General features: G+C 47.7%; 1 long non-coding RNA gene and 1 pseudogene across 1 annotated transcript; both read left to right on the forward strand.

The window, feature by feature from the left end:
• The first annotated feature begins 18747 nt into the window (after window positions 1-18747).
• LOC125353102 lies at window positions 18748-19692 on the forward strand (annotated as a pseudogene).
• An 11094-nt stretch (window positions 19693-30786) lies between these two features.
• Window positions 30787-53921, forward strand: LOC125356315. The gene is made up of 4 exons (XR_007211867.1): window positions 30787-30866; window positions 39428-39432; window positions 43192-43193; window positions 53809-53921. It is a non-coding gene; the product is annotated as an uncharacterized LOC125356315 (long non-coding RNA).
• The last annotated feature ends 17942 nt before the right edge of the window (window positions 53922-71863 follow it).

A 71863-nucleotide genomic window follows, 5' to 3' on the forward strand; every position in this document is an offset into this window, starting at 1 on the left:
GATGGGAGATCATTTATTGCTGTTTCTATTTCAATACTGGATATGGGTCTGTTTAGAAGGTTTAAGTCTTCATAGTTGAGTTTGGGGGTATCAATTTTTTCTAGGAAATCATCCATTTCTTCCAAGTTCTCGAATTTGTTGTCATAAAGGTTTGCAAAATAGTCCCTTATTATTTTCTGAATTTCGGTTATTTCTGTGGTGATGCTACCTGTTTCATCTCTTATCTTGTTTATTTGAGTGTGCTGCCTTCGTTCTTTGGTCAGGTTTGCCAGGGGTCTGTCTATCTTGTTGATTTTTTCAAAGAACCAACTCTTTGTTTTGTTGATTCTTTTGATGTTTTTTTTCGTCTCTAATTGATTTAATTCTGATTTGATTTTAATTATTTGCTTCCGTCTATTGACTTGGGGTTTGGCTTGCTGTTCTCTCTCCAGAAAATTAAGGTGCTTCCTTAAATTACTGAGTTGCTGTTTCTCCAGTTTGTTGATGTATGTACTCAGAGATATAAATTTTCCTCTGAGTACTGCCTTTGCTGTGTCCCAAAGGAGCTGGTACTTTGTGCCCTCAACTTGGTTGAAGTCCATAAACATTTGAATTTCTGTTTTAATTTCTTCAATGATCCACTGATGGTTCAGCAGTGTGTTCTTTAGTCTCCATGAATTGTGGGATTTTCTGTGGTGGCTGAGTGAGTTGAGCTCTAATTTTATTCCATTGTGGTCTGAAAGAATGCAGGGAATGATTTTGATACTTCTGAATTTGTACAGATTTTCTTTGTGCCCTAAGATGTGATCTATTTTGGAGAATGTTCCGTGTGCTGCCGAAAAGAATGTGTATTCTGTCCTTGCTGGGTGGAATATTCTGTAGATGTCGATTAAGTCTAGTTGGTCTATGCAATTGTTTAGTTCTGTGGTTTCTTTGTTCAGTTTTTGGCGTGTTGATCTGTCCAGAGGTGATAGTGGAGTGTTAAAGTCCCCCACTATCATTGTGTTTGGGTCTATGAATGTTTTTAGAGCCAGTAGTGTTTGTTTGATGAAGTTGGGTGCTCCTGCATTTGGCGTGTAGATATTTAGGATGGTTATTTCTTCCTGTTGGAGAGATCCTTTTACTAGTATGTAGTAACCTTCTTTGTCTCTTCTTACCTTTTTTAATTTGAAGTCAATTTTGTCTGATACTAGGATTGCAACTCCAGCCTGCTTATGGGGGCCATTTGCTTGATAGATTTGTTTCCAGCCTTTCACTTTTAGAAGATGTTTACTTTTGCTGGATAGATGTGTCTCTTGGAGGCAGCAGAAAGATGGATCTTGATTTTTGATCCAAGTTATGAGCCTATGTCGTTTGATTGGAGAATTAAGTCCATTAATGTTGACAGTTAGGATTGAGAGGTGATCGTTTGTTCCTTTCATTATCACTGTCTTGTTTAAAGCTGTGTCTTCCCATTTCTTGATCTAGTGTTTACTAATTAGGGTTCATTTCTCTGTCTGTGTTGGGATCTTGATTATTTTCCCTGTATAGTACATCTTTAAGGATTTTGTGTAAAGCTGGTTTGGTGGAGATATATTGTTTCAGTTTTTCCTTATTGTGGAAGACTTTTATTTGACCTTCGGCTATGAAGGAGAGTTTGGCGGGGTACAGAATTCTTGGTTGGTAGTTATTTTTATTTAGAGTTTGGTATACTTCATTCCAGGCTCTCCTTGCTTTCATGGTCTCTGCTGAGAAGTCTGGGGTAATTCTGATTGCTTTTCCTTTATATGTGATTGTTTTCTTTGCCCTAACAGCTTTGAGTATTTTTTCCTTGCACTCTGCTGAAGCTGTTTTGATCACAATGTGTCGGTGGGAAGTCCTATTCTGGTCTGGTCCATTTGGGGTTCTAAATGCTTCTTGTATCTGTATAGGCCTTTCCTTCTGGATGTTTGGGAAGTTCTCAGCTAATATTCTGTTAAATAGGTTGCCTATCCCATTAACCTCTTTCTCCAAGTTTTCCTCAATACCTATTATCCTTAAATTGGGTTTCCTGATTGTGTCTTGAATCTCCTGTAGCGATCTGTTTTGTTGCTTGGACTGGATTTGTATTGATTTTTGATCTTTCTCCATAGAATCTAAGGAATCTTCAGCTCCTGAGATTCGATCCTCTGCTTCAGTTAGTCGGGACTGTAGGCTAGCTACTTGATTTCCAATCTCTTTTCCTTCTGACTGGTCTTTCCTGATGATTTCCATGTCATTTCTTAGGTCCAGTATGGACTTCTTTACTTCATTAACTTCATAACTTTGGTTTTGAGTGTTGTCTCTCAAATCTTTAAGTTGGGTAGCTATCTTTTCATTTGACTCTTGAAGCTCACTTATCTTTCTATTTGTGGATGACATGAAATTCTCCATTAATTTTTGCTTTGCCTCCTCATGCTCTAACATAATTGACTGAAGAGATTCAAACTTTTCATTTATCATGTTTATCAGTAAACTTTGTAGAGCATTTTGGGGGTTTTCTTCTATGTTTTTGATTGACTGCTCTGCTTCCTGCTTGTTTTGGGTGGGGGATAAGACTTCATTATTTGCCATCTTTCTTGTGTTTCTTCTGCCCATTTGAATTGGGAATGCCAGTCTACCAGCACCTGTGAGCACTGTTTAAGACCCAAAGCAGCCCTTACCAAGCACTGTTGTGTAAATCTTACAATTTCACAATTATATACAGATAACTTGTATACCTGTCTATAAAGTTAGATTTGGTGTTCCTAAAGAATACAATTTCAATATAACATCTGATCCTGGGCCCTGTATTCAGTAGTTACTTATTTACTGTTACAACCTTATACGCAATTCTTGTTTTTATATTAAGTTCTTTTAGGACTGGCTTTCTCTATGAGCCCCTTTGATTCACTCGTATTAAGCTGGGATATCCTCTATCCAATAACCAGGAGTCAATGGAACCTGGAAATCCAGGCAGTAAGTCAGGAGGGTAAGTTGGAGGTAGTAAAGAGAATAGAGTAAAGTGTATTGGGGGGGGGGGTGGTGGTGATTTTGGTTTAGTTTCAGTGACGTGGAAATGTGGAGAAGAGTAGAATCAGTAGAAAGAACATTGATAAAATGACAGACACTGGAGAGTTAGCAGAAAAGGGTGTGGGTGTTATTTATAGGAAAGTAATTTTTAAAGGAAGAGGACGCAACGAGAGAAATGAAGTAAAAATACTGGAAGACAGATACACAAAACAGAGAAAAATTATTTAACAAGGAGGCATAAGTAAATAAAAAGGAAAATAACAGAAAAGGAACAACCCAAGCAAATAAACAAACACAAAAAAAAAACTTGATAAAACAAACCAGTAAAAATGGAAAACAAACAAACAAAAAAAACAAAAAACAAAAAACAAAAAAAAACAGCCAATGATGTTTCAGGTGTGAAAAAATTAAAAAGAAAATTTAAAAGAAAAGTTAAAAAATAAATGTTTGAAAAGAAAAAGAAACCAGACTCTGGTTTCCCTGCAATGGACTGCAGTCTATTTTCCTGATTGGCTGGTTTGACTTGATTTCAGTTGGCAAGGGGTGGTTCTGTTGGTGCAATCGTGGGTCTCTGAGGTTCGCACAGCTTGCAGGCAGGCCTTGGGCGTCCTCTGTCGTTGGGGACGTGGGCAGTCACAGGAACTGTGGCTCCTCTGTCTGCTGTGGGGCCGCTGCCTTTGATGCCTGGACTTGACTAGACTGTGAACTCAGCAGAGCGTGGCGCCTCTGGCCTGTTTTGCTCCACTAAGAGTTGCTTGCCTGAGGGAGGTGGCCTCTTTGGCATAGGTAGCTATGGAATGCAGCTCCGTTTTGGGCTGGGAATTAGTTTCCTCTGTGACGGGACCGTTTAGCTGTCCCCGGAACTGTTTGTTCCTCCGTCTGTTGTTTCCGTGCCCCTGGTAGCTGCTCGCAGCTTTTGCTTTAAGTTTAGAAGTTCCGGCGGGCAGGGCGGGGCATCTCTGGCTAAGCCCCGGACTCGCCTCCCACCAGGGCAGGGGGCGTTCTTCTGGGCGGAGCTGGTTCTCACTGATTCCGCCCCTCCTGCCCTTTTCAAAGATGGCTTTTTTGACCTCGCTTTCCCCAGGCCTGCTTCAGTTCCAGTCTGGTCTGACCCTATGCCAGTGGCAAAGATGGCGCTTTGCTCTGGCGGTGGGGACAGGGATGCCTTCCAGAAGCTGGACTGTGGGCACAAGCGAAAATAATTTTTTTTTTTTTGCGGGGTACTCACGCTGTCTCTGCGATGTCAGGTCCTCCGTGCTCGGCTGCCATCTGGAGTATTTCTCGCTTTAGCTGCGCGGAGTGTGGGGGGCTTTGCCCGGCACTGTGCCGGAGCCGGCGCTGGCGCCGCGGCGGGATGCCGCCCGGAGCTCAAAACTGTGTTTTCAGACCAGCAAAGTCGATTTTTCCTTCCTGTTCAGAATCCCTGTACTGTTAGAACTGACTTTGGCTGTCTTTCTCGGAAAAACAGTTTCTATGAGGTGAGAAAACTACGATATTGGAGGGAGCTCTGCAGGGCTCAGCCGCTCCTCCGCCGTCTTCTGCTGAGGAATTTTTGCAACCGTATGGAATACATCCCAACATACTTGGCATGATTGGGGACCTTTTGGTGTATGGTTACAAAACTGCACCGAGTAGAACTCATCTTGTGATCCCACTTTCTATATGAATGTGTCCAATGCCCTTTCTGCTAAGCAGCATTTAGGATGGTTTGCAGCAGGTTTTAGTGACCCCCACCCCCGGCCTGCTCTCGCCCATGATAACATGCTATTTCCTCCCCAGCGTCATTTATGGAAACTAGCCACCTCTTACTCCAGTATTGATAGCCAATGGAAATTATTCTGGAACTAAAAATTCTTCGACTTCTTACAATTTTATATGATACAGGCCTATAATCTTTCTACCTGTGTTCATTTCTCACTTGTATTAATGGTTGACCCTACAGTTTTAGTTAATGATACCATATCCTCCACTGACTGCAAGCTGTATACTTGCTTAAATGACAATGTTACTTTTATTTTAGTCAAGATAGGATTATGATTTTGACCCAGCGACATTTGCTCACATACATCTCCCCTGTGGCTAGAGGACCTGTACAAGGACAAGTAATACGCTTTTTTAAGCAGATGCTGAAGAGTCGGCAGTGCACATGTGGACTGATTGTTGGAGGACTGGTCGGAGTGATCGCCTTTGCTAATACCACAGCGGTATCCGGAGCCTCATTGCCAAAATCTGTGCAAACACATGATTTTATGGTGTAATGGCATCAGGACTCCTGTAAGTTATGGCAACCTCAGTTGGAAGTGAACGCACATCTTCCAGATGAGGTAGAAGCCATTCAAAGAGGAGTGTTTTGGCTTGGACAGAAATATCTGGCATTACATTGATGACTGTTTTTTTTTTTTTTGGCCAGTCCTGGGCCTTGGACTCAGGGCCTGAGCACTGTCCCTGGCTTCTTCCAGCTCAAGGCTAGCACTCTGCCACTTGAGCCACAGCGCCGCTTCTGGCCATTTTTTTTTCTGTATATGTGGTGCTGGGGAATCGAACCTAGGGCCTCGTGTATCCGAGGCAGGCACTCTTGCCACTAGGCTATATCCCCAGCCCTGATGACTGTTTTTGACCTGTGATTGTAACTCGTCATGTTTGTGTAACACCTTACAAATATAAAGCCTCAAAATATAAATGGAACAATATACAAATGCTTATAGATGGAACCGTCATGAATGGTTCTCTAAGTGAACAAAGTTTATGTAGGGAGGTATTTGAGGCTTTTTAGGAAAAGTAACCGAATGCCTCTTCTGTGGATGAGATAGCCCAGGGACAAGCCAAGACCTTAGAGGGATTAGACCCAAGGGGATGGTGGCGAAGTATTACACACAGTTTAGGAAGTGCTTTTATTGCCTTAATACATATGTAATGTATTTTTTGCTTAGGATACTGTTACATCCTTGGAGTAATGAAGTGCTTTGCTAAGAATAAATCTTCTGTCATTTTGCTCACTGTACTGAAGCTTACACATGAGGCGGTTGCAGAGAAAATAAAGGGGGAATTGTGGTGGAGTGGTTCTCTGATGTGTGGTTACCTCAACTTCAGCAAACACCTGTTGATGTCCTGGGAAGGCCAAGGGCTCGGGGACGAAAATGTGCTCTAAAGCACATCTGCCCTGGATGGTGAGCCTGACCAGATATTTAAGTTGTTCTTGGAAGATTGATTTGCAGCCGCTCAAGTCTAAAATATGATTGTTAAGATAGGACAGACCAGACAGTATCCATATGGAAAAATATGGCCAGGTTTTGACAATTCGTTAACCTGTTATGTTTAATTTTCTGAGTTTTACTTTTGAAGTTAAATACTGCCTCAGCCAGGAGCGCCAGAGCCAAGGAGGAAGCTGGCTCTGATTAGTCACAGGAGCCTAGATCTCTCATGGCCCTGAGCGCCGGAGTCAGTAAGCTCAGAAGAGAGAGCAGCTGATCTGGCGTTATACCCACAAAGAGCAGCACAGCCAAGAGCAGAAGCGGCTCCAGTCCCGAACTGAAGGCTGCTTGTCCAGGACGTACAAGCGGAGCCACGGTGGACGCTGACACTGGCTTTTCGCCAGCAATGGCTTCTGGTGCAGGGTGGGGTCTGAGCACAGGAGGCAAGCTGGAGCATGGCTCCACCTCTCCACAACCCACAGCTGCTTCTTCTGCTTCCACACTGGCAGCCCTGGCTCCTTCAGGACTCTGCAGCAGAGCCTGTGTGGCACGTGGCTCCTCCTCCACACACGTTGCTTTGGCTCCCAGAGGCCCACAAGCCACATGCAAGGCTGAAGTGGCCTCTGCCTGGGCAGCTGCTGGAGCTCCTGCCACGGGGTTGGGGGCCACATTTACTGGTGTAGAAGAATGTGGCTCTGAGGTTGGGGTGACACGGACCACTGGGGCTGCTGCTGGAGCTGCAGGAGGAGACCAGATTTTTGTTATGATTCCTTTGTTCTGAGTCTGTGAAAACTCCCACCACAGCCTCCTCCCTGAGTTTTCCCAGCATGGGACCTTCCATACATCCTATGGCTCCACTTTGCTGTGCCCACACTGTGTTCAGGTTTCTCTTGCTTCTGGGCTATGGCTACTTTTGGAGCATCCTCCCACTGCTGCCCTGCACCTTCTGCCCCTCCACAGGCCGGGTTTCAGTCCCAGGCTCCTCACCAATAGCCTTGCCCTGGCTGTACTCCTGGGTCCTCAGGTGTTCCAGTACATGAGAGAAGTAGCAGTCGATGTCACAGCCATTCTTATGGCGTGAAATGTGAAGCAGAAGCCGCCGGAGAGAGGCACGCTGTATGGGACAGAGGAAGTCCCCCGGGTAGGCTTCCATCCAGGTTTTCAGGAGGCAGGAGATGGCACTAGAGGCAGATGGGTGGAAAGCAGATTCTGCATCAAGGCTGGAAGCTTCCATCATCTCCTTCTCACCTCTGTGATTATCACTGATATTGAAGAGAGCAGCCCATCATAACATCAGCCCTTTCTGACTGTGCTGCCAGTTGCCAGCCAAGCAAGGCCAGGTCTGCAGGGGAACTGCAAGGACAGGCTCCAACTAAATGCTGGCAGCAGCTCTGTCTTCTTGTGCAAGTTCTACCACCTTCTTCCTCTAGATGTCAGACACCTAGAACCCTCCTGTTGTCACTGGCATTCATATGGCTTCTGCCCACCTCCACACAGTTCTACTTGTGTATGTGCCATACTGAGGCCTTGAGTTCTCATAGACACTGCTACCAGCCTCACCGGTTCTGACCCACAACAGGTATCCCTGGGCCTCCTCAGTAGCTCATGGTGATCTGGGTAAAACTTCATGTCCTGGCCTAAGGAAACGTTGGATTCACACAGGGCTCAACCCTGAGACCTAGTCTCAACCTGTGCTAACAGCCCCTATCTTCATCTTTCTGTAGATGAAGCCTCCGAGCCCAAGCCCTGGTGACAATCTCTGGAGTCGGGGCTCCTGAGTTGTCCCAGTATCCCCTCTGCAGGCCCAAACACATACACATTGTCTCCCCTATGGAGACATATGAGTCCCATGACCAAAGTCCACTCACTTGCAGAGCTGCTCTGGAGTGATGTCATCCTCTCTGTGGTGGGGGAGCTTGTCTCTCCGTCCAGAGGAGCCTATGGGCTCTTCACAAGTCCTGAACCTGTAGATGATTTCAAGCATCACTGGACAGCCCAAGACAGCCAGCATAGTCCAGTTCTTCTTCCACTGCTAAAGTCAATGCCTGGATATCAGCTGCTTCCTATCTCTGCATGGATGAGGACAATCAGTTCCTGCCATGATCACCCCATGAGACCCGGTGCCTTCCTTTTGGCCCCAGCAAGCCTTTCTCTGTCCATTTCTATGTTGAAACCCTCTTCCTACAGGGAATTAGTTTTCTTCTTGCTGGAGAGAGACAGAGGGTTTTCTGAGGCCAAGGAGAAGCAGAGTCCTTGGGTGAGAGGCTAGAGCCCTAGACAGGACACTGCAAACATAAGCAGGGTCCAGAATAGGCCAGGAATACCATGCAGGATTCACCTGGCACTGGCAACTGCCAGTGAGGGGGTTGAGGTAGCACCCTACTGCCAGGCTCCCTTTTCAAGGCTCCCACTGTAGCTGAGGTGTCCTATCATATCTCAGCTTCTGGGGCTTCTTCCTGATCTCTCTGTCCACTTCCACAAACAGAAGAGTAAAATGCACAGACTCCTCTAAGGCTGCGCCTCTGGTGTGCACAAACAGTCTTGAGAAAAATCCCATCAAGTTGAGCAGAGGCACATTTTTCTTTCCTGACTCCTCAGCAGAGGCTCGGTAGAGACCGCAATATTTTCTTGTGTTGTAGAACCTTGCCCTACTCAGCTGACAAAAGCCAGGACTTTGGGGTCAGAAAGGAGTTTGGTAGTTCATGGCACTCTCCCTTTGTGCACACCACCTCCAAGGACCCTGACACAGAGAAACACTAGCTGACTGGACTTGCCAAGAGGCTCAACTTCCTCTTCAGAGCTGAACGTCAGGACGGTGACCATGCCAGCAGCCTGTATGACTCAGTGCGCGTCTCTCTGTAGGGAGAGATCTGGAGCTCACAGGGCTGAGGAGGATGCTGGGATTTTACCTGTCCAAGTAAGACAAAGATATTTTCCAAGGTCTGAAGAGCATCTGGAACCCCATAGCAGTTAGCACAGCACCATCGGTGGCAGGAAGACAAGAGACATGGAGTGCACTCACAGGCATGAGGCACAGTTTACAGATGAGGAGGCAGACAGAGAGGGCCAGAGCCCCAAGAGAGATACCCCCCCCTCCGCCCCCCAAGCAGGGAATGCTGTGGCACATCCTGAGCTAGAATTGGTCTGCTAGGAAGTGGTAGGTTTCCCACAGCTCAGCAGTCATTGCAGTCTCAAGACTAACAAATGGCACTACAGAGGTTGACAGGACAGAGCCTGCACCCACAATCTCCTCAAGGTTTGCTGGAGAGTTGCATGTTGGCCACCAAGGAAAAGCACCTCAAATGAAATCCCAAGTAGTTGAAAAATATGATGAGTGGCTGAGAACCAGGTCACATTGACTTAGAGCAAAGAGACCCAGCCTTGCCTGACTCTGTTCACCTTTGCCCTCACTCCACAGTGTAGACAAGCAGAGGGTATTCACACGGTCCCAGATAGGACCCCTGATGAGCTAGCTGGAAGATGGGAAGAGGAACTGGGCCCAGCAGAGCCAGGCTGCGGTAGAGTCCACAGTAGAGTGGTGGGCAGAAGTGGGTTATGTAAGTTTGGGCTCTGCACAAGCCCGCCTATATTGGGACCTGGGACACTGTGGAGTCCCAGGGACCAGGAACAGGACTGCCCAGTGGGGGTCCCAGGCTCCCCAGGACACTGTGACTTGGGAGGCCATGTGGGGCTGAGGCCTGGCTAGGAAGCCCTATGCGATCAGAAGCTGTTGGACTTAGGATCTGATGATCACCCACTTCATCCTACAGGTGCTGACCAAGGGCTTCGCTCCCTGACTGGGAATATTCTTGGATGATCTTATGAGGATGGATAGTACCTTTCAGGACATCCAGGATGAGGGTGTCAAGGCCCAGGTGGGGTCCTGGAGCTGAAGGAAAATCTCCCCTGAGTGTCCTGAGTTCTGCCCTGCTGACAGGTTCAAGGCCATCCTCTGAGTTCAGTCCTAGCCCCCTTGACCAGGTGACCCCCAGAGCTCCCTAAACAGGGAGTTGTGTGCACAGATTCTAGCTGGACATAAGGTCCCTCAAGGGAGAACTATGAGACCAAATTAAAGGCTGGCTTTTTAAGGACTAACAAACTTTGGCATAAGAACAGCCTTTATTTCTGAAGTCACAATCCAACCTGGCCTCATGCCAGGTGCCCAGCCCTCCTCTCAATGTTGGTTCTCTTCTTGTGTGTGCACCCGATCCCCTCGGTCCAAGCGACGCTGGCAGGGATCCTAAGGAATGAGGGACCACAATCTAACTCCATTACCATTTCCATTCCAGGGAAGAACACATACGATGACACTGATTGAGGTGAGTGCCAGCAGCCTAGACAGGACAGGATGGGCTGGGTCAACAGGTGGTCTCACATGCCTGACCAGCTGCCCTTACTGCATGGGTGCAATGGAGCAGAGAAAAGGTCCTATTCACGATCAGGTAGGATATGAGGTGGCATCAGGGACAATTCCCTTTCTCTCAATGTGAGGAAATATTTCTGATTCCTTTTATCAGCCCTGGGGTGGGCTTGTTGGGGCAGATCTGTGGAGGTTTAGTTGCCAGAGCATGAAGACAGGTCAGTCCCTCCGATAGCAGCCTAAACCTGTGCGGGCCAGCCTAGCCCTATCACAGTTCTTCTGCACTTCCTGGGAATTGTGAGTGGAGACAAACCATCACAGTAGAGGGCAGAGGATGCAGGTGCTATGGGACAGGCTGGACAAGGACCTCACTAGAAGACACGTGGTCGAGCTGAACTGGGAAGCATTGTTTCTGAAAGAGTCTCCCCCAGTGATGTAATGAAATAGAAAGGGAATATCATTTGAATTCTGTCCATACCATTGATGAATGCTGCCCCTTCATGCTCAAACAATCTACCCTAGAACACCAAAAATGATATGATCAGTCAATGGGAGTGACAGCAAAAGCACCCTTTTAGGAGCATAGTCTTTGTATCAAAAGAGAATTCAGAACAGAATAAGATGAAATAGATGAATAGAATAGATAAGAAAGAGCTAGGGAGATGTCAGAGAACACCAGAAAGTTCCACATCTTCTCTGCAAATGTATTCCTTTTCACAATTAGTGGAGCACACCCAACACCTTTGAAGGAAGACAGACAGAGACAGAGAGTCTTTGTGAGTCACAGAGAGAAAGACAGAGATAGAGAGTCAGATGGACTGAATCACACAGGGGCACAGAGCAAGCAAGCAAAAGGGGGAAGAGAGAGACAGGCAAAGAGAGAAAGAGAGAGAAAAAGAGGAAGAGACATCATGTATTTCACGCCCACAGGCTACTGTGCTAACTGTCAGTAGCTCTGTTTTCTTTGTACTGAGATGAAGACACAATCAGGTGATTAGCCTAAAGGATCAGCATGGATTGTGCCTAACCCGCCATCAAATGTCTGCTAACTTCCTGCATGCTTCCCCTTGTGCAGTATGCCAGGGTTCCCTTCCTCAGGAAAGGGAGTCAGAGCCATAGGGAGGTTAATGGACCTGACTGAAAACCCAAAATGTGGTAGGGGTTGAGTGCACTCTAGAAATGGTTGAAAGGAGACTCAAGGGCAGAGGAGACTAGAGAGAAAGAAGAGCCCTCAGGAAAGTCAAGTCCTGCTGAGTACTTGGAGCTCCCTGGGCTGGAGAGCCTTGGAATGCTTGCTGTGCAGGTGGCCTGAGTGCAGGCCTGCCTGCGGTGCTCCTCACAGTCCTCCTTGTTCTCAGTAGGACAGTGCTCCTGGGAGATGCTGTGCATTCTGGAAAGCCAGCATCTCTTGAAGACTTGATCCTTCAGGCAGCAGGGAGCACAGGAGGGGAATCCCTGTGCCATGTCCAGGCAGAGCTGAATGAGCTGGAATGCCAAGTTCTTTGCTGAGAAAGACAAGATAGAGTGGAACATTTTGCCTTCCCAGCCAGAGGGCCCAGGCCCTTGGGGCTCCTTCCCCTGGGCTACAGGGATGGCGGTCCTCTCCCTCACATCTGGTCTCTAGGAGCTCCTCAAATGAATGGCTTGGCCCAGTCCCCATCACTGCTGCTGACTGAGCTTTCTGTTCCTCTCCCATCAGAGCTGAGGATCCCTGATGATGCAAAAGTGTTTGACACCATCAACTCATTGGGCAAATAAAATTTCATTCTCCAGAAGAGGACATTCTCCCAGATTGCCAAGACCAAGAGTGGAGAGGCCTTCACCTGTTTTCTCTGGAAGAGAAAAGCACAAAACCCGTAAGAAGGGCTCCAGTTGTTCTGGCCGGCCAGAGGTTTACCCAATGTAGACTACAATGACCAGGGCCACATTTCTCTTCTGTTAACCTTCAATCCTGAAATCACTCAGAATCACTTCTCAATAATCTCCTCAGAAGTCAATAAGACAGTAACAATGTGGCCTCAGCAACAGGCCAGCTCCCCTTGACCTCCCATCTAGGACATATTCACAAGCCTTCCTATTCAACCCTCCTCAATGCTAGAAAGACAGTTGCAATTTGTCTCTGACCCCTCCCCCCATTCCTTTCACCTCAAATCCAGGGCACAGAAAGGATCACTTAGCTGAAGAAATGAATGTAGAATAAGTGAATGAGTTCCACTGAAGATGCTGGATTTAAAGCCATTATCACTTTTTCAAGTCATTATTACTGCTTTCTATAGATGCTGATCTCACACCAAAGCCCTCAGCTCCCCTCACCCACCATCACAGCATTTGCAGAAAGGTGAAGTCAACACTAGAAAATGTCCTCAACTTTATGGGAAGAAGACTTGACCTTAATTTATTCCAAACCATTAGGGCATGTGATTATCTTTTTTTTTTCCAGTCCTGGGGCTTGAACTCAGGGCCTGAGCACTGTTCCTGGCTTCTTTTTGTTCAAGGCTACCACTCTACCACTTGAGCCACAGCTTCACTTCTGGCCGTTTTCTATATATGTGGTACTGGGAAATCAAACCCAGGGCTTCATGAATACGAGTCAAGAAGCACTCTTGCCATGGGCTGTATTATCTTAACAAATTTCTTAATCGGATTCTCAGTTTCTCTGGATATGATTTAGGATTTCATGAAAACACTAGGATTAAGCTATATGTCCCACACATAATAGGCATCCAATGATTGGATACCTGAAGCCAAGGTGGAATTAGCAACTATTTATTGGGCAACACAGAGTAGGGTGCTTACAAGCTTAATATCTAGATTTAAACAGGAATATTCTTCCACTAGCTGCCATTAAGCAAGACCATTTTTGGATTCCTCAGTGTGCTTGTCTGAGAAATTGAGATAATGCTAGATTCTAATTCCCATGACTGTTATGAAATTTCAACACCATAAAAACATTTGGACCTGCTACCTGGAATGTCTGCCACCTGGTAAACACCCAGAAAATATGTGTTTGCTATCTATTATACTATTAACTGTTCCTAATGTTGAACTATTATTGTTGCCAAATATATATAGTGACCACTTGAGCTTCAGATTTTTGAGACATGACTTGTATGAGGGCTGAGAACAGATGTTTCATTTTACTTTCTAGAGAAAAATGACATTGTCTCCTAATGAAGAGCGTGGTCATGCAAGGGAATATGTCCACAATAGCTGGGTGCCAAAAACAGTTTTATGAGTCAGATCAATAAAGAAAGCACAGGGGTATGTGTTTTGCACATTAGGGAAGACATCTCTTTCCCTGGGTGTGTGCAGCTCTTTGGCGAGCTGGGATCTGGCAGGAATTAAGCGCCTTCTCTGTGGCCTCCTTAGCAAGGTGACTGTGGGCAGGGCACAACCTGCCAAACTGCACACAGCAACCTTGCCAGACATGTGGGAAAAATAGTCAAAAATAGCTATTACCACCCCTGCCATGGGCAAAGCTGGCTGTTTGGCCATTTTTGTTTTACAGAGGTGATAAGGATTGAACTCAGGAACTCCTGCTTTTTTTTTTTTTTTCTAGTCCTCAGGCTTGGACTCAGGTCCTGAGCACTGTCCTTGGCTTCTTTTTGCTCAAATCTAACACTCTGCCACTTGAGCCACAGCACCACTTCTGGCTGTTTTCTACATATGTGGTGCTGAGGAATCGAACCTAGGGCTTTGTGTATATGAGGCAACCACTCTTGCCATTAGGCCATATTCCCAGCCCCCAGGGCCTCCTGCTTTCTAAGCAAGCATTCTATCAGTTGAAGCACAATTCTGGCTACTTTTCTTGTTTCTTCAGGTTAGTTATTTTCAAAACTGTTCTTTCTGCTGGGGCTGTCTGAACTTTGATCCCCCTATTTGTGTTTCCTCCTGTCACTGAGGTCCGGAGACAGACAACCCACCACTATGCTCTGCCATTGGTTGGTTTGAGGTGGAGTCTCCCAAACTTCTTAGTGCCCAGAATGGCTTTGACTTGTAATTCTCCAATTTCTGCCTCCCAAGCAGTCAGGATGATTAGCTTGGCCCATTGCAACCAAGCTTCTACGTTGCTAATCTTTTTTTTTTTTTTATTAATTCCCAACACAATATATGTGCCTTTTCAGATCAAATAAAAAAGGAAAGCATAAACTAGTATTTCTCAGCAACTATATGATAACCCCTGCAAATAAAAAAAAATCTTATCAAGCACATAGAAAATGTGAGCAAGAGTATGCTCCAAAACTTCAAAAAGGTTTTAAAGGAATCTTTTCTCCCTTTCTCTTCTCCATTCTCCTCTCCTTTCTTCTCTTCTAAGGTGGTATATAGGTGTGTGAGAGTATGTATAGAGTACTCACCAATCAGAAAAATAAAAAGTAAGGCCATCATGAACATCATTCCTCACTTCCCCTTCTTATACTAGAAAACAGTGGGGCTTGTAAAAGCTTCTGTTAGATTGGGAAGAAAGGGATACTAGTAAATAGTCTCCTGAACACTGTGTATTTGGTACAAACATTTTAAAAATAATATTGTAGTTGTCATTAAAATTTTAAATATATATACTTAAAGATATTTTTATCTGTGTAGAAGAAATATACTATGAGCAAATGTTACTTATAACATTGTCTTTTCTTCTAGATAAAAATAAGTGGTATAGAAGAGGAATGTTTGTAAGAGTGGTGCAATTGATATTCTACATAAAGGTAACACTGTTTTTTGTAATAAGAAATTCATGGCATATTTGAGAGAAAAGTGAGCTCCAGAATAAGATCCAAGTTTCTGTAAGAAGATTATATATAGGCATATGTAACCTATATGTCTCTCTCTGTATATGTAATCTATATAATCTGTTAAATATATTCATTAGTGCCTAGAGAAGTGTATAAATGGATTCATGTAGAAAAAGAGAAGTGATTACAACTGGAAAGGATAGGAAGAAAAACACACCATCACGTTTGCATGCCTTTTTTGCTGATAATTTCTTTTACAAATTACTTTTGAAGGCAGTGAAGCAAGAAACATGTTAAAATGAGCTCAGGGCAGGGACACACCTGTTCCTGCCATTGCCATGTCTCTGGGCTTCCTTCTCAAGGCCTCTGGGCTCCTGATCTTTCCAATCACAGCCACTAAGGCTGGCATTGGATGCGAAGCCTCACGGGTCCTTCTCCCCAGGGATAAGCTTGGACAGTGGCACACACGAGACTTCAAGCTAGTGAGAAGCCTGGTACTCGTGTAGAGGCAATGTGATCAAACCTCAGTGTACAGTATTTTCCTCAGTCGTGTCCTCGGCCTCTGCCAACAAAAGTGCCACTGAAGTCTGGGATGTTCACCCATCCACTCTTACTTCATATTTTTCTCCCATGCTGGTCAACTCCCTCTGTCTTTCCTGAGTGGGTGATTCTCTCCTGCTGTCAAGACAAGACCTGAGAACACACACTGCCCAAGGGGAAATGGAAGCACTAATCTCCTAAGGTGTGTATTTTCTCTCAGAGAGCTGCGCCCCACAGCAAGGAAGTTTCTGGACCTACTGGGAAAATCCTCCATAGGCTTTCTGTAGTTTCTATAGGGAGGACTCTCCCAAAATTGATCCTTTGTATGATGATGGAAGTTTGTTATTGATTTTGTACAACATCTCTGTCCTCTCCTGTCCCTTCATAGTGTCCCTTCCATCATCGTCATCTACCCTGAGTTCCATCCTCATTATTAATAAAAAAAAGACAAAACAAGTAAAAAGAAAATAAATAAAATTAATGCACAGAACTATGAGTGACCTGTACAGTCAAGACTAATGCCTTTCAGAGAAAATTTCCCTTAGTCAGAGAAATAGTGAATGAAATTCTGGAGAGCCTCAGCCAGTTGGGAATGCATTCATGAGCAATTTATGCATTTTTAAATACAGTGCAATTCATGAGCAATAAGAGTTAGGTGACTGAGAAGGCATCCCTGGATATGGTAGCCCAAATCTCACACTTGCCTTCCTTCTTCAGGGGACCAATGATGAAACAGGGACTCCTGGAGAACAGCCTTACTTGTTGTACAAGTAGCTCCTGTATTTTACAAAGGTCCCTTGTCAGTGATAGTGAGCACGAGTTCTATAGAAATTTAAAACAGATTCTCTATTTCAGAGTACTTTTTAGGGATCTTCACATTGATAGACACATCTGTTGTTGTGGTTGTTGTTGTTTTAAGAAAGCTTCTGTATGAAAAAAAAAACAACAAACAACGAATAGGTACCTTTTTCATTTCCCAGATGAAGATAGTGATTTTCCCAAGATTTTAGAGAAATGTCATGGTAAATCTGAGAAAGAGTTCAGAGGTTCAACTTTCTGGGCCAAGGGCCAGCCTTTTATAAAGCAAGATTTTGACCTTCCTATTTCCTTCCCCACCTACACTCCATTCTTCTCTACCCATACGTTCTGATGTGCTGGGCACCAGACTGTGAGTCTGATAGGATTGTCTCTGCCAACCACGAGGAAGAGAGGACGACTCCAAGGTTCCAGACAGCCCGCCCACCCTCTGGTAGCTTCCGAGGCTGCCTCCTGCCTCGTGGGAAGCCTTGCCACAGAAATGCCCCCAAGTAACAGATAGGGCTGACTTCCAAGCTGAATGTCCTCTTTTCTGTGCCTGTCCTGAAATCCAAGATGAGAAAGTGTTTTCTAAACTATAAACTCACAACCAGCTGATGCTGAAAATTTTCCAAAAAGTTAAAAAACTTAGATAATTCTTTGCTTCTCTTATATGAAATTAGACATTGTTATTCATTTTTATCTGCACAAATGACAATTTCATATAATAGTATATTATAAACTTTTGAATACAATTGTTCCTCAGTATCCATGGGAAATCAATTCTAGGATTCTCCCATAGAAATCAGTATCTGCAGAGCCTTAAGTCCTTTATATAAAATGACAGTATATTTCCATGTAACTTACAAACCATCTCCTACATATTTAAAACTCATCTCCAGATTATTAATATACTGATTAGATCTCTCATTATTATGTGTGTGGAATTTAGTATAGTGGTCAGCACACAGCAAAATTCAAGTGTTTTTTTTTAACTTTTGAAACAAATTCAAGCATGTTTTTTGTGGTATTGGAGTTTTGAACTCAGAGATTTGCATTTTCTAGGCACGTGCTCTACTGCCTAAGCTATAGCCTTAATCCTTTTTACTCAGATCATTTTTAGGTAGTCTCTCTCTTCTTGCTCTGGGTAGCCTGGCCTATGTTCCTCCTACTTGTATTTTCCACCATAGCTGAGATAATAGTCCAACACTGCTCAGTAGAAATAAGATCTCATAAACTTTTATAGCCAAGGCTGGTCTTGAATCATGGTCTGTCCTGTATCTACCTCCTGAGTGACTAGGTGTGGTGGCTCATACTTGGCTTTCCAGCATTTTTATTACTCAATTGGTTAGATTCACAAAGGTAGAATTCCTAGACATAATAGAAATAAATAGAAAGCTTTATTTAAAGACATCTACTGCAATGTTTTCCTAAGTAGTACATGTGCCCAGAAATAGATATTATTGATTACTACAATAAGCCTGAAATCAGCCTCAGTTCCATTACTAGTTCTCTCTCATTTGTTACATGTGAAACAGGATAATGCAGAAGGAGACATGGTAAAAAGAGGAGAGGCTTAGATAAGAGATATATGGAAATGGAGAATCTTGACATTCATTCTTGTAAAAAAAATGTGAATGGTTTGAGAAACTTTTGGGTGCCAGTAAGGTATGAAGACTCTGAAAATTGCTGAACCAAATGAACTCTGATATTCCTTTCAGCAGGTAGATTCCTTGGCTATGTAGTTCTATGCAGGTCTATTACCCTAAATAAGATGTTTTGGTTTAGTTGAATGGGTAATGTTATAAAGGGATTAATAGAATAAACTTTTAGATCCTGATAAACATGATTTAAAATCAAATTTTACCTTTATCAGCTGAAACTGTCCATGCTTCAGTTGTCTACTTTGAAACAGATAACACAATAATAATTGCCTCCTGGGGTATAATTATAAGATTTACATATGACAATGCGTCCAAGGTTCCTGCTTCAAAGTAAATTAGCTTATGGTGATGGTAATGATGTCAGTGAAAATGAAAAAAAATCCATATCATGTAGAGGAAATTATGAAGCATTTTATCAGCACCATGTGTTGTTGAATACAACAGTCTATGGAAATAATCCTCTTTGTTCTCATGGTTAACAGATGGACAATACCAACTAGACCACTGTTTCCCAGTTTGTTCTCTTGGGCATTTCTACCCACACAGAAGAACAAATTCCACTCTTTCTTCTCTTTCTACTCATGTATACAATCAACCTTTCTGGAAATTTTGCCATCATCATGCTAATTATCTCTTCTCCTCGCCTTCACACCCCCATGTACATCTTCCTTCGTAACTTGGCCCTGGCAGACATCTACTTCACCTCTACCACAGTCCCCAAGATGCTACAGAATATTTTCTCCTCTACAAAGACCATTTCTTACATGGGCTGTCTAGCCCAGACTTATTTCTCGGTTTGCTTTGCATCCATGGAAATCTTCCTCTTGGCTGTGATAGCCTATGACAGGTATGTCGCCATCTGCCATCCTCTGCGCTACCCCACCATCCTGACAAAAATGCTGTGTGCAGAGCTGGTTGTCATGTGCCATGTTCTCTCCCATCTCCATGCCCTGCTGCACACCCTTCTCATGGGCTGGCTGATCTTCTGTGCAGACAGCAGGATCCCTCACTTCTTCTGTGACCTCTACCCTCTGACGAAGATCTCCTGCACCAGTACCCACCTCAACACCTTGATGAGTCACACAGAAGGTGTGAATGTCATCAATGGAGCCCTGGCCTTCATCCTTGCCTCCTATGCCTGTATCATCTCAGCAGTCCTCTCCATCCCCTCCGCCAAGGGAAAGTGGAGAGTCTTCTCTACCTGTGGCTCCCACCTCACCGTCGTGGCCATATTCTATGGCACCATCATCTGGGTTTACTTCCGGCCCCCTTCCAGATACTCAGTGGCCAAGGGGTGCATTGTGACAGTCATGTACACAGTGGTCACACCCATGCTGAATCCCTTCATCTATAGCCTGAGGAATGGTGATGTCCAGGGGGCCTTCAGAAAACAGATGAGAAGAATATATGTTTCTTTCTTCGGATAAGATCTCACAGAGAAAGTTTTGGTTATTAACTTAGTCTCCAGAAAACATTTTTTTAATCTCACAAATCTCTCTCCTTCAGAACATTCCAGAAATATATAAATTAAGTACATCTCATGGATTTCCTCATCAGACACTCTCCTATGATACTTCTTAAACCAAGGTTTGTGAAACAAAATAGGACTACCTTATACTTCGGATGAAATGGAAGCATAGCTTTAACCATAATCAAGCACCAGATTCTGTGGGCCTGCACTTAAATAACAACAGAGGTTTGGTCCACGGAGTTTATAGAAAACAGCAGCAGAAATCAATCCTGGCTGATTCACACAGGAAATGAGTTTTGACAATGGCTATGGGAGCTCATGAATTGTGAAGATTGGGGACCAGACCAAAAAGTGGACAAAAAATTCACTAAGTCAGGGCCACTGTCAAAATGACACCCCTGACACAGACTGATGAAGACACCACTGCACTCTCCAAAATCTGTGCACTGCAAATTAAGCTCCCACCAACAGTGAGAGCCAAGAGCAGTTAGTCACTGGGCACAGCCCTTGCTGACCTGAAAATTGCACACTTACCACCTCCAGAGTTACTGTCCACATACTCTTTATCCCTGGAGATTCGAAATGGGTGGTACATGTGCTCTCTGCCATGGAAACTGGGAGAGCAACCCCCGTGCTTCTATTTTCTGGAAGTTTTTGTGAAACAGGTATAAAAGGGACACAATAGCAATGTCTTCTTGATGGGTCAGAAGCTATGGATGCCCCAAACTACATATTATGTTAACTCTCTAACTATATGTTCTTAGATTAACCATTCAGGGGATACCATAAATTGTTGTCTCAGCATGCTGTTGGTCTTTTCTGGTCATGGAGAATAGGTTCAAAATACAGTGTTTCCAATGAAATATCAGACTCATGAGCATAAAAAGAGGAAAAAGGGGGGGAGGTCACCAAAGACATGGAAAAAGAAAAGAGATACAAGTTGATTTAATTCATTTGTACAGATGAAGGCTCTCATGCAAGATATGAGTGCTTATGAGATGAAGTTGAAATGCAGCTAAATTTGTGATGAATCACATATTGTACTAGGAATCTATTTTGTAATCTAAATATAAGCCATCATCAAAATGTATACCCTCGAAATGGATTTGAGAAACTATATTCCCTGAATTCTTGTTTTAACTGTCTAATAAATTCTTCTACGATAAAAGGAAGCTCTGTCACTTCTCCTACTTGCAACTACCCAGAAGCGACCATGCTCTGAAACTATTAAATGGAAAACTCCAGAAATTCACAATTTGTAAGTTTTGAATGCTCCAGAAATGTTTTTGAGAAAACAAACATTAAAATAGTGTTGTAAGAAAATCATATTAAAAGTTTTGCATGTTGAGTCTGCTATTGTTTTGTTTTTCTTGGGGGCACTGCTGGCTCACACCTGGAATCCTAACTACTTGGGAGATAAAGATGAGAAAGATCACAGTTGGAGGACAAAAACAGTATGGACAAAAAGATTACATGACCTCATCTCCATGAACAGCTAGGTGTGGAGGCATGTAACAGCCGTCTCAATCGATGTGGGAAGCTGAGATGGAGAAGGCTGCAATTCCAGGCCGTCCCAAGGAAAAAATCCCACCAGACCGCCATCTCAACAGAAAAGGCTTAGCCTGGCAGTGTGTGCCTGTCATCCTAGGTATACGGGAGCTTAAGTAGGGGAGTGTGATCCAGCCCACCAGGGAAAAATGTGAGACTCTATCTCAAAATAAACTGCAGCAAACTGGCCTAGAAGTGTGGCTCAAGAATTCAAGTGGCATAGAGCCTATCTCACAAACAGGGAGTCCTGAGCTTAAACATCGGCAAAGTCCTGAGTTCAAAAGTCAGAAAAACCAAAAACCAAACAAATCACACGCTTGCCTACATGAGGGTTGACCTGCGAAGCAGTTTCTGTACTGAGCATTCCCATTCTCTAGATACCACGATGAGCAGGGCTCAATGCTGCCAAGGACAAGCAGGAGGAGAAAGGACTGGCCTACAGAGAGAAAGGAAAATGAGTCCAACTGATGAAGGGAAGCAATATTAATAAAATAATTCTGTAATTCCAGAGCCATGGACAAAGGACTTGTGGGTTCCTAAGATTTTCCTGCTCCCCAGTTTGATTCCAATTTCAGATCCTTCCTTACCACATTTTCAAAAAGTCGAAATTGCCTTGAAGTTCTTTCAAACAGACTTTTCTGTTCTTGAGGCCATAATTTGCCAGTTACTTGGTGGTTCTCCCTTCACCACTGATAACTTTAGCGTTGAATCTCTGTCTTGGTTTAACATTGTTTGCTGGTCATTAAAAATGAACTCGTGCTGGGGCTATGGCCTAGTGGCAAGAGTGCTTGCCTCGTATACATGAGGAACTGGGTTCAATTCCCCAGCACCACATATACAGAAAATGGCCAGAAGTGGCGCTGTGGCTCAAGTGGCTGGAGTGCTAGCTTGAGAAAAAAAAAAAAGTATTAAAAATGAACTCAACACGAATAGAATCTATAGCCCATCTAATTAGCACCTTGGATTCCATGTCTCCACACACTCTCACCTTGCTCCATCTCAAGTCACCCCTTCGGTCGGTCTCAGCACAGATATTTCCTTTACCAATAATTGCACCAACCGGGAAGATGATGTTAAATATCTCCCTTTTCATCGTCTGCTCTTCCAGTTTACTTAATCCAGTTCTAATGTCCCTACTATTTTACAGTTGATATTCTATTTACAGATAGTGTCCCTTTGACAAGACATCATTTATCACCTAATTTGCTCTTTCCACCCGTGATGACCATGCATTTTATAGTCCAGGATATAAACTACCTTGTTCTCAAAAATCCTCAATTATTTTCCCTCTTTTACTTTTCTTAAGCAAATATCACATCTCTAAGTAAATCGAGGATTTTTCTTTTTTGAAATTTTTTAATTTTTACGTTGAATATTCAAAATGATGCGCAGAAGTGCTACAGTTACATAAGTCAGGAAATGAGTTCATTTCTTTTGGAACAGTGATGCCTATTCTCTCATTTTCTAACGATGGCTACATATCAGTAAGTTAGTATTCTTAGACCTTATTAAGCCACAATGTTTTGTTTCACTAATATTAACATTTAAGAGACACACAGTACTAACAGACAATCCCCCGCAAGTGCCTACTCCTCTACTTCTCAAACCCCAGATAGATGATACTACATAATGCTTTTCTACAACTATAAACCCACTGTCACCACTCTGGATGGATGCCATCCCACCTTCCCAAAACCAAGGTATTCCCTGCTTGATGTGTGCCACTTCCTGTCTTGAGACAGGGACTTAGGAGCCCAAACACCTGGTGGTCTAGCAAGAAGCAGCCCCAAGGGAATCTGGAGATGAGGGTCCAGGGGGCTGGGAAACCCTAAGAAACACAAGATTATGTCCAGGGTCACAACTGGGTTGGGGGAGGCAGTGTGCTTAGGACCCCACATGTAAAGATAGCCCCCAAATAGGATGAGTCTGCCCTCAGACCTCTCCGGGGACAATGGGCTAGAGGATTGGGGTCGGGCTGTCCAGTGGAGGCCAGAACAGAGCATGAACAGGGGATGCTGGACAAGTGTGGCCAGAAGGGCTCATGGGAAGAACTGCAGGGCCATGACGTCACAATGGCTTACTGGACTTAGAACCCTGGTCCTTCCAGTAACCCTCACAGTCCGCTCAAGACGCCCATCGTGCGCTTGTGTGGATCGTGACTGTTGAGAAAATGTTTCGTTTTTGTAAGTGTATTAGTCGCGGCCCAGGCCAGGAAGAAAGGCGGCAAGGGTGCTTGGGGCGTGTCTCTCCACGCTGGATGCATCCTGGCAGCCGCTTCTGCCTCTCCAGATTTTTCCGCAGGACCTCACAGGTGACATGGGGTAGGGGAGGCCAGGACACAGTGTAATGATGGGCCCCAACAGGGAAACCCCGCCCCCTGCCCTGTCCCTGCCTAGTACATAGAAGGGGCGTGGCATTAGGCTGCCTCAGGAGTAAGGGAGGGGCTTGAGAGCCCTGAGTGTATAAATAGGCTGCCTGCCTGGGCATAGGGATGGAGAAGAGAAGAGCAGATGAAAAGAGTAGGTGGGCAGCAAAGCTGGCAGTCCAGAATAGGGGAGCAACCATCCCAGCCGGGCCGGTCTGTCCCTAGGAGCGGAGAGTCCATAGCCTTAGGACTGAGGGAGAGTCTGAGGCCTAAGGCTCCAGGGAGCATCCCAGGCCTAAGGCCTGAGGGAGAGTCAAGAGCCTTAGGCCTGAGGGAGGTCCTGAGGCCTCAGGAGTGTCCAAGTCTTAAGGACTGAAGCAGAGTCCAGAGCCTCAGGCCTGAGGGAGAGTCAAGGGCTGAGGGAGAGTCCACAGCCTTTGGCCTGAGAGAGAGTCCGAAGCTTAAGGCCTGAAGGAGAATCCGGAGCCTGAGGCCTGAGGGAGAGTCCCCAGCCTGAGGCCTGAGGGAGAGTGTGACGCCTGAGGCCTGAGGGAAGTTCTGAGGCCTGTAGGAGAGTCCAGAGCCTGAGGGCTGCAGAGGAGAAGGCCTGTGAGGACGCTTGAGGCTTAAAGCCCGAGGTGAAGCAAGGCCTGTAGGAAGGAAGCTTGCTCTTCTGGAAGTTTAGAGGTTTGGAGGCTGAGGTGGTTGGAGATTAAGGTGTAGAAATTCAGAGTTCAGGGCAGGACAGATTTCAGGTGTGGGATCTGGGTAGCTAGCCCAGGGCAAGATAGTCACAGGCTAGCAATCGAAGATGGAAGGCTGCTTTTGAAGATGGATGGTTCTCGGTTTTATATTGTATGTAAAATCCCTTTTTAGATTAAAACCCCTTCCCACCTCAATTGATTATTCTCACTCTCGGGAGACAACAAGAGCTGGTTGACCCAGGTTTCCCATCTTTATGCTCCTGACTTGCCGTGCCTGCCATTGGGGTGGGGGGATGCAGTGGGCAATTTAATACACATTGTCTGTGTGTGGGGGGACAAATAGTTATTTCAGTCAAAACTATACGCATGAGTCTTCTTGTCATTTCTTACACTGTACTTGAACTGTCCCTCCATGGTTCTCCAGGTTAATGGCTCAACCCCAGGCAGGGTGGAGGATGAAAGGCCAAAGCTCCTCCCAGCAGGTACACTGGAGGAGCAGGTGGATTGCTTGGTGCCTGCCCAGTTGATGGAGGACTCAGTCTACATCCACACCTTCTTCAAAACCTACAGGAGGTGTGCAGATGCCCAGCAGGTCATAGACCTACTTTTCAAAAGGTGAGCACAGGACCTAGGAATGTGGCTTAGTGGTAGAGGGCCTGGTTAGCATGCATGAAGCCCGGTGGTTCCATTCCTCAGCACCACAGAAACAGGAAAAGCTACAAGTGACTCTGTGGCTACAAAGGTAGAGGGCTAGCCTTGAGCAAAAGGAAGCAAGGTAGAGTGCTCAGGCCCTGAGTCCAAGCTCCAGGAATAGGAAAAAACGAAAGCACATGGTGAGCACAGCTAAGATATGATAGGACACCTCAGCTGCAGTGGGAACCTTGAAAAGGGAGCCTGGCAGTGGAGTGCTACCTCACCCTCGTCATTGGCAGTTGCCAGTGTCAAGTGAACCAGCATGGTAGCCCTGGCCTAGTCTGAGCCAGGCTTATGCTTTGCAGTGTCCTATCTAGGGCTCTAGGCTCTGCCCTAGGACTCTGTTTCTCCTTGGCTTTAGAAACCCAGTGTCTCTCTCCAGCAAGAAGAAAACTGATTCCCTGTAGGAAGTGGGTTTCATCATAGAAGTAGAGTAGGGCTGGCTGGGGCCAGAAGGAAGGCACCGTGTCTCATTGGATAATCATGACAAGAACTGATTGTCCTCATCCATGCAGAGATAGGAAGCAGCTACAATGCAAGGGCTGATATCCAGGCATTGACTTTAGCAGTGGAAGATCAGGACTATGCTGCCTGTCCTGGGCTGGCCAGTGATCCTTGAAATAATCTACAGGTTCAGGACTTGTGAAAAGCCCACAGGCTCCTCTGGACAGAGAGACAAGCTCCCCCACCGCAGCAAGGATGACATCACTCCAGAGCAGCTCCGCAAGTGAGTGGACTTCAGTCATGGGGAGGCATGTGTCTGCAGAGGGGAGAAAAATGTGTATGAGTTTGGGCCTGCGGAGGGGATGCTGGGACAACTCAGGAGCCCCAACTCCATTTTGTCAGCAGTTCCTTGGACTGGGAGGCTTCATCTACAGAAGGATAAAGACAGCAGGCTGGGGTGACTCTTGTTAGTACAAGTTGAGACTGGGTCTCAGGGTTGAGCCCTGTTAGAATCCATCCTCTCCGTAGGCCAGGACATGAAGGTTTACCCAGGTCATCATGAGGGACATCTGTTGTGGGTCAGAACCCCTGAGAGGCTGCTAGCAGTTTGGATGAGCACTCATGGCTACCCAGTGGCACTTAGACAAGTAGAACTGTGTGGAGGGAGCCAGAAAGCCATATGCATGTGAGTCACAACAGGAGGTTTCTAGGGGTCTTACAAGTACAGGGAGAAGGTAATAGAAATTGCACAAGAGGACAGAGCTGCTGCTAGCATTTAGTTGGAGCCTGTCCTTGCAGTTCCCCTGCAGGCCTGGCCTTGCTTGGCTGGCAACAGGCAGCACAGTCAGAAAGGGCTGGTGTTATGATGGGCTGCTCTCTTCAATATCAGCGATAATCACAAAGGTGAGAGGGAGATGACCAAAGGTGTTGGCCTTGATACACACTCTGCTTCCCACCCATCTGCCTCTAGTGCCATCTCCTGCCTCCTGAAAACCTGGATGGAAGCCTACCCAGAGGACTTCCTCTGTCCCCTACATCGTCCCTGCATCCGGCGTCTGCTGGCTTACCTGACGCTCTATATGTATGGCAGTGACCTGCAATGCTATTTCTCTCTTCTACTGGAAGGTTTGAGGATCCAGGAGAACAGCCAGGGCAAGTTTATTGGTGGGGAGCCTGGAACTGAGACCCGGTCTGTGGAGGGGCAGAAGGTGCAGGGCACCAGTGGGAGGAGGCTCCAAGAACTGGGGAAAGGAGAGGGAATACAAAATATAAAGAGTCAAAGAACAAGAAGAGACAAACAATTCAAAAAACAACACTTAGAAACCATTTGGTATAAACCCACTGCACAACTCTTGGTGGTAGAGGGGAAGGAGGAGGGGTCGAAGGGAAATGAGGTGAGGAGGTAACAACTAGAACAAGAAATTCACTTACTGCTTTTTATAGGAGTCTGTAACCCCTCTTTATCGCACTTTGACAATAAAAAAGATTAGCCATGGTCCAGAAGCAGGAGAATCCTGAATCTGGTGTGGGCAGAGCGAAGTGGACAGATAGGATGTGTGGAAGGTCCAGGCTGGGAAAATGCAGGGAGGAGGCTATGGTGGGACTTCTCACACACACAGAACAAAGGAATCATGACAAAAATCTTGTCTCCTCCTGCAGCTCCAGCAGCAGCCCCAGTGGTCCGTGTCACCCCAACCTCAGGGCTGCATTCTTCTCCATCAGTGAATGTGGCCCCCAACCCCGTGGCATCAGCTGCCCAGGCAGAGGACACTTCAGTTTTGCACATGGCTTGTGGGCCTCTGGGAGCCAAAGCAACGGGTGAGGAAGAGGAGCCACGTGCCACACATGATCTGCTGCAGAGTCCTGAAGGTGCGCAGGCCACCAGTATGGAAGCACAGTCCTCACCCACTTTGGCTTCGCTGCTCAGTGGCCAGGGAACAGCAGTGACCACTGTGGAGCCTGAGCCCTCTTGCACCGTAGCTCCAGGGCTGAGTGTGAGAGAAGCAGTCAAGGGCCTTGGAGAGATGGAGCCATGTTCCAGCTTGCCTCCTGTTTTCAGTCCGCACCCAGGACTAGAAGCCATTGCTGAGGAAGAGCCAGTGTCAGCATCCACCTTGGCTCCGCTTGTATATCCTGGACAAGCAGCCTTCAGTAAGGATCTGGATCTGCTGCTGCCCTTGGCTGTGCTACTCTTTATGGCTGGAGCACCAGCTGGGCTGCTGTCTGTGCTGGGAGTGCTGACTCTAGTGCTCTTTGCCATCAGAGCACTAGGTTCCTGTGCCTAATCAGAGCCAGCTTCCATCTTGGCTCTGGGGCTCCGGGCTGAGGCAGCTATAGCGTGGGTTGCTCCTAGGGAGCCAGATGCCATCTTGTCTCTTGTTCTGTGGCCTGGATATCCTGATCCAGTGCACCCATTTTTCTCTCAGGATACGTTTCTGGTTTTTTTGTATATGATCTATATATTTTATAGATTAAATTATATATTTATCTCTATATGTACCCTTGTGACCCTTATGTTCCAGTGAAATATTAATATATAACAACTGTTGCATAATTGTAAATAAATATTTAAAATCAATATCCATATCCTAGCTAAATAAAAAAAGAATTTGTAAATACTATGGACTTTTTGTGGTTATGACTCAATATCTTTTAATGATATTTTACTTTTCCAATTAGTTGGTTTATTTATTTACTTTTAGTCATGGTCTTACAATATAGCATATGCTGGGCTAGAATGTAGTTTTCTTGCTCCAGCGCCACTTGTGTTGGGCTTGAAAGTATTTCCACAATATCCTGATTTTTAAAATAGTACTAACTTCTTTCGTTATTCATATTTTTTTACTATCTATTTATGTAGAGGTTTGGGGTAGGCTGTCAAGAGGATGCCCAAACAGAGCATGAACAGGGGATGCTGGACAAGTGTGGCCAGAAGGGCTCATGGGAAGAACTGTAGTGCCAGGACGTCACAATGGCTTACTGAACTTAGAACCTTGGTCCTTCCAGTAACCCTCACAGTCCGCTCAAGACGCCCATCGTGCGCTTGTGTGGATCATGACTGTTGAGAAAATGTTTGGTTGTTGGAGATTTAATCGAGGCCCAGGCCAGGAGGAAAGGCGGTGAGGGTGCCTGGGGCGTGTCTGTCCACGCTGGATGAGTCCTGGCCGCCAATTCCACTTCTCCAGATTGTTCCGGAGGACCTCACAGGTGACATGGGGCAGGGGAGGCCAGGACACAGTGTAATGACCAGAGCCAACAGGGAAACCCCGCCCCATGCCATGTCCCTGCCTAGGACATAGAAGGGGCTTGGCAGTAGGCTGCCTCAGGAGTAAGGGAGGAGCTTGAGAGCCAGAGTGTATAAATAGGCTGCCTGCTTGGGCATAAGGGATGGAGAAGAGAAGAGCAGGAGAAGGAAAGAGTAGGTGAGGGAGGGGGCTGTGGGCAGCAAAGCAGGCAGGCCAGAAGAGGGGAGCAGCCATCCCAGCTGGGCCGCCGGGCTGGCTGGAGGAGTGGAGCATCAAACCATGTTGGGCCAGTCTGTGGAGAGGAGCAGAGCTGATCAGAGTCTTAGGCCTGAGGGAGAGTCGGAGGCCTTAGGCATGAGGCAGAGTCTAGAGTCTGAGGCCTGAGGGAGAGTCCAGAGCCTGAGGCCTGCAGAGAAGGCTAAAGTCTGTGAGGAGGCTTGAGGTTTAAAGCCTGAAATGAAGCAAGGCCTACAGGAAAGAAGCATGCTTCTGGAAGTTTAGAGGTTTGTAGACTGAGGTGGTTGGAGATTAAGGTGAGGAAGTTTGGAGATCAGGTCAGGACAGGTCAGAGGTGTGGATTCTGGGTAGCTAGCCCAGGACAAGTAGTTGCAGGCTAGCATTTGAAGATGGAAGGCTGCTTTGGTTCTCCGTTTTACCATGTTCATAAAATCCCTGTTTCAAAACAGCAAAGAACCAACAGCCCCCTCAACAAGTAGGCTAAAGACTTAAAAAGAGACTTCTCTGATGAGGAAATGAGAATGGCCAAGAGATATATGAAAAAGTGCTGTATATCACTGGCCATAAAAGAAATACAAATCAAAACAACATTGAGATTCCACCTCAACCCAGTAAGAATGTCCTATTTCAAGAATACTAACAATAATAAGTGTTGGAGGGGATATGGCAAAAAGGAAACCCTACTTCATTGTTGGTGGGAATGTAAACTGGTTTAGCCACTCTGGCAAGCAGTACAGAGATTCCTCAGAAGGCTAAACATAGAGTTCCCCTATGACCCAGCAGCCCCACTTTTGGGCATTTACCCAAAAAACCACAAACAAGAACGCACTAAAGCCACGAGCACAACAATGTTCATCGCACCACAATTTGTCATAGCTAAAATATGGAACCAACCCAGATGCCCCTCAGTAGACGAATGGATCAGGAAAATGTGGTACATATACGCAGTGGCATTTTATGCCTCTATCAGAAAGAATGACATAGCCACATTCGTAGGAAATGGAAGGATATGGGGGAAAAAATGAAGTAAGTGAAGTGAGCCAGACCCAAAGAAATATGGACTCTATGGTCTCCCTCATAGGGAATAATTAGCACAGGTTTAGGCTAGTCACAGCCGAGGATCACAAGAGCCTAACAGCTATGCCCCTGTGAATGAATAAGATAATGCTAAGTGAAATGAACTCCATGTTATGGAAACAAGTGTTATATCACGGTTGTAATTCCTTTCAACATGCCGTGTGAAACCCTAGCTTCTATTGTTGTTAATTCTCTTGCATCCCCTTCCGCTGGTTGTACCTGCACTATCACTCTACCTTATTTGAGTGCATGGAAACTGTATATACTGGTATTAGAACTAGGAAAGTGAAAGGGAATACCAAAATGGAGAGACACAGGATAAAAAGACAAATGACTACAAATACAATACTTGCAAAACTGTTTGGTGTAAACTAACTCATGGGGGTAGAGGGGGAGTCGGGAGGGGGCAATAATGGAGGAGGTAACAAACAGTACAAGAAATGTAGCCAATGCCTAACGTATTAAACCGTAACCTCTCTGTACATCACTTTGACAATGAATAAGAAAAATAAATAAATGAAATCCCTGTTTAGATAAAACCCTTTCCCACTTTAAGTTGTGCCTCGATTGATGATTCTCACTCTTGGAAGACAAGAGCTGGTTGACCCAGGTCTCCCATACTCATGCTCCTCATCTGCGCTGCCTGCCATTGGGGTGTGGGGTGCTGTGGGCAAGTGTACACACATTGCTTGTGTGTGGGGGCAAATAGTTATTTCAGTCCAAACTGTGGTCATGAGTCTTCTCATTTCTTACACTCTACTTGAACTGTCCCTCCATGGTTCTCCTCCAGGGTGAGGATGGCTCAGCCCCAGGCAGGGTGGAGGATGAAAGGCCAAAGCTCCTCATGGAAGGCACACTGGAGGAGCAGGTGGAGCGCTTGCTGTCTGCCCAGTTGATGGGAGACTCAATCTATATCCAAACATTCTTCAAAACCTACAGGAGATATGCAGATGACCAGCAGGTCATGGACCTGCTCTTCAAAAGGTGAGCACAGGACCTAGGAATGTGGCTTAGTGGTAGAGGGCCTGCCTAGCATGCATGAAGCCAGGCGGTTCCATTCCTCAGCAGCACATGAACAGGAAAAGCTACAAGTGACACTGTGGCTACAGAGGTAGACTGCTAGCCTAAAGCAAAAAGAAGCCAGGCAGAGTGCTCAAGCCCTGAGTCCAAGCCCCAGGGCTGGGAAAAAACAAAAGAACATGGTGAGCACAGCTGAGATATGATAGGACACCTCAGCTGTAGTGGGAGCCTTGAAAAGACAGCCTGGCAGTGGGGTGCTACCTCAACCCCGTCACTGGCAGTTGTCAATGTCAGGTGAATCCAGCACGGTAGTCCTGGCCTAGTCTGGGCCAGGCTCATGATTTCCAGTGTTCTGTCTAGGGCTCTAGGCTGTGCCATAGAACTCTGCTTCTCCTTGGCCTCAGAAAACAGTGTCTCACTTCAGCAAGAAGAAACCTGGTTCCCTCTGGAAAGATGGTCTCAACATAGGACTGGACAGAGCAGGGATGGCTGGGCCGGAAGGAAGGCACCAGGTCTCATCGGGTGATAATGACAAGAACTGATTGTCCCCATCCATGGCAGAGATAGGAAGTAGCAACAATGCAAGGGCTGATATCCAGGCAATGACTTTAGCAGTGGAAGGAGAACAGGACTATGCTGGCTGTGTTGGGATGGCCAGTGATGCTTGAAATCATCTACAGGTTCAGAACTTTTGAAGAGCCCACAGGCTCCTCTGGACAGAGAGACAAGCTCCCCCACCACAGCGAGGATGACATCCTTCCAGAGCAGCTCCGCAAGTGAGTGGACATTGGTCATGGGGAGGCATGTGTCTCCAGAGGGTAGAAGAATATGTATGTGCTTGGGCCTGTGGAGGGGATGCTAGGAAAACTCAGCATTCCCAACTCCAGTGTTTGTCACCAGGGCCTTGGGCTGGGAGGCTTCATCTACTGAAGGATGAAGATAGGGGGCTGGGGCTACTCTTGTTAGTCAGGTTGAGACTGAGTCTCAGGGTTGAGTCCTGTTAGAGTCCATTCTCTCCCTAGGCCAGAACATGAAGGTTTCCCCAGATCAGCATGAGGGACATCTGTTGTGGGTCAGACCCCCTGAGAGGCTGCTAGCAGTGTCTATGAGAACTCAAGGCCACCGTGTGGCAAATCCACAAGTAGAACTGTGTGGAGGTGGGCAGAAGCCATATGAATGCCAGTGAGTACAGGAGGGTTCTAGGTGTCTGACATATAGAGGAAGAAGGTGGTAGAACTTGCACAAGAGGACAAAGCTGCTGCCAGCATTTAGTTGGAGACTATCCTTCTAGTTCCCCTGCAGGTCTGGCCTTGCTTGACTGGCAACTGGCAACACAGCCAGAAAGGGCTGGTGTTATGATGGGCTGCTCTCTTCAATATCATTGATAATCACCAAGGTGGGAGGGAGATGACTGAAGCTGCTGGCCTTGATACAGATTCTGTTTCCCACCACTGCCACTAGTGCCATCTCCAGCCTCCTGAAAACCTGGATAGAATTCTAACCAGAGAACTTCCTCTGTCCCCTACAGCGTCCAGCGTCCCTGCATCCGGTGGCTACTGGCGTACCTGACACTCCATATGTATGGCAGTGACTAGCAATGCTATTTTTCTCATCTACTGGCACAGTTGAGGATCCAGGAGAACAGCCAGGGCAGGGCTATTGGTGCGAAGCCTGGGACTGAGACCCGGTCTTTGGAGGGCAGAAGGTGCAGGGCACCAGTGAGAGGAGGCTCCAAGAACTGAGGAAAGGAGAGGGAATACCAAATTAAAACGAGACAAAGAACAAAAAGAAAAACGATTCAAAAAACACTTAGAAACCATTTGGTATAAACCAACTGCACAACACTTGGGGGCAAAGGGGAAGGAGGAGGGGGGCAGCGAGGATATAAGGGAGGAGGTAACAAGTAGATGTAGAAATGTACTCACTGCCTTTCATATCAGTCTGTCACCCCTCTGTATCACAATTTGACAATTAAAAAAAGAGTAGCCATGGTTCAGAATCAGGAGAAGCCTGAATCTTTGCAGGCACATAGAAATGGAGAGATAGGATGTGTGGAAGGTCCCATGGTGGGAAAACTCAGGGAGGAGGCAGTGGTGGGACTTTTCACAGACTCAAAACAGAGGAATCATGACAAAAATCTTGTCTCCTTCTGCAGCTCCAGCAGCAGCCCCAGTGGTCCATGTCACCCCAACCTCAAAGCCATATTCTTCTGTACCAGTGAATGGGTCCCCTATGCCAGTGACAGGAGCTCCATCAGCTGCGCAAGTAGGAGCCACGTCAGCCTTGCATGTGGCTGTGGGCCTCTGGGAGCCAAAGCAACATGTGTGGAGAAGGAGCCAAGTCCACACAGGATCTGCTGCAGAGTCCTGAAGGAGCCAGGGCCGCCAGTGTGGAAGCACAGTCCTCACCCACATTGGCTTCGCTGCTCAGTGGCCAGGGAACAGCAGTGGCCACTGTGGAGCCTCAGCCCTCTTGGACCGTGGCTCTAGGACTTAGTGTGAGAGAAGTAGCCGTGGGCCTTGGAGAGGTGGAGCCATGCTACAGCTTGCCTCCTGTCCTCAGTCCCCACCCAGCACCAGAAGCCATTGCTGAGGAAGAGCCAGTGTCAGCATCCACCTTGGCTCCGTTTGTACATCCTGGACAAGCAGCCCTCAGTGAGGAGCTGGAGCTGCTTTTGCCCTTGGCTGTGCTACTCTTTATGGCTGGAGCACCAGCTGGGCTGCTCATTGTGCTTGGAGTATTGACTCTGGTGCTTTTTGCCATGAGAGCACTAGGTTCCTGTGCCTAATCAGAGCCTGCTTCCAACTTGGCTCTGAGGCTTGGGGCTGAGGCAGCTCCAGCGTGGGTTGCTCCTAGGGAGCCAGATGCCATTTTGTCTCCTGTTCTATGTCCCTGAGATCCTGACTCCAGTGCTGAGCTTCCAGTGTTTCTCATCTTGGCTCTATTGCTGGTCCTTTTGGGAGGACCAGCTGGGGTATTCTCATTCATGGGTGTACTAATTCTTGCCCTCTGTGCTATAAAAGCACTCCATTCTTGTGCCAAATTGGAGCAATCTCCCACCTTGTCTCCTGTGCACAGTGCTTATGCAGTACCTGAATATACTGCCAACATGGAGCCCTGTGTCACCTGGGCCTCGATTCTCAACCCTAGGGATCCAGCCTCCAGGGTAGAACTGGACCTTTTCTGACCTTGACTCTGTTGCTCTACCTTGTGGGAGCACCACCTCTGCTCTTGTTTCTGTTTCGAGTACAGAGTGGGGTGCTGAGTGTTCTATGAGCTGCAGCAGGTCTTGCAGAATCAGAGCCACCCGCTACCAGGGCTCTGCTGCCCTGTGCTGATGGAGCTGGAGACTCCAGGATTGCCCCATTGCCCCCACCCACCTCAGCTCCAGCTCTCAGTGCAGGAGAACCAGCCTCCAGGGTTGTGCTGGACGTCTTTCTGCCCTTGGCTGCAGTGCTGTCTCTGGTGCAAACAGCAGCTCTGGCGCTGTGCCTCAGAGGAACACTCGTTTTGCTGTTTTACATTGTAGAGAGACCAACACCCCAAACAGCACCATGCAGTGCTGAGATGGATCCCGCCTCTACAGCGGCTTTGGACCTCAGGCCTGAAGACACACCAGCTGTCAGGGCTGAGATGTAGTCTATTGCCATCTTGACTCCAATGTTCTGCCTCGAGAAGGCAACAACTTGTTATGCTCAGATGGAGGCCTCTGGTGTCTTGTCCATGCAGCTCCATGCTGAGGCACCCACTGTCAGCCTCCAATGCTTCCCCAGAGCCAGCTGCCACAGTGGCTTCCCAGCTGAGTGCTGAGGCCACACTGCCTTCCAGGCCTGGGCCACAGGCACATCCCACCTTGGCTCTTTGGCTTTGTCTGGAAAGAGCAGCTGCCTGGGGGGCCTCGCCTGGAGCCCAATTCCAGCTTGTACTTGGTGATGGAGCAGGCTCCTTTTGCTTGTGGGGACTCAGGTGGATTCTGCATCAGTTCTTGCCCAAGAAGCTTGCCACCTTCCTCTGGTGACCAGCAAGAGTGGGCGGGGCCAAGACATGCCTCCTGTCCTGACTGCCCTTCCCCACCAGGTGGCAATGCAGCTCACAAGCATGGATGTGGTGAGGGCCAGGGCAGGGCTCTGAGGGGTGGAGGCTGTATTCCTATTTCCCTGTTGCCATGGTTGATGCACGCTACCCCCTGGAGTTCAGGGATTCTTGCCCCAGTACCAATTCTAGTGCATCCAGCACATGCATGTCTAGAAAACTAGGCTCAGTGCTATCCCTCGAGTGGAGATGAGATCTGCTCCACTCTAGGAGATGTGGGGGACTCAAGCACTGGAGCAGAAGGAATGGCAGCCATGATACAGCTCACCCTCAATTGCCAGGATCCCAGTGGAGCCTCAGTATTCTCTAGGCAGGAACTGGAGGGAACCTGATATGTGCTAAGGCCAGAGTCCCAACTGTGTGTGAGTTCTTGTGGTTCTGGAGACAGACATGTTGTTGCTGGGCTAAGCAAAAGAAGGGGCTTTGGGGGCCATTAGGCTTCTGGGAGGACTGAGAAAGTGGTGCAAAACACTGGTCCCCTGTTCCCGCCGTCCTTTCCTGGGGTTCCCTTCAGTGCAAGGTAGACTGGGTGGTTGGCAGAGCTCACAAAGATCCCAGTAGGCTGGATAAGCCTTATCCAGACTCTGGGCTCCAGGCCTTGGATGTACAAGTGGGCAGGGATCCCCTTGCCTGGGCTTGGACACTGTGGTGTGTGACAGACCTAGATGCTGGCGGTCTTCCTCAGGAGCTGTTAGAGCAGGCCGTCATCAACCACTGCCTGGGGTCTATCTGGTCCAAGAGGGAGAAGAAAGGCCAGAAGCATTTGGCCCCACCATCAAGGCCATTGTGACACACTTTAACAATGTGGTGTCCTGTGTGATCAGGACCTGCCTTGCAGACCTCAGCATGAAAGCCCCAGACAGAGCAAGAGTGGTGGAGCACTGGATCCAGGAGGCCGAGGTTTGCTACAGCCGATGATCCCCAGTGACTCTCCTTCTCTCTTCCAATTTCTCTAATCTGCCTCTTGGAATTCTCATCTGTGCCCTCTGTGGAGCAACTCACTCCTTGCAGTCCCATGGGTCCTAGGAAGACTCAGGCCACCCCTGGCTGATTCCTCAATCTGTCCTGCTATTCTGGCCTTGGAAGAGCCCAAATCTTGCCTGGGTGGGCCTAGCTCCCTGCCCAAGACACGCCCCTCTCTGCATCCCACTCTTCTCCAGGACAAGAGGACAGCAGTGCCAGGGAAGGCTCACACTATCTTGCTCTCCAGGGTTGCATGTGCTGAGGAACTTCTCACTTCACACCATTGTCTCTACCTTGTAGAGCAAAGCCATTTTGCACCTGGAGAAGTCATGGCAAGAAGTCTCCAGGTGGGTGCCTATCCCCATAGTGTTGTGCCAAGATGAAAGACCACCACCAAAAAGACCACCGAGACTCAGACATTTCCGAAATGCAAAAGCAAGGCAAGGCTTTATTTAAGCGAGCTGCAACTCGGGCCTCGTCCTACCCACCGACACTGCGGAGGTTAGGAGGAAGTCCCGAGCTGTGATTACACAGGGCTTATAAAGGCAAAGAACAAGGTTACAACAATCAGGTGTGCAAGCAAGATTAGGACACAGGTACAAATCTGATTGGCTCATGGTTTAATTCTAAAATGGGGTTCACGTGTCTGGCACTTCATTTCCTCCTTTTTCTTTTTGGTACCTTGGGAGCCAATCATGGCTCCATTCTGTCGATTTCAATGGCTTGCATGTCTAGGGGATGATATAGAGGTAAGGCATGGGCCAGTAGGGCCCAATGTAGTAACCAATGGGCCTGTCACCATTTCCTACAAGAATAGTCTCTGTACCTCTGTTTTGCATGTCTCTAGTTTATCCTGCCTCATCTTCCCAAAAACAACTCTGGTCCCTTGATTTTAAAGGGGGGCTGATGGGTGAAGATCATCCATCTTCTGTAACTTCTTCAGGCTGACTCAGGGGCGTAGACCTTACCTAGCCAGGAACCTATAACCTTAGTCTACTTTACCAAGGGACTGCAGGATTACTGCAAACTGAAAATTAACTTTCATCTATACAGACTTACCATTTGCTGTATAGTGTTTAGTATAGAAATGTAAGCAACAAAATACATAAACTTCTCAGCTATGCTCTAAGGGTCGGGTGGCTATACCCGTATTCCTGAGCAAGCCCAGAACTACCTAAAATAAGGGGGTCACCTCACTTTGGAGTGAGCTGCCAAAATAACATTAACACTAGCCAGGGTAGTAAGGAAAGAATGCAAAAAGAAAATTATAACAATATTCAGTCTAACTTTCTTTTCTTGAGGTGAAGGCGAAGCGGCTGAGTTGGGTGCTTGGAGACCTCCCATGTTCCATCACGGTAGTTGTCATCCAGGGCAAAGGGGTCAGCTGGCCTGGCGTGGAAGCAATGAACCCAAGTGGCGATGCCATCTAGGGTTCCTTCCACCGTGGTTCTAAGGATTTCAGTCCCCTGGTCTGAATAAATGGGGGGTAGGGACAGAAGCAGAATCATATCTTTTAGAGTCCAATTCATTTTCTCTACCTGTCCTGCACTCTGGGGTCTATAAGCACAATGCAATTTCCAATCCGTCCCCAGTACTGCAGCTATTCCCTGACTTACTTTTGAGACGAAAGCCTGTCCGTTGTCTGACCCAATAGTGGATGGGAAGCCATACCTGGGTAGGATTTCTTCCAGGATCTTCTTAGCCACTACATTCGCAGTCTCATGCTTTGTTGGATAGGCTTCAACCCATCCTGAAAAGGTGTCTACAAAAACTAGCAAATATTTGTAATTTCTATGAAATCTACTTCCCAATACACGCCTGGCCTATTCCCACAGAGGCGAGCTCCTTTAGTAATCTGTTGATTGGGGGCATTGGCAAGCTGACAGGTCTTGCAATTTTTAACAATATACCTTTGCAGGCCTTTAACAGATCTCAATAAGGACACAATCTCAGGTCTACAAGCTTTCTTTACTAAACAGATGAATGAGCTTAAAATTCTCACTGCCAGTCAGGGCTTTGAGTAAATGCGGGGGGTGAGATTTTAATCAGTCCTCTCATTTGACAAACTTACCCTTACTAACCACTATCACAGATGACTGTCAAATTCCTGCCCAGTAGACAGACATGGGCATTGGAAAGGCATGCTTATGAACTATTCTTCTAGGACTTCCCGGCTTTAACTTTTGACAGGCTAACAGTAGTGACTCTAGGATCTGACACCATCTCTGCCATCCAAGCAGTGGCTTACTGCCTCTGGATGCTCCATCACTTTTGTCCCAGGAGGAGTGACTTTCGACTTGGACTCAGGGCCTGAGTGCTGTCCCTCAGCTCTCCAGCTCAAGACTAGCACCGTACCACTTTTGAGCTCCACACCACTCTGTTCCCAGCACTCTGCTGGCTGATTAGAGACAAGTCTCTCACAGGGACCTTTCTTTGCCCGGGCTGGCTTTGAACCGCAGATTCAGATCAATGAGTCTTATAAGGGGCCACTTTACTCCAATTATAAGCAACAAGGTGGTCCACACAGAAGTAGTTTTTAAGCATGCTCTCTTACCTGGAACTTATTAAGGGTCAGTATTAGATCTTGACAAACTTGTAGGAATCACCTGTGCTTCTCTGTGGGCCTGCTGGAAACTGTTACAAAAAACCTACAAAGAAGCTGGAATGGCAATTAAACATTTTGGTAGCCATAATTCTCCTTTTCTCACTTTGCAATAATTATTTAGGACAATTTTACTTCCAAATTTCTTATCTAGAAATGTATTCTTGATTTCCAAAGCCTTTCTAACACTAACACAACACTTTAGCTTTTATCTGCATTGGAAAAACTGAAGCTCACAGGCAATCTGAAACCAGGTGCCGCCCTTTGCTTACGGGCTGCTTGTTTCAAAAGAGCCTCTTTTTTTTTTTTTCTTCAGTCCCAGTTACTGCATGGCATGAAGACCTTTGAATTTAAACTTAGTTTAGCATCATACTGCAGTCTTGAACATGTTCACACTCACACATGCACACACACATACATTTTCAAAAGATCTTAAAGCGCGCTGAATAAGCATCGGCCGTACATTTTAAGACAAAAACCTTTAACAAATGATTTTAGCATTCTCCAGCCTCATTTTCCAGGGCTTGATAGTTTTAGTAAAACATTTTTAGTCTTAGTAAAACATTTTAGCGCACCAAACAATTTTCTGCTTAAGAAGGCTGGGTGGGGGTCCCCCTAGAGTTTTTTTTTTTTTTTTTTTTTGCGGACATTCTCACTGATTGACTGATTTTGGGCTGTCACCTGTACATCTTTCCAGTGAGCTAAAGTCAAGTCCAGGGGAGTGGAAGGAACGGTCCCCATCATCCGTTTGTCAGTCAGGCACAGTGCAAGAAAGAAACACACAAAAATAATCACAGGCACAAAGACCAGACAACACTTACAGACAGACTTAGGGAGCCGCGGCTTACAGGTTTGACTGTGTCTCTCCTGCCCCTGTGAGGAGGCAGACCACACAATCTCACTGTGCCTCTCCTGCCCCTGTGAGGGGGCAGACCACACAGTCTCACTGTGTCTCTCCTGCCCCTGTGAGGGGGCAGACCACACAGTCTCACTGTGTCTCTCCTGCCCCTGTGAGGGGGCAGACCACACAGTCTTGAGGCTCTCTCTCTCCCGTTCCTGTGTAGGAGCGGACCAGACAACCCCAAATATAGAGTGGACTAGACGGACACCCATTAGAAGGGCCTCTCGGGCCAGTCCTTCAGGTTCAGGGTGGTAGTGGGAATCCTGAGCCCCCTGTGGAGGGCTTGAGGTGTCCCCCAAGTCCCCCAGGACTGCCCATACGAGCATGTCCACTCCGGCTCGTCCTTCACTACCTACAGGTTCAGATTCAAGCGGCTGGCCTAAACAGAAAACAAAACTACAAATCACACAGACACAGACACACAGAATGAACTGCCCTATTTTCTTACCTTCAGAGTCTGGGGTCTCGGGGGTCTCTGGGGCCATCCCGGACGAAACCCCAAATTTTGTGCCAAGATGCAAGACCACCACCAAAAAGACCACCGAGACTCAGACATTTCCGAAATGCAAAAGCAAGGCAAGGCTTTATTTAAGCGAGCTGCAACTCGGGCCTCGTCCTACCCACCGACACAGCGGAGGTTAGGAGGAAGTCCCGAGCTGTGATTACACAGGGCTTATAAAGGCAAAGAACAAGGTTACAACAATCAGGTGTGCAAGCAAGATTAGGACACAGGTACAAATCTGATTGGCTCAGGGTTTAATTCTAAAATGGGGTTCACGTGTCTGGCACTTCAATAGGAGATGCTCACTGGGACACACAGGGTAGGGATCACAATCACTGAACCATGCACACAAACATCCAGGCCAGGGAGCTTGGCTGGGACACTTGCTGCATGGGACTTCCTTACCAGGCCTCAACCCCCCCCCCCCACCCCGTCCCACTGAATTTATAGTCACACACACACAGTTGTATTCCAGGAGCGAGAATAATCCATCAAGGCACAACTTAAGGTGGGAAGGTGTTTTATTTACAAAGGGATTTTATTTACAACATAAAACCTGGAACCAGAGCTACCCTCTACCTCCTAATGCTTGCCTGCGACTACCTTGTCCTGTGTGAGTTACCAAGAACCCAGACCTGAGACCTGTCCTGACCTTTACTCCAAACCTCCACCTTAATCTCCAAGCTCCCAAACCTACAGACCTCCAGACCTTCCTATAGGCCTTGCCTCTCCTCAAGCTTTAAGTCTCAAGCCACCCCACAGGTTTTAGGCTTCTCTGCCAGCCTCAGGTCTGGATGCTCCCTCAGGCCTCAGACTCTTCCCCAAACCCTAGGGTCTGTCCGCCTCTTCAGGCCTAAGGCTCCTGACTCTCCCTCAGGCCTTGAACTCTCCCTCAGGTCTAAGGCTCTGGCCGGCCCTTTAAGGCTCCCTTCTGGTCTGTGATCCGCTCCTCTGGCCCGGTTTGGCTATGCCCCTATCTTCTGGCAAGCCTGCTTGTCTCTGCTCTGGTCCTCAAGCTGGTCTGCTTCCACTACTCGATTCACTCACCTCCTCTCTCCTCCTCCTCCTCTTCTCCAAGTCTCCTTTCTCTTCTCTTCTCCTCACCCCTTATGCCCAGGCAGGCAGCCTATTTATACACTTGGGGCTTTCAAGCCCCTCCTTACTCCTGATGTATTTAATGCCCTGCTCCCTCCTATGTTCTAGGCCATGACACAGCAGGGCGCCTGATTTCTCTGCCTGGCAGGTTATTACAGCACAGAAACACATGCACACGCACATGCGCGCACACACAGGCACACACACACACACATGAGCTTAAGAGATTTCCTGTGGTAACCACCCATCTGTCCAGTGGAGATAAAGCAGAGCAGCCTAGTGGATGTGGTATGGTATAGCATTGTACCACCAAGAAGAAATTTCTAATGTCCGCTGGGTCCTTGGGACTCAGTGAGATCCTTTTGAACCCTCTGGTGTGGCTACATGGTAGGCTTGCTTCCCATTCAAAATGGAGTCCAGCTCTCTCCTCCCCCACCCTCCCAACGGTCACCTTCTCTCTGCCCCTCCTACAGAGACTTCTTGCTCACATTCCACAAGCTGGACAAAATTACTTCTCCTCACAATAACTACTCCAAGACTAGAGAGCTGCTACTAAGGGTAGGTTACCAAGTAGATAGTAAAATATAACTGACAAATAAAAAGTATGGTATGAGGACATAAAAGCATTGTGGGGGACAGGTTGGGGTCAGCGCCCTCTGGAGCGGGTTTGCATAAGTACCCTCCCTCTCTGGAGGGAGGGCAAGTTGAGAATCTGTTAGGCATGTATGCTAGTCTAGGAATGTGGAGTCCAGGAGGACTTTGGGGATGAGATGATGTGGAGGGAACAGAGGGCTGTCCAGGGAAGCACAGGTGTCCCAGGATTGAGGATTGTCCTGTGTGAGAGACAAGTATTCAAGTTTTGACAAGTATTCTGAAGGCCAAGGGAATGTGGCTGTACTTCCGCACAGTATGCTGGCCTGACTGTAGAATATCTGCCACTGACTCCTGCCCGTAGTTGTTCAGAGGCACATCCAGAGGCTGCTCTGACATGGGTCTAAACATCCAGACCCAGCATGTCCATCTGGCGGCACTATGGGACTCTGAGCCCACCTCCAGAGAAGATGCTGCTCACATTCACTCTTCAGCCTAGAGGGACCTAGCACACAGCTGCAGGTGTGGACAGACCAGGGCCGGGTCAAATAGGCCTGGCCAAGTCCTGCTAACTTAGGCCTCCCATATTCCTTGCTCCTAAGAAAAGAGCACATCTGAGGATTGCACAGGCAACTGGCCTGGCAGTCAAAACACTGAGAGGAACTCCCATAAATGGGAAATGGAGTGTGGCTCAACTGATAAAGCACCAGCCTTGAGCTTCAAATTAGAAAGACAAAAATCAGGCCCTGATCAATTAGTAGACATGAGCACAAATCTGAAAACAAAAAAGAAAAATGAGGGAAGACCAAACTCCGGGGCTTCTTTCCTGATCTCTCTGTCCACTTCCAGTAAAAGAAGAGTAGAATGCACAGACTCCTCTAAGCCTGCGCCTCTGGTGTGCACAAGCGGTCTTGAGAAAATCCCATCACAGTTGAACAGAGGCACGGTTTTCTTTCCTGACTCCTCAGCAGGGGCTCGGTAGAGACCGCAGTATTTTCTTGTGTTGTAGAACCTTGCTCTACTCAGCTGACGAAAGCCAGGACTTTGGGGTCAGAAAGGAGTTTAATAGTCCATGGCAGTATCCCTTTGTGCACACCAACTCCAAGGACCCTGACACAGAGAAGCACTAGCTGACTGCACTTGCTAAGAGGCTCAACTTCCTCTTCATAGCTGAACTTCAGGACGGTGACCATGCCAGCAGCCTGTATGACTCAGTGCACTCCTCTCTGTAGGGAGAAATCTGGAGCTCACAGGGCTGAGGAGGATGCTGGGATTTTACCTGTCCAAGGAAGACAAAGATATTTTCCAAGGTTCTGAAGAGCATGTGGAACCCCATACCAGTTAGCACAGCACCATCGGTGGCAGGCAGACAAGAGACGTGGAGTGCGCTCACAGGCTTGAGGCACAGATTACAGATGAGGAGGAAGACAAAGGGGGACAGAGCCTCAAGAGAGAACCCCCCAGCAGGGAATGCTGCAGCACAGCCTGAGCTAGAATTGGTCTGCTAGGAGGTGGTAGGTTTCCCACAGCTCAGCAGTCATTGCAGTCTCAAGACTAACAAATGGCCCTAGAGAGGTTGACAGGAGAGAGCCTGCACCCACAATCTCCTCAAGCCTGGCAGGAGACTTGCATGTTGGCCACCAAGGAAAAGCACCTCAAATGAAGTCCCAAATGGTTGAAACATATGATGAGTTACTGAGAACCAGGTCACATTGACTTAGAGCAAAGAGACACAGCCTTGCCTGACTCTGTTCACCTTTGCCCTCACTCCACAGTGTAGACAAGCAGAGGGTATTCACACTGTCCCAGATAGGACCCCTGATGAGCTAGCTGGCAGATGGAAATAGGAACTGGGCCCAGCAGAGCCAGGCTGTGGTAGAGTCCACAGTAGAGTGGTGGGCAGAGGTGGCTTATGTAAGTTTGGGCTCTGTACAAGCCTACTTAGATTAGGACGAGGGGTACTGTGGAGTCCCAGGGAGTAGGAGGGACCCTGCCCAGTGGAGGTTCCTGGTTACCCAGGATACTGTCCCTTGGGAGGCCCTGTGGGGCTGTGACCAGGCTAGGAAGCCATATGGGATCAGAAGCTGTTGGACTTAGGATCTGATGATTACCCACTTCATCCTACAGGTGCTGACCAAGGGCATCGCTCCCTGACTGGGAATATTCTTGGATGATCTTATGAGGATGGATAGTACCTTTCAGGACATCCAGGATGAGAGTATCAAGGCCCAGGTAGGGTCCTGGAGCTGGAGGACAATCTCCCCTGAGTGTCCTGAGTTCTGCCCTGCTGACAGGTTCAAGGCCATCCTCTGAGCTCAGTCCTAGCCCCCTTTGAACAGGTGACCCCCAGAGCTCCCTAAACAGGGCGTTGTGTGCACAGATTTCAGCTGGACATAAGGTCCCTCAAGGGAGAACTATGAGACCAAATTAAAGGCTGGCTTTTTAAGGACTAACAAACCTTGGCATAACAACTGCCTTTATTTCTGAAGGCACAATCCAACCTGGCCTCATGCCAGATCCGAAGCCCTCCTCTCAATATTGGTTCTCTTCTTGTGTGTGCACCCAATCCCCTCGGTCCAAGCGACGCTGGCAGGGATCCTAAGGAATGAGGGACCCCAATCTAACTCCATTACTATTTCCATTCCAGGGAAGAACACATACGATGACACTGATTGAGGTGAGTGCCAGCAGCCCGGACAGGACAGGATGGGCTGGGTCAGCAGGTGGTCTCACATGCCTGACCAGCTGCCTTTTCTGCATGGGTGCAATGGAGCACAGAAAAACTCCTATTCCAGATTAGGTAGGATATGAGGTGGCATCAGGGACAATTCCCTTTCTCTCAGTGTGAGGACATATTTCTGATTCCTTTTATCAGCACTAGGCTGGGCTTGTTGGGGCAGATCAGTGGAGGGTTGTTTGCCAGAGCAGGAAGAGGAGATAAGTCTCTCCCATAGCAGCCTAGACCTGTGCAGGCCAGCACAGCCCTATCACTGTTCTTCTGCACTTCCTGGGAATAGTCAGTGGAGAAAAACCATCACAATAGAGGGCAGAGGATGCAGATGTTGTGGGACAGGGTGGACAAGGACCTCACTAGAAGACCTGTGGTAGTGCTAAACTGGGAAGCATTGTTTCAGAAAGAGTCTCCTTCTGTGATGTAATACAATAGAAAGGGAATATCGTTTGAATTCTGCCCAGACCATTGAGGAAAGCTGCCCCTTCATGCTCAAACATCCTACCCTAGAACACCAAAAATCATATGATCAGTCAATGGGAATGACAGCAAAAGAAACTTTTTAGGAACATAATCTTTGTATAAAAAGAGAATTCAGAACAGAAGAAGATGAAATAGATGAACAGAATAGATAAGAAAGAGCTAGGGAGATGTCAGAGAACACCAGAAATTTCCACATCTTCTCTGCCAATGTATTCCTCTTCACAATTAGTGGAGCACACCCAACACCTTTGAAGGAAGACAGACAGAGTCAGAGAGTGGTTGTGAGTCACAGAGAGAAAGACAGAGATAGAGGGTCAGATGGACTGAATCACACAGGGGTACAGAGCAATCAAGCAAAAGGGGGAAGAGAGAGACAGGCAAAGAGAGAAAGAGAGAGAAAAAGACAAAGAGACATCATGTATTTCACGCCCACAGGCTACTGTGCTAACTGTCAGTTGCTCTGTTTTCTTTGTACTGAGATGAAGACACAATCAGGTGATTAGCCTAAAGGATCAGCATTGATTGTCCCTAACCTGCCATCAAACGTCTGCTAACTTCCTGCATGCTTCCCCTTGTACAGTATGCTAGGGTTCCCTTCTTCAGGAAAGATAGTCAGAGCCATAGGGAGGTTAATGGACCTGAGTGAGAACCCAAAATGTGGTAGGGGTTGAGTGCACTCTAGACATGGTTGACAGGAGACTCAAGGGCAGAGGAGACTAGAGAGAAAGAAGAGCCCTCAGGAAAGTCAAGTCCTGCTGAGTACTTGGAGCTCCCTGGGTTGGAGACCCTTGGAATGCTTGCTGTGCAGGTGGCCTGAGTGCAGGCCTGCCTGCGGTGCTCCTCACAGTCCTCCTTGTTCTCAGTAGGACAGTGCTTCTGGGAGTTGCTGTGCACTCTGGAAAGCCAGTGTCTCTTGAAGACTTGATCCTTCAGGCAGCAGGGAGCACAGGAGGGGAATCCCTGTGCCGTGTCCAGGCAGAGCTGAATGAGCTGGAATGCCAAGTTCTTTGTTGAGAAAGACAAGATAGAGTGGAACATTTTGCCTTCCCAGCCAGAGGGCCCAGGCCCTTGGGGCTCCTTTCCCTGGGCTACAGGGATGGTGGTACTCTCCCTCACATCTGGTCTCTAGGAGCTCCTCAAATGAATGGCTTGGCCCAGTCCCCATCACTGCTGCTGACTGAATTTTCTGTTCCTCTCCCACCAGAGGTGAGGATGCCTGATGATGCAAATGTGTTTGATACCATCAACTCATTGGGCAAATAAAATTTCATTCTCCAGAAGAGGATATTCTCCCAGTTTGCCAAGATCAAGAGTGGAGAGGACTTCACCTGTTTTCTCTGGAAGAGAAAAGCACAAAACCCTTAAGAAGGGCTCCAGTTGTTCTGGCCGGCCAGAGGTTTAGCAAATGTAGACTACAATGACCAAGGCCACATTCCTCTTGCGTTGACCTCCAATCCTGAAATCACTCAGAATCACTTCTCAGTAATCTCCTCAGAAGTCAATAAGACAGTGACAATGTGGCCTCAGCAACAGGCCAGCTCCCCTTGACCTCCCATCTAGGACATATTCACAAGCCTTCATATACAACCCTCCTCAATGATAGAAAGACAGTTGCAATTTGTCTCTGACCCCTCGCCCCCATTCCTTTCACCTCAAATCCAGGGCACAGAAAGGATCACTTAGTTGAAGAAAGGAATGTAGAATAAGTGAATGAGTTCCACTGAAGATGCTGGATTTAAAGCCATTATCACTTTTTCAAGTCATTATTACTGCTTTCTATAGATGCTGATCTCACACCAAAGCCCTCAGCTCCCCTCACCCACCATCACAGCATTTGCAGAAAGGTGAAGTCAACACTAGAAAATTTCCTCAACTTTATGGAAGAAGACTTGACCTTAATTTATTCCAAACCATTCGGGCATGTGATTATCTTTTTTTTTTCCAGTCCTGGGGCTTGAACTCAGGGCCTGAGCACTGTTCCTGGCTTCTTTTTGCTCAAGGCTAGCACTCTACCACTTGAGCCACAGCTTCACTTCTGGCCATTTTCTATATATGTGGTACTTGGAAATTGAACCCAGGGCTTCATGAATACGAGTCAAGAAGCACTCTTGCCACAGGCTGCATTATCTTAACAAATTTCTTAATCTGATTCTCAGTTTTTCTGGATATGATTTAGGATTTCATGAAAACACTAGGATTAAGCTATATGTCCCACACATAATAGGCATCCAATGATTGGATGCCTGAAGCCAAGGTTGAATTAGCAACTATTTATTGGGCAACACAGAGTAGGGTGCTTACAAGCTTAATATCTAGATTTAAACAGGATTATTCTTAAACTAGCTGCCATTAAGCAGGACCATTTTTGGAGCCTCAGTTTGCTTGTCTGAGAAACTGAGATAATGCTAGAGTCTAATTCCCATGACTGTTATGAAATTTCAACACCATAAAAACATTTGGACCTGCTACCTGGAATGTCTGCCACCTGGTAAACCCCCAGAAAATATGTGTTTGCTATCTATTATGCTATTAACTATTCCTAATGTTGAAATATTATTGTTGCCATATATATAAAGGGACCACAAGAGCTTCAGATTTTTGAGACGTGACTTGTATGAGGGCTGAGAACAGATGTTTCATTTTACTTTCTAGAGAAACTAATGACTTATTGTCTCCTAATGAAGAGCGTGGTCATGCAAGTGAATATGTCCACAATAGCTGGGTGCCAAAAACAGTTTTATGAGTCAGATCAATAAAGAAAGCACAGGGGTATGTGTTTTGCACATTAGGGAAGACATCTCTTTCCCTGGGTGTGTGCAGCTCTTTGGCGAGCTGGGATCTGGCAGGAATTTAGTGCCTTCTCTGTGGCCACCTTAGCAAGGTGACCGTGGGCAGGGCACAACCTGCCAAACTGCACACAGCAACCTTGCCAGACATGTGGGAAAAATAGTCAAAAATAGCTATTACCAACCCTGCCGTGGTGGGCACAGCTGGCTTTTTGGCCATTTTTGTTTTTCAGAGGTGATAAGGATTGAACTCAGGAACTCCTGCTTTTTTTTTTTTTTTTTTTTGCTAGTCCTCAGGCTTGGACTCAGGGCCTGAGCACTGTCCTTGGCTTCTTTTTGCTCAAAGCTAACACTCTGCCACTTGAGCCACAGCACCACTTCTGGCTGTTTTCTACATATGTGGTGCTGAGGAATCGAACCTAGGGCTTTGTGTATATGAGGCAACCACTCTTGCCACTAGGCCATATTCCCAGCCCCCAGGGCCTCCTGCTTTCTAAGCAAGCATTCTATCAGTTGAAGCACAATTCTGGCTACTTTTCTTCTTTCTTCAGGTTAGTTATTTTCAAAACTGTTCTTTCTGCTGGGGCTGTCTGAACGTTGATCCCCCTATTTGTGTTTCCTCCTGTCACTGAGGTCCGGAGACAGACAACCCACCACTATGCTCTGCCATTGGTTGGTTTGAGGTGGAGTCTCCCAAACTTCTTAGTGCCCAGAATGGCTTTGACTTGTAATTCTCCAATCTCTGCCTGCAAGCAGTCAGGATGATTAGCTTGGCCCATTGCAACCAAGCTTCTACGTTGCTAATCTTTTTTTTTTTTAAATTAATTCCCAACAAAATATATGTGCCTTTCCAGATCAAATAAAAAAAGAAAGCATGAACTAGTATTTCTCAGCAACTATATGATAACCCCTGCAAATCAATAACAAAATCTTATCAAGTACATAGAAAATGTGAGCAAGAGTATGCTCCAAAACTTCAAAAAGGTTTCACAATGATAGACACATCTGTTGTTGTGGTTGTTGTTGTTTTAAGAAAGCTTCTGTATTAAAAGAAACAACAAACAACCAATAGGTACCTTTCTCATTTCCCAGATGAAGATAGTCAGTGATTTTCCCAAGATATTAGAGAAATGTCATGGCAAATCTGAGATAGAGCTCAGAGGTTCAACTTTCTGGGCCAAGGGCCAGCCTTTTATAAAACAAGATTTTGACATAGACTGATGAAGACACCACTGCACTCTCCAAAATCTGTGCACTGCAAATTAAGCTCCCACCAACAGTGAGAGCCAAGAGCAGTTAGTCACTGGGCACAGCCCTTGCTGACCTGAAAATTGGACACTTACCACCTCCAGGAGTTACTGTCCACATACTCTTTATCCCTGGAGATTCGAAATGGGTGGTACATATGCTCTCTGCCATGGAAACTGGGAGAGCAACCCCCGTCCTTCTATTTTCTGGAAGTTTTTGTGAAACAGGTGTAAATGGGACACAATAGCAATGTCTTCTTGATGGGGTCAGAAGCTATGGATGCCCCAAACTACATATTATGTTAACTCTCTAACTATATGTTCTTAGATTAACCATTCAGAGGATACCATAAACTGTTGTCTCAGCATGCTTTTGGTCTTTTCTGGTCATGGACAGTAGGTTCAAAATACAGAGTTTCCATTAAAATGTCAATAAAATATCAGACTCATGTGCATAAAAAGAAGAAAAAGAGGGGAGTCGTCACCAAAGACATGGAAAAAAAAAGAGATACAAGTACAAGCTAATTTAATACATTTGTACAGATGAAGGCTCTCATGCAAGATATGAGTGCTTATGAGATGAAGTTGAAATGCAGCTAAATTTGTGATGAATCACATATTGTACTAGGTATCTATTTCGTAATCTAAATATAAGCCTTTATCAAAATGTATACCCTCGAAATGGATTTGAAAACTAGATTCCCTGAAGTCTTCAGTTTTAACTGTCTAATAAATTCTTCTAAGATAAAAGGAAGCTCTGTCACTTCTAAAATGACAAAATAAAGAATGATTTCCTCACTTTTCCCAGGAAACACATTACACACTCAATATTTTCCTTCAATATTTTCCTATTATCTTTGGCTTCATTCAACATTCATTCATTCATTCATTCAGTTAGCATCCCTGGCCCATCTCCTTGTCTACTGCCAGGAGATAGTTCTGTTACTGACCTCCTTTAGCCTTATAATCTGATTGGGCTCAACTTCTAGTGCTATTGCCATTTCTGAAAATCTCCTTTCTTCTTTAGATGGAGAGATGGGCAGGAGGGTAAATAAACACCACAGTCCTACCTTTTTCAGCAAGTTCACTTCTCCTACTTGCAGCTACCCAGAGGCGACCATGCTCTGAAACTATTAAATGGAAAACTCCAGAAATTCACAATTTGTAAGTGTTGAATCCTCCAGAAATGTTTGTGAGAAAACAAACATTAAAATAGTGTTGTAAGTAAATCATATCAAAAGTTTTGCATGTTGAGTCTGCTATTGTTTTGTTTTTCTTGGGGGCACTGCTGGCTCACACTTGGCATCCTATCTACTTGGGAGATAAAGATGAGAAAGATCACAGATGGAGGACAAAAAAAAAGTACAGACAAAAAGATTACATGACCTTATCTCCATGGACAGCTAGGTGTGGAGGCATGTAACAGCCGTCTCAATCTATGTGGGAAGCTGAGATTGAGAAGACTGCAATTTCAGGCCGTCCCAAGGAAAAAAACCCCACCAGACCGCCATGTCAACAGAAAAGGCTTAGCCTGGCAGTGTGTGCCTGTCATCCTAGGTATATGGGAGCTTAAGTAGGGGTGTGTGATCCAGCCCACCAGGGAAAAAAAGAGACTCTATCTCAAAATAAACTGCAGCAAACTGGCCTAGAAGTGTGGCTCAAGAATTCTAGTGGCATAGAGCCTATCTCACAAACAGGGAGTCCTGAGCTTAAACATCGGCAAAGTCCTGAGTTCAAAAGTCAGAAAAACCAAAAACCAAACAAATCACACGCTTGCCTACATGAGGGTTGACCTGCGAAGCAGTTTCCATACTGAGCATTCCCATTCTCTAGACAAGTTTGATACCACGATGAGCAGGGCTCAATGCTGCCAAGGACAAGCAGGAGGAGAAAGGACTGGCCCACAGAGAGAAAGGAAAATGAGTCCAACTGATGAAGGGACGCAATATTAATAAAATGATTCTGTAATTCCAGAGCCATGGACAAAGGACCTATGGGTTCCTAAGATTTTCCAGATCCCCAATTTGATTCCAATTTCACATCTTTCCTTACCACATTTTCAAAAAGTCGAAATTGCCTTGAAGTTCTTTCAAACAGACTTTTCTGTTCTTGAGGCCATAATTTGCCAGTTACTTGGTGGTTCTCCCTTCACCACTGATAACTTTAGCATTGATTCTCTGTCTTGGTTTAACATTATTTGCTGGTCATTAAAAATGAACTCAACACCAATAGAATCTATAGCCCATCTAATTAGCACCTTGGATTCCAGGTCTCCACACTCTCTCAACTTGCTCCATCTCAAGTCACCCCTTGGTCGGTCTTAGCACAGATACTTCCTTTACCAATAATTGTACCAACCGGGAAGATGATGTTAAATATCTCCCTTTTCATTGTCTTCTCTTCCAGTTTACTTAATCCAGTTCTAATGTTCCTACTATTTTACAGTTGATATTCTAGTTACAGATAGTGTCCCTTTGACAAGACATCATTTATCACCTAATTTGCTCTTTCCACCCGTGATGACCAACATTTTATAGTCCAGGATATAAACCACCTTGTTCTCAAAAATCCTCAATTATTTTCCCTCTTTTACTTTTCTTAAGCAAATATCCCATCTCTAAGTAAATCTAGAGTTTTTCTTTTTTGAAATATTTTAATTTTTACGTTGAATATTATAAGTGGTGTGCAGAAGTGCTACAGTTACATAAGTCAGGAAATGAGTTCATTTCTTTTTGAACAGTGATGCCTATTCTCTCATTTTCTAACGATGGCTACAGATCAGTACCTTAGTATCATTAGACATTATCAAGCAACAATATTTTCTTTCACTAATATTAATATTTAATAGGTACATAGCATTAACAGACAATCCCATGCAAATGCCCACTCCTCTACTTCTCAAATTCCAGCTAGATACTACATAATGCTTTTCTACACCTATAAACCCACTGCCATCACTCTGGGTGGATGCCATCCCACCTTCCCATAACCAAGGTATTTCCTGCTTGATGTGTGCCACTTCCTGTCTTGAGACAGGAACTTAGGAGCCCAAACACCTGGTGGTCTAGCAGGAAGCAGCCCCAAGGGAATCTGGAGATCAGTGTCTAGGGGGCTGGGAAACCCTAAGAAGCCTAAGATTATGTCCAGGGTCACAACTGGGTGGGGGGAGGCAGTGTGCTTAGGACCCCACATGTAAAGATAGCCCCCAAATAGGATGCGTCTGCCCTCAGATCTCTCCGGGGACAGTGGGCTAGAGGATTGGGGCCAGGCTGTCCAGTGGAGGCCCGAACAGAGCATGAACAGGGGATGCTGGACAAGTGTGGCCAGAAGGGCTCATGGGAAGAACTGCAGGGCCATGACGTCACAATAGCTTACTGGACGTAGAACCCTGGTCCTTCCAGTAACCCTCACAGTCCGCTCAAGACGCCCATCGTGCGATTGTGTGGATCGTGACTGTTGAGAAAATGTTTCGTTTTTTTAAGTGTATTAGTCGCGGCCCAGGCCAGGAAGAAAGGCGGCAAGGGTGCTTGGGGCGTGTCTCTCCACGCTGGATGCATCCTGGCAGCCGCTTCCGCCTCTCCAGATTTTTCCGCAGGACCTCACAGGTGACATGGGGTAGGGGAGGCCAGGACACAGTGTAAAGATGGGCCCCAACAGGGAAACCCCGCCCCCTGCCCTGTCCCTGCCTGGGACATAGAAGGGGCGTGGCATTAGGCTGCCTCAGGAGTAAGGGAGGGGCTTGAGAGCCCTGAGTGTATAAATAGGCTGCCTGCCTGGGCATAGGGATGGAGAAGAGAAGAGCAGAAGAAAAGAGTAGGTGGGCAGTAAAGCAGGCAGGCCAGAAGAGGAGAGCAACCATCCCAGCCGGGCCGGTCTGTCCCTAGGAGCGGAGAGTCCACAGCCTTAGGCCTGAGGGAGAGTCAAGGGCTGAGGCAGAGTCCACAGCCTTTGGCCTGAGAGACAGTCCGAAGCTTAAGGCCTGAAGGAGAATCCGGAGCCTGAGGCCTGAGGGAGAGTCCCCAGCCTGAGGCCTGAGTGATAGTTCGGAGCCTGAGGCCTGAGGGAAGTTCTGAGGCCTGAGGGAGAGTGTGAAGCCTGAGGCCTGAGGGAAGTTCTGAGGCCTGAAGGAGAGTCCAGAGCCTGAGGGCTGCAGAGAAGGAGAAGGCCTGTGAGGATGCTTGAGGCTTAAAGCCCGAGGTGAAGCAAGGCCTGTAGGAAGGAAGCTTGTTCTTCTGGAAGTTTAGAGGTTTGGAGGCTGAGGTGGTTGGAGATTAAGGTGTGGAAATTCAGAGTTCAGGGCAGGACAGGTTTCAGGTGTGAGATCTGGGTAGCTAGCCCAGGGCAAGATAGTCTCAGGCTAGCAATTGAAGATGGAAGGCTGCATTTGAAGATGGATGGTTCTCGGTTTTATATTGTATGTAAAAATCCCTTTTTAGATTAAAACCCCTTCCCACCTCAATTGATTATTCTCACTCTCGGGAGACAACAAGAGCTGGTTGACCCAGGTCTCCCATCTTTATGCTCCTGACTTGCCGTGCCTGCCATAGGGGTGTGAGGGTGCAGTGGGCAATTTAATACACATTGTCTGTGTGTGGGGGGACAAATAGTTATTTCAGTCAAAACTATACGCATGAGTCTTCTTGTCATTTCTTACACTGTACTTGAACTGTCCCTCCATGGTTCTCCAGGGTAATGGCTCAACCCCAGGCAGGGTGGAGGATGAAAGGCCAAAGCTCCTCACAGCAGGTACACTGGAGGAGCAGGTGGATTGCTTGGTGCCTGCCCAGTTGATGGAGGACTCAGTCTACATCCACACCTTCTTCAAAACCTACAGGAGGTGTGCAGATGCCCAGCAGGTCATAGACCTACTTTTCAAAAGGTGAGCACAGGACCTAGGAATGTGGCTTAGTGGTAGAGGGCCTGGTTAGCATGCATGAAGCCCCGGTGGTTCCATTCCTCAGCACCACAGAAACAGGAAAAGCTACAAGTGACTCTGTGGCTACAAAGGTAGAGGGCTAGCCTTGAGCAAAAGGAAGCAAGGTAGAGTGCTCAGGCCCTGAGTCCAAGCTCCAGGAATAGGAAAAAACGAAAGCACATGGTGAGCACAGCTAAGATATGATAGGACACCTCAGCTGCAGTGGGAACCTTGAAAAGGGAGCCTGGCAGTGGAGTGCTACCTCACCCTCTTCATTGGCAGTTTCCAGTGTCAAGTGAATCCAGCATGGTAGCCCTGGCCTAGTCTGAGCCAGGCTTATGCTTTGCAGTGTCCTATCTAGGGCTCTAGGCTCTGCCCTAGGACTCTGTTTCTCCTTGGCTTTAGAAACCCAGGGTCTCTCTCCAGCAAGAAGAAAATTGATTCCCTGTAGGAAGTGGGTTTCATCATAGAAGTAGAGTAGGGCTGGCTGGGGCCAGAAGGAAGGCACCGTGTCTCATTGGGTAATCATGACAGGAACTGATTGTCCTCATCCATGCAGAGATAGGAAGCAGCTACAATGCAAGGGCTGATATCCAGGCATTGACTTTAGCAGTGGAAGATCAGGACTATGCTGGATGTCCTGGGCTGGCCAGTGATGCTTGAAATCATCTACAGGTTCAGGACTTTTGAAAAGCCCACAGGCTCCTCTGGACTGAGAGACAAGCTCCCCCACCGCAGCAAGGAAGACATCACTCCAGAGCAGCACCGCAAGTGAGTGGACTTCGGTCATGGGGAGGCATGTGTCTGCAGAGGGGAGAAAAATGTGTATGAGTTTGGGCCTGCGGAGGGGATACTGGGACAACTCAGGAGCCCCAACTCCAGTGTTTGTCAGCAGTTCCTTGGACTGGGAGGCTTCATCTACAGAAGGATAAAGACAGCAGGCTGGGGTGACTCTTGTTAGTACAAGTTGAGACTGGGTCTCAGGGTTGAGCCCTGTTAGAATCCATCCTCTCCCTAGGCCAGGACATGAAGGTTTACCCAGATCAGCATGAGGGACATCTGTTGTGGGTCAGACCCCCTGAGAGGCTGCTAGCAGTTTGGATGAGCACTCATGGCCACCCAGTGGCACTTAGACAAGTAGAACTGTGTGGAGGGAGCCAGAAAGCCATATGCATGTGAGTCACAACAGGAGGTTTCTAGGGGTCTTACAAGTACAGGGAGAAGGTAATAGAACGTGCACAAGAGGACAGAGCTGCTGCTAGCATTTAGTTGGAGCCTGTCCTTGCAGTTCCCCTGCAGGCCTGGCCTTGCTTGGCTGGCAACAGGCAGCACAGTCAGAAAGGGCTGGTGTTATGATGGGCTGCTCTCCTCAATATCAGCGATAATCACAAAGGTGAGAGGGAGATGACCAAAGGTGTTGGCCTTGATACAGACTCTGCTTCCCACCCATCTGCCTCTAGTGCCATCTCCTGCCTCCTGAAAACCTGGATGGAAGCCTACCCAGAGGACTTCCTCTGTCCCCTACAGCGTCCCTGCATCCGGCGTCTGCTGGCTTACCTGACGCTCTATATGTATGGCAGTGACCTGCAATGCTATTTCTCTCTTCTACTGGAAGGGTTGAGGATCCAGCAGAACAGCCAGGGCAAGTTTATTGGTGGGGAGCCTGGAACTGAGACCCGGTCTGTGGAGGGGCAGAAGGTGCAGGGCACCAGTGGGAGGAGGCTCCAAGGACTGGGCAAAGGAGAGGTAATACCAAAATATAAAGAGACAAAGAACAAGAAGAGACAAACAATTCAAAAAACAACACTTAGAAACCATTTGTTATAAACCCACTGCACAACTCTTGGAGGTAGAGGGGAAGGAGGATTGTTTGGAGGGAAATGAGTTGAGGAGGAAACAACTAGAACAAGAAATTCACTTACTGCTTTTTATAGGAGTCTGTAACCCCTCTTTATCGCACTTTGACAATAAAAAAGAGTAGCCATGGTCCAGGAGCAGGAGGATCCTGAATCTGGTGTGGGCAGAGCGAAGTGGACAGATAGGCTGTGTGGAAGGTCCAGGCTGGGAAAATGCAGGGAGGAGGCTATGGTGGGACTTCTCACACACACAGAACAAAGGAATCATGACAAAAATCTTGTCTCCTCCTGCAGCTCCAGCAGCAGCCCCAGTGGTCCGTGTCACCCCAACCTCAGGGCTGCATTCTTCTCCATCAGTGAATGTGGCCCCCAACCCCGTGGCATCAGCTGCCCAGGCAGAGGACACTTCAGTTTTGCACATGGCTTGTGGGCCTCTGGGAGCCAAAGCAACGGGTGAGGAAGAGGAGCCACGTGCCACACAGGATCTGCTGCAGAGTCCTGAAGGAGCAAGGGCCGCCAGTGTGGAAGCACAGTCCTCACCCACTTTGGCTTTGCTGCTCAGTGGCCAGGGAACAACAGTGACCACTGTGGACCCTGAGCCCTCTTGCACCGTGGCTCCAGGGCTGAGTGTGAGAGAAGCAGCCATGGGCCTTGGAGAGATGGAGCCATGTTCCAGCTTGCCTACTGTGCTCAGTGCCCACCCAGGACTAGAAGCCATTGCTGAGGAAGAGCCAGTGTCAGCATCCACCTTGGCTCCGCTTGTATATCCTGGACAAGCAGCCTTCAGTAAGGATCTGGATCTGCTGCTGCCCTTGGCTGTGCTACTCTTTATGGCTGGAGCACCAGCTGGGCTGCTATCTGTGCTGGGAGTGCTGACTCTAGTGCTCTTTGCCATCAGAGCACTAGCTTCCTGTGCCTAATCAGAGCCAGCTTCCATCTTGGCTCTGGGGCTCAGGGCTGAGGCAGCTCCAGTGTGGGTTGCTCCTAGGGAGCCAGATGCCATCTTGTCTCTTGTTCTCTGGCCTGGATATCCTGACTCCAGTGCTGAGCTTCCAGTGTTTCTCATCTTGGCTCTATTGTTGTCTCTTTAGGAGGACCAGCTGGGTACTCTCATTCATGGGAGTACTAACTCTTGTCCTCTGTGGTTTAAGAGCACTCCATTCTTGTGCCAAATTGGAGCAATCTACCACCTTCGCTCCTGTGCCACAAGGCTCATCCAACACCTGAATATACTGCCAACAATGAGACCTGTGGCACCTATTTTTCTCTCAGGATACGTTTCTGGGTTTTTTGTATATGATCTATATATTTTATAGATAAAATTATATATTTATCTCTATATGTACCCTTGTGACCCTTATGTTTCAGTGAAATATTAATATATAACAACTGTTGCATAATTGTAAATAAATATTATAAAATCAATATCCATATCCTAGCTAAATAAAAATAGAATTTGTAAATACTATGGACTTTTTGTGGTTATGACTCAATATTTTTAATGGTATTTTACTTTTCCAATTAGTTGGTTTATTTATTTACTTTTAGTCATGGTCTTACAATATAGCATATGCTGGGCTAGAATGTAGTTTTCCTGCTCCCGCCCCACTTGTGTTGGGCTTGAAAGTATTCCAACAATATCCTGATTTTTAAAATAGTACTGACTTCTTTCGTTATTCATATTTTTTTACTATCTATTTATGTAGAGGTTTGGGGTAGACTGTCAAGTGGAGGCCCAAACAGAGCATGAACAGGGGATGCTGGACAAGTGTGGCCAGAAAGGCTCATGGGAAGAACTGAGTGCCAGGACGTCACAATGGCTTACTGAACTTAGAACCTTGGTCCTTCCAGTAACCCTCACAGTCCGCTCAAGAAGCCCATCGTGCCCTTGTGTGGATCATGACTGTTGAGAAAATGTTTGGTTGTTGGAGTTTTAATCGAGGCCCAGGCCTGGAGGAAAGGCGGCGAGGGTGCCTGGGGCGTGTTTGTCCACGCTGGATGAGTCCTGGCCGCTGATTCCACTTCTCCAGATTGTTCCGGAGGACCTCACAGGTGACATGGGGCAGGGGAGGCCAGGACACAGTGTAATGACCTGAGCCAACAGGGAATCCCCGCCCCCTGCCCTGTCCCTGCCTAGGATATAGAAGGGGCGTGGCAGTAGGCTGCCTCAGGAGTAAGGGAGGAGCTTGAGAGCCCTGAGTGTATAAATAGGCTGCCTGCCTGGGCATAAGGGATGGAGAAGAGAAGAGCAGAAGAAGGAAAGAGTAGGTGAGGGAGGGGGCTGTGGGCAGCAAAGCAGGCAGGCCAGAAGAGGGGAGCAGCCATCCCAGCTGGGCCGCCGGACTGGCTGGAGGAGTGGAGCATGAAACCATGTTGGGCCAGTCTGTGGAGAGGAGCAGAGCTGAACAGGCCAGTCAGAGGATCGGCCAGAGCTGACCAGAGTCTTAGGCCTGAGGGAGAGTCCGAGGCCTAAGGCATGAGGGAGAGTCTAGAGTCTGAGGCCTGAGGGAGAGTCCAGAGCCTGAGGCCTGCAGAGAAGGCTAAAGTCTGTGAGGAGGCTTGAGGTTTAAAGCCTGAAATGAAGCAAGGCCTACAGGAAGGAAGCTTGCTCTTCTGGACATTTAGAGCCTAAGGCATGAGGGAGAGTCTAGAGTCTGAGGCCTGAGGGAGAGTCCAGAGCCTGAGGCCTGCAGAGAAGGCTAAAGTCTGTGAGGAGGCTTGAGGTTTAAAGCCTGAAATGAAGCAAGGCCTACAGGAAGGAAGCTTGCTCTTCTGGACGTTTAGAGGTTTGTAGACTGAGGTGGTTGGAGATTAAGGTGAGGAAGTTTGGAGATCAGGTCAGGACAGGTCAGAGGTTTGGATTCTGGGTAGCTAGCCCAGGACAAGATAGTTGCAGGCTAGCATTTGAAAACGGAAGGCTGCTTTGATTCTCCGTTTTACCATGTTCATAAAATCCCTGTTTCAAAACAGCAAAGAACCAACAGCCCCCTCAACAAGTGGGCTAAAAACTTAAAAAGAGACTTCTCTGATGAGGAAATGAGAATGGCCAAGAGATATATGAAAAAGTGCTCTATATCACTGGCCATAAAAGAAATACAAATCAAAACAACATTGAGATTCCACCTCAACCCAGTAAGAATGTCCTATATCAAGAATACTAACAGTAATAAGTGTTGGAGGGGATATGGCAAAAAGGAAACCCTACTTCATTGTTGGTGGGAATGTAAACTGGTTTAGCCACTCTGGCAAGCAGTATAGAGATTCCTCAGAAGGCTAAACATAGAGTTCCCCTATGACCCAGCAGCCCCACTTTTGGGCATTTACCTAAAAAACCACAAACAAGAACGCACTAAAGCCAGGAGCACAGCAATGTTCATCGCTCCACAATTTGTCATAGCTAAAATATGGAACCAACCCAGATGCCCCTCAGTAGACGAATGGATCAGGAAAATGTGGTACATATACACAGTGGCATTTTATGCCTCTATCAGAAAGAATGACATAGCCACATTCGTAGGAAATGGAAGGATATGGGGAAGAAAATGAAGTAAGTGAAGTGAGCCAGACCCAAAGAAACATGGACTCTATGGTCTCCCTCATAGGGAATAACTAGCACAGGTTTAGGCTAGTCACAGCAGAGGATCACAAGAGCCTAACAGCTATGCCCCTGTGAATGAATAAGATAATGCTAAGTGAAATGAACTCCATGTTATGGAAACAAGTGTTTTATCACTGTTGTAATTACTTTCAACATGCCATGTGAAACCCTAGCTTCTATTGTTGTTAATTCTCTTAGATCCCCTTCTGCTGGTTGTACCTGCACTATCACTCTATCTTATTTGAGTACATTGGAAACTGTATATACTGGTATTAGAACTAGGAAAGTGAAAGGGAATACCAAAATGGAGAGACACAGGATAAAAAGACAAACGACTACAAATACAATACTTGCAAAACTGTTTGGTGTAAACTAACTCATGGGGGGAGAGGGCGAGTAGGGAGGGGGCAATAAGGAAGGAGGTAACAAACAGTACAAGAAATGTAGCCAATGCCTAACGTATGAAACCGTAACCTCTCTGTACATCACTTTGACAAAAAAAAGGAAAATAAATAAATAAAATTCATTTTTAGATAAAACCCTTTTCCACCTTGTTGTGCCTTGATTATTTATTCTTGCTCTTGGAAGACAACAAGAGCTGGTTGACCCTGGTCTCCCATACTCATGCTCCTCATCTGCTCTGCCTGCCATTGGGGTGTGGGGTGCTGTGGGCAAGTGTACACACATTGCTTGTGTGTGGGGGCAAGTGGTTATTTCAGTCAAAACTGTGGTCATGAGTCTTGTTATTTCTTACACTCTAGTTGAACTGTCCCTCCATGGTTCTCCTCCAGGGTGAGGATGGCTCAGCCCCAGGCAGGGTGGAGGATGAAAGGCCAAAGCTCCTCATGGAAGGCACACTGGAGGAGCAGGTGGAGCGCTTGGTGTCTGCCCAGTTGATGGGAGACTCAATCTACATCCACACCTTCTTCAAAACCTACAGGAGGTGTGCAGATGCCCAGCAGGTCATGGACCTACTCTTCAAAAGGTGAGCACAGGACCTAGGAATGTGGCTTAGTCGTAGAGGGCCTGCCTAGCATGCTTGAAGCCAGGCGGTTCCATTCCTCAGCACCACATAAACAGGAAAAGCTACAAGTGACACTGTGGCTACAGAGGTAGAGTGCTAGCCTTGAGCAAAAGGAAGCCAGGCAGTGTGCACAGGCCCTGATACCAAGCCTCAGGACTGTGGAAAAACCAAAGAACATGGTGAGCACAGCTGAGATATGATAGGACACCTCAGCTGTAGTGGGATCCTTGAAAAGAGACCCTGGCAGTGGAGTGCTACCTCAACCCCGTCACTGGCAGTTGTCAGTGTCAGGTGAATCCAGCACGGTAGTCCTGGCCTAGTCTGGGCCAGGCTCATGATTTCCAGTGTCCTGTCTAGGGCTCTTGGCTGTGCCATAGAACTCTGCTTCTGCTTGGCCTCGGAAAACCCAGTGTCTCTCTTCAGCAAGAAGAAACCTGGTTCCCTCTGGAAAGACGGTCTCAACATAGGACTGGACAGCTCAGGGCTGGCTGGGGCCAGAAGGAAGGCACAGGGTCTCATCGGGTGATCATGACAAGAAATGATTGTCCTCATCCATACAGAGATAGGAAGCAGCTACAATGCAAGGGCGGATATCCAGGCAAGGACTTTAGCAGTGGAAGAAGAAAAGGACTATGCTGGCTGTCTTGGGCTGACCAGTGATACTTGAAATCATCTACAGGTTCAGGACTTGTGAAGAGCCCACAGGCTCCTCTGGATGGAGAGACAAGCTCCCCCACCGCAGAGAGGATGACATCCCCCCAGAGCAGCTCCACAAGTGAGTGGACGTTGGTCATGGGGAGGCGTGGGTCTCCAGAGTGTGAAAAATGTGTATGTGCTTGGGCCTGCTGAGGGGATGCTGGGATAACTCAGGAGCCCCAACTCCAGTGTTTGTCACCAGGGCCTTGGGCTGGGAGGCTTCATCTACAGAAGGATGAAGATAGGGGGCTGGGGCGCCTCTTGCTAGCACAGGTTGAGACTGGGTCTCAGGGTTGAGTCCTGTTAGAATCCATCCTCTCCCTAGGCCAGAACATGAAGGTTTCCCCAGATCAGCATGAGGGACATCTGTTGTGGGTCAGACCCCCTGAGAGGCTGCTAGCAGTGTCTATGAGAATTCAAGGCCACCGTGTGGCACATATACAAGTAGAACTGTGTGGAGGTGGGAAGAAGCCATATAAATGCCAGTGACAACAGGGGGTTTCTGGGTGACTGACATCTAGAGTAACAAGGTGGTAAATTTGCACAAGAGGACAGAGCTGCTGCTAGCATTTAGTTGGAGCCTGTCCTTGCAGTTCCCCTGCAGACCTGGCCTTGCTTGGCTGGCAACTGGCAGCACAGCCAGAAAGGGCTGGTGTTATGATGGGCTGCTCTCTTCAATATCAGTGATAATCACCGAGGTGGGAGGGAGATGACTGAAGCTGCTGGCCTTGATGCAGATTCTGCTTCCCACCCATCTGCCTCTAGTGCCATCTCCAGCCTCCTGAAAACCTGGATGGAAGCCTACCCGGAGGACTTCCTCTGTCCCCTACAGCGTACCTGCATCCGGCGGCTATTGGCGTACCTGACACTCCATATGTATGGCAGTGACCTGCAATGCTATTTTTCTCATCTACTGGTACAGTTGAGGATCGAGGAGAACAGCCAAGGCAGAGCTATTGGTGCAAAGCCTGGGACTGAGACCCGGTCTGTGGAGGGGCAGAAGGTGCAGGGCACCAGTGGGAGGAGGCTCCAAGAACTGGGGAAAGGAGAGGGAATACCAAATTAAAAGGAGACAAAGAGCAAAAAGAAAAACGATTCAAAAAACAACACTTAGAAACCATTTGGTGTAAAGAAACTGCACAACCCTTGGGGGTAGAGGGGAAGGAGGAGGGGGGCAGAGGGGAAATAAGGGAGGAGGTAACAAGTAGACCAAGAAATGTACTCACTGCAGTTCATATCAGTCTATCACCCCTCTGTATCACAATTTGACAATTAAAAAAAGAGTATCCATGGTCCCGGAGCAGAAGCCTGAATCTGTGCGGGCACATCGAAATGGAGAGATAGGATGTGTGGAAGGTCTCATGCTGGGAAAACTCAGGGAGGAGGCTGTGGTGGGACTTTTCACAGACTCAGAACAAAGGAATCATAACAAAAATCTTGTCTTCTCCTGCAGCGCCAGCAGCAGCCCCAGTGGTCCGTGTCACCCCAAACTCAGAGCCACATTCTTCTGTACCAGTGAATGGGTCCCCCAAGCCAGTGGCAGAAGCTCCACTAGCTGCGCAAGTAGAAGCCACTTCAGCCTTGCACGTGGCTTGTGGGCCTCTGGGAGGCAAAGCAACGTGTGTGGAAGAGGAGCCACGTACCACACAGGCTGTGGTGAAGAGTCCTGAAGGAGCAAGGGCCATCAGTGTGGAAGCACAGTCCTCACCCACTTTGGCTTCGCTGCTCAGTGTCCAGGGAACAGCAGTGACCACTGTGGAGCCTGCGCCCTCTTGCACCGTGGCTCGAGGGCTGAGTGTGAGAGAAGCAGCAGTGGGCCTTGGAGAGGTTGAGCCATGCTCCAGCTTGCCTCCTGTGCCTAGTCCCCACCCAGCACCAGAAGCCATTGCTGAGGAACAGCCAGTGTCAGCGTCCACCTTGGTTCCGCTTGTACGTCCTGGACAAGCAGCCTTCAGTGAGGAACTGGAGCTGCTTCTGCCCTTGGCTCTCCTACTCTTTCTGGCTGGAGCACCAGGTGGGCTGCTCTCTGTGCTGGGAATACTGACTCTGGTGCTCTTTGCCATGAGAGCAGCAGGTTCCTGTGCCTTATCAGAGCCAGCTTCCATCATGGCTCTGGGGCTCTGGGCTGAGGCAGCTCCAGCGTAGGTTGCTCCTAGGGAGCCAGATGCCATCTTGTCTCCTGTTCTCTCGCCCTGAGATCCTGACTCCAGTGCTGATCTGTCAGTGTTTCTCAACTTGGCTCTATTGCTGTTTCTTTTGGGAGGACCAGCAGGGGTACTCTCATTCATGGGAGTACTAACTCTTGTCCTCTGTGCTATAAAAGCACTCCATTGTTGTGCCAAATTGGAGCAATCTACCACCTTGGCTCCTGGGTACAATGTTCATGCAGTACCTGAATATACTGCCCTATGTCACCTGGGCCCCGATTCTAAACCCCAGGGAACCAGCCTCCAGGGCAGACCTGTAGGCTCTTCTGAATTTGACTCTGTTGTTCTACCTTGTGGGAGCACCACCTCTGCTGCTGTTGCTGTTTGGAGTACAGAGTGTGGTGCTGAGTGTTGTAAGAGCCGCAGCAGGCCTTACAGAATCAGAGCCACCCGCTACCAGGGCTCTGCTGCCCTGCGCTGATGGAGCTGGAGCCTCCAGGATTGCCCCATTGCCCCCACCCACCTCAGCTCCAGCTCTCAGTGCAGGAGAACCAGGCTCCACGGTGGTGCTGGACATCTTCTGTCCTTGGCTGCAGTGCTGTCTCTGGTGAAAACTGCAGCTCTGGCGCTGTGCCTCAGAGAAACACTTGTTTTGCTGTTTTACATTGTAGAGAGACCAACACCCCAAACAGCACCATGCAGTGCTGAGATGGATCCCGCCTCTACAGCGGCTTTGGACCTCAGGCCTGAAGACACACCAGCTGTCAGGGCTGTGAAGGAATCTAGTGCCATCTTGACTCCAATGTTCTGCCTCGAGAGGGCAACAGCTTGTTATGCTGAGATGAGGCCTCTGGTGTCTTGTCCATGCTGCTCCATGCTGAGGCACCCACTGTCAGCCTCCAATGCTTCCCCAGAGCCAGCTGCCACAGTGGCTTCCCAGCTGAGTGCTGAGGCCACACTGCCTTCCAGGCCTGGGCCAGAGCCACATCCCACCTTGGCTCGGGGGCTTTATCTGGAAAGAGCAGCTGCCTGGGGGCCTCCCTTGAAGCCAAAGTCCAACTTGTTCTTGGTGATGGAGCAGGTTCCTTTTGCTTGAGGGCACTCAGGTGGATTCTGTATCAGTCCTTGCCCATGAAGCTTGCCACCTTCCTCTGGTGACCAGCAAGAGTGGGCGGGGCCAAGACATGCCTCCTGTCCTGACTGCCCTTCCCCACCAGGTGGCAATGCAGCTCACAAGCATGGATGTGGTGAGGGCCAGGGCAGGGCTCTGAGGGGTGGAGGCTGTATTCCTATTTCCCTGTTGCCATGGTTGATGCACGCTTCCCCCTGGAGTTCAGGGATTCTTGCCCCAGTACCAATTCTAGTGCACCCAGCACATGCATGTCTAGAAAACTAGGCTAAGTGCTATCGCTCGAGTGGAGATGAGATCTGCTCCACTCTAGGAGATGTGGGGGACTCAAGCACTGGAGCAGAAGGAAGGGCAGCCATGATACAGCTCACCCTCAATTGCCAGGATGCCAGTGGAGCCTCAGTATTCTTCAGGCAGGCACTGGAGGGAACCTGATATGTGCCAAGGCCCGAGTCCCAACTGTGTGCGAGTTCTAGTGGTTCTGGAGACAGACATGTTGTTGCTGGGCTAAGCAAAAGAAGGGGCTTTGGGGGCCATTAGGCTTCTGGGAGGACTGAGAAAGTGTTGCAAAACACTGGTCCCCTGTTCCCGCCGTCCTTTCCTTGGGTTCCCTTCAGTGCTAGGTAGACTGGGTGGTTGGCAGAGCTCACAAAGATCCCAGTAGGCTGGACAAGCCTTATCCAGACTCTGGGCTCCAGGCCTTGGATGTACAAGTGGACAGGGATCCCCTTGCCTGGGTTTGGACACTGTGGTGTGTGACCGACCTAGATGCTGGCATTCTTCCTTAGGAGCTGTTAGAGAAGGCCGTCATCAACCACTGCCTGGGTTCTGTCTGGTCCAAGAGGGAGAAGAAAGGTCAGGAGCACTTGGCCAGCACCATCCAGGCCATTGTGACACACTTTAACAATGTGGTGCCCTGTGTGATCAGGACCTGCCTCGCAGACCTCAGCATGAAAGCCCCAGACAGAGCAAGAGTGGTGGAGCACTGGATCCAGGTGGCCGAGGTTTGCTACAGCCGATGATCCCCAGTGACTCTCCCTCTCTCTTCCAATTTCTGTAATCTGTCTCTTGGAATTCTCATCTGTGTCCTCTGGGGAGCAGCTCACTCCTTGCAGGGCCCATGGTTCCCAGGAAGTACCATTCTCAGGCCACCCCCGGGTGATTCCTCAATCTGTCCTGCTATTCAGACCTTGGAAGAGCCCAAATCTTGCCTGGGTGGGCCTAGCTCCCTTCCCGAAATGCCCCTCTCTGCATCCCACTCTTCTTGAGGACAAGAGGACAGCAGTGCCAGGGAAGGCTCACACTATCTTGCTCTCCAGGGATGCCAGGTGCTGAGGAACTTCTCACTTCACACCATTGTCTCTAGCCAGCAGAGCAAAGCCGTTTTGTGCCTGGAGAAGTCATGGCAAGAAGTCTCCAGGTGGGTGCCTATCCCCATAGGAGATGCTCACTGGGACACACAGGGTAGGGATCACAATCACTGAAACCTGCACACAAACATCCAGGCCAGGGAGCTTGGCTGGGACACTTGCTGTCTGGGACTTCCTTATCAGGCCTCAGCCCCCCCCTTGTCCGACTGAATTTGTAGTCACACACACACAGTTGTATTCCACGAGCGAGAATAATCCATCGAGGTAGAACTTAAGGTGAGAAGGCGTTTTATGCACAAACGGATTTTATTTACAACATAAAACCTGCAACCAGAGCTACCCTCTACCTCCTAAGGCTCGCCTGGGACTACCTTGTCCTGTGTGAGTTACCAAGAACCCAGACCTGAGACCTGTCCTGACCTTTACTCCAAACCTCCACCTTAATCTCCAAGCTCCCAAACCTACAGACCTCCAGACCTTCCTATAGGCCTTGCCTCTCCTCAAGCTTTAAGTCTCAAGCCACCCCACAGGTTTTAGGCTTCTCTGCCAGCCTCAGGCTCTGGACTCTCCCTCAGGCCTCAGACTCTTCCCCAAGCCCTAGGCTCCATCCGCCTCTTCAGGCCTAAGGCTCCTGACTCTCCCTCAGGCCTCGAAATCTCCCTCAGGCCTAAGGCTCTGGCTGGCCCTTTTAGGCTCCCTTCTGGTCTGTGATCTGCTCCTCTGCCCTGGTTTGGCTATGCCCCTATCTTCTGGCAAGCCTGCTTGTCTCTGCTCTGCTCCTCAGGCTGGTCTGCTCTCACTATGCTTCGATTCACTCACCTTCTCTCTCCTCCTTCTCCTCTTTTCCAAGTCTCCTTTCTCTTCTCTTCTCCTCTCCCTTATGCCCAGGCAGGGAGCCTATTTATACACTTGGGGCTTTCAAGCCCCTCCCTTACTCCTGATGTAGTTTAATTCCCTGCTCCCTCCTATGTTCTAGGCCATGACACAGCAGGGCGCCTGATTTCTCTCCCTGGCAGGTTCTTACAGCACAGAAACACATGCACGCGCACACGCGCGCGCACACACACACACACACACACACACACACACACACACACATATAAACTTGAGCTTACCAGATTTTCTGTGGTAACCACCCATCTCTGTCTAGTGGAGATGAAAATAGAGCAGTCTAGTGGAAGTGGTAGGGAACAGCATTGTACCACCAAGAAGAAACTTCTTATGTTCGCTGGGTCCTTGGGATTCAGTGAGACCCTTTTGTACCCTCTGGTGTGGCTACATGGGAGGCTTGCTTCCCATTCAAAATGGAGTCCAGCTCCCTCCTCCCCCACCCTCCCAACTGTCACCTTCTCTCTGCCCCTCCTGCAGAGACTTCTTGCTCACATTCCACAAGCTGGCCAACATTACTTCTCCGCAAATCAACCACTCCAAAAGAAGAGAGCTGCTCCTGAGGGTAGGTTACCAACTTGATAATAAAATGTAACTGACAAATAAAAAGTACGGTAGGAAATAAAAGCATTGAGGGGGGGACAGGGAAACAGCGTCCTGTAAGGGGGTTTTGCATAAGTACCTGCACTCTCTGGAGGGAGGGCAGGTTTAGTAACTGTTAGGCATGTATGCTAGTCTAGGAATGTGGAGTCCAGGAGGTCTTTGGGGCGGAGATGATGTGGAGGGAACAGAGGGCTGTCCAGGGAAGCACAGATTTCCCAGGATTGAGGATTGTCCTGTGTGAGGGCCAAGTATTCAACTTGTTGACAAGTGTGCTGAAGACCAAGGGAATGTGGCTGCCCTTCCCCACAGTATGCTGGCCTCACTATAGAATATCTCCCACTGACTCCTGCCCGTAATTGTTCAGAGGCACATCCAGAGGCTGCTCTGACATGGGTCTAAACATCCAGACCCAACATGTCCATCTGGAGGCACTATGGGACTCTGAGCCCATCTCCAGAGCAGATGTTCCTCACGCTCACTCCCTAACCTAGAGGGACCTAGCACACAGCTGCAGCTGTGGACAGACCAGGACCAGGTGAAATAGGCCTGGCCACGCCCTGCTAACTTAGGCCTCCCATATTCCTTGCTCCTAAGAAAAGAGCACATCTGAGGATTGCACAGGCAACTGGCCTGCCAGTCAAATCACTGAGAGCAAATCCCATAAATGGGAAATGGAGTGTGGCACAATTGACAGAGCACCATCCTTGAGCTTCAAATTAGAAAGACAAAAATCAGGCCCTGACTATTGGTAGAAATGAACACAAAACTGAAAATAAAATCTGAAAATAAAAAAAAATGAAAGAAGCACAAATTCTGCGGCTTCTATCCTGATCTCTCTGTCTACTTCAACAAACAGAAGAGTAAAATGCACAGACTCCTCTAAGGCTGCGCATCTGGTGTGCACAAGAAAATCCCATCTTGAGAAAATCTTGAGAAAATCCCATCACAGTTGAACAGAGGCATGTTTTTCTTTCCTGACTCCTCAGCAGGGGCTCGGTAGAGACCGCAATATTTTCTCGTGTTGTAGAACCTTACCCTACTCAGCTGATGAAAGCCAGGACTCTGGGGTCAGGAAGGAGTTTGGTAGTCCATGGCACTCTACCTTTGTGCACACCACCTCCAAGGACCCTGACACAGAGAAGCACTAGCCGACTGGACTTGCTAAGAGGCTCAACTTCCTCTTCAGTGTTGACCTTCAGGACAGTGACCATGACATCAGCCTGAAAAACTCAGTGTGATCCTCTCTGTAGGGAGAGATCTGGAGCTCACAGGGCTGAGGAGGATGCTGGGATTTTACCTGTCCAAGGAAGACAAAGATATTTTCCAAGGTTCTGAAGAGCATCTGGAACACCATGCCAGTTAGCTCAGCACCATTGGTAGCAGGCAGACAAGAGACGTGGAGTCCCCTCACAGGCTTGAGGTACAGATTACAGATGAGGAGGCAGACAGAGAGGGCCAGAGCCCCAAGAGAGAACCCCCAAACAGGGAATGCTGCAGCACAGCCTGAGCTAGAGTTGTTCTGCTAAGAGGTGGTAGGTTTCCCACAGCTCAGCAGTCATTGCAGTCTCAAGACTAACAAATGGCACTAGAGAGTTTGACAGGAGAGAGCCTGCACCCACAATCTCCTCAAGTCTGGCAGGAGACTTTGCATGTTGGCCACCAAGGAAAAGCAGTTCAAAGGAAGTCCCAAGTGGTTGAAAAATATGATGAGTGGCTGATAACCAGGTCACATTGACTTAGAGCAAAGAGACACAGCCTTGCCTGACTCTGTTCACCTTTGCCCTCACTCCACAGTGTAGACAAGCAGAGGGTATTCACACTGTCCCAGATAAGACCCCAGATGAGCTAGCTGGCAGATGGGAAGAGGAACTGGGCCTGGTGGAGCCGGGCTGCCGTAGAGCCATTTGAGGCTGCTGGCCAGAGCTGGGTTATATGAGTTTGGGATCTGCACCTGCCAGCCTAGTTTTATACCTGGGACACTGTGGAGTCCCAGGGACCAGGAAGGGGACTGCCCAGTGGGGGTCCCAGGCTCCACAGGACACTGTGACTTGGGAGGCCCTGTGGGGCTGAGGCCTGGCTAGGAAGCCCTATGGGATGGGAAGCTGTTGGACTGAGGATCTGAGGATCACCCACCCAATCCTACAGGTGCTGATCTAGGGCATCTTTCCTTTTCTGGGAATATTCTTAGATGATCTTTTGAGAATGGATAGTACCTTTCAGGATATCCAGGATATGAGTATCAAGGCTCAGGTGGGGGCCTGGAGCTGGAGGACAATCTCCCCTGAGTGTCCTGAGCTCTGCCCTGCTGACAGGTTCAAGGCCATCCTCTGAGCTCAGTCCTAGCCCCCTTTGACAAGGTGACCACCATAGCTCCCTGACCAGGGAGTTGTGTGTACAGATTTCAGCTGAACATAAGGTCCCTCAAGGGAAAGCTATGAGGCCCAATTAAAGGCTGGCTTTGGAAGAACTAACAACCTTTGGCATAAGAAAAGCCTTTATTTCTGAAGCCACAATCCAACCTGGCCTCATGCCAGGTGCCCAGCCCTCCTCTCAATGTTGGTTCTCCTCTGTGTAGGCAACTGATCCCCTGGGTCCAAGCAACGCTGGCAGGGATCCTAAGGAAAGAGGGACCCCAATCTAACCGTATTACCATTTCCATTCTAGGAAAGAACACATATCATGACACTGAATGAGGTGACTGCCAGCAGCCCAGTCCGTACAGAGAGGGCTGGCCCAGCAGGTGGTCCCACAATGCCGGACCAGCTGCCCTTTCTGCATGGGTGCAATGGAGCACAGAAAAGGTCCTATTCCCGATCAGGTAGGATATGAGGTGGCATCAGGGACAATTCCCTTTCTTTCAGTGTGAGGACACATCTGTGAGCCCCTTTATCAGCTCTGGGGTGGGCTTGTTGGGGGCAGATCAGTGGAGGGTTGGTTGCCAGAGCATGAAGAGGAGAGAAGTCTCTCCCATAGCAGCCTAGACCTGTGCAGGCCAGCACAGCCCTATCACTGTTCTTCTGCACTTCCTGGGAATAGTCAGTGGAGACAAACCATCACAATGGAGGGCAGAGGATGCAGGTGTTGTGGGACAGGCTGGACACAGACCTCAATAGAAGACAGGTGATCTTGCTAAAATGGGAAGCATTGTTTCAGAAACAGTCCCCCCTCTGTGATGTAATACAATAGAAGGCGAATATCATTTTATATCTCCCCAGACCATTGAAGAAAGCTGCCCCTTCATGCTCAAAGTTCTGACCCTGGTACACCAAAAATCACCTGATCAATCAATAAGTGTGACAGCCAAAGCACTGTTTTAGGAGCACAGTCTTTGTATCAAAGGAGAATTCAGAATAGAATAAGATGAAATAGATGAACAGAACCAATAAGAATGAGCTAGAGAGATGTCAGAGAACACCAGAAAGTTCCAAATCTTCTCTGCCAATTCACAATATACCCAACACCTTTGGAGGAAGACAGACAAAGACAGAGAGTGGTTGTGAGTCACAGAGAGAAAGACAGAGATAAAGGGTCAGATGGACTGAATCACACGGGCACAAAGCAAGCAAGCAAAAGAGAGAAGAGAGAGACAGGCAAAGAGAGAAAGAGAGAGAGAAAAAGACAAAAAGACATCATGTGTTTCACGACCACAGGCATGCTTTCAGTTGCACTGTTTTCTTCGTACTGAGATGAAGACACAATCAGGTGATTTGCATAAATGATCAGCACTGATTATCTCTCACCTACCATCAAACATTTGCTAGCTTTCTGCATGCTTTCCCTTGTGCAATATGCCAGTGTTCTCTTCTTCAGGAAATGGAGTCAGAGGCTTAGGGAGATTAATAGATGTGAATGAGAAACCAAAATGTGGTAGGGGTTGAGTGCACTCTAGAATTGGTTGAGAGGAGACTCAAGGGCAGAGAAGACTAGAGAGAAAGAAGAGCCCTCAGGAAAGGCAAGTCCTGCTGAGTACTTGGAGCTCCCTGGGTTGGAGACCCCTGGAATACTTGCAGTGCAGGTGGCCTGAGTGCAGGCCTGCCCTGCTCTGCTCCTCACAGTCCTCCTTGTTCTCAGTAGGAAAGTGCTCCTGGGAGGTGCTGTGCATTGTGAATAGCCAGTGTCTCTTGAAGACTTGATCCTTCAGGCAGCAGGGAGCACAGGAGGGGAATCCCTATGCCATGTCCAGGCAGAGCTGCATGAGCTGGAATGCCAAGTTCTTTGCTGAGAAAGACAAGATAGAGTGGAACGTTTTGCCTTCCCAGCAAGGGGCCCAGGCCCTTGGGATCCTTGTCCTGGGCTACAGGGATGGCAGTGTCCACCCTCACATCTGGTCTCTAGGAGCTCCTCAAATGAATGGTGTGGCCCAGTCCCCATCACTGCTGCTGACTGAGCTTTCTGTTCCTCTCCCACCAGAGCTGAGGATCCCTGATGATGCAAATGTGTTTGACACCATCAACTCATTGGGCAAATAAAATTTCATTCTCCAAAAGAGGGCATTCTCCCAGATTGCCAAGATCAAGAGTAGAGAGGACTTCACCTGTTTTCTCTGGAAGAGAAAAGCACAAAAACCCTTAAGAA

The sequence above is a fragment of the Perognathus longimembris genome, chromosome 1 (assembly GCF_023159225.1).
Source record: "Perognathus longimembris pacificus isolate PPM17 chromosome 1, ASM2315922v1, whole genome shotgun sequence".
NCBI classification, from domain to species: domain Eukaryota; kingdom Metazoa; phylum Chordata; class Mammalia; order Rodentia; family Heteromyidae; genus Perognathus; species Perognathus longimembris.